The 70118-nt window shown below is 53.2% G+C and overlaps 2 protein-coding genes across 2 annotated transcripts; both read right to left on the bottom strand.

Moving 5' to 3' along the window:
- Positions 1–26007: 26007 nt before the first annotated feature.
- Positions 26008–44697, bottom strand: LOC112981993 (olfactory receptor 14A16-like). Its single transcript, XM_064504193.1, has 4 exons — positions 44295–44697; positions 37197–37339; positions 36492–36953; positions 26008–26253 (listed from the first exon to the last, which is right to left on the bottom strand). Exons 1-4 carry the CDS (start codon positions 44695–44697, stop codon positions 26008–26010), a joined length of 1254 nt encoding a protein of 417 aa, XP_064360263.1.
- Positions 44698–51122: 6425 nt separating this feature from the next.
- On the bottom strand, positions 51123–52058 carry LOC135326312 (olfactory receptor 14A16-like). The gene has a single exon (XM_064504192.1). The coding sequence runs from the start codon at positions 52056–52058 to the stop codon at positions 51123–51125; it is 936 nt and encodes a 311-aa protein (XP_064360262.1).
- Positions 52059–70118: the final 18060 nt, after the last annotated feature.

Raw genomic sequence — 70118 nt, 5'->3', positions numbered from 1 at the left:
ATATATGAGAACACTCCAACAACTCCTTCACTGTGTGTCTAAGCAGCCTTTGTTATCTATTTATGAATCACCCCGGGATCTCCCGACCTCTCCTGATATCTTCCTGTCCTCACTTGCTTTTCCTTGAAACACAAAGCCAAGGGCTGATCACAGACTCCCTCTAGGTGACCTGTAGCACCACAGCACTACTCTAGGAGTCACATTCTTTTTACCTGAAGTCCAGTCTGAATCTCTCAAGCTGCTGTTTGTGGCTCTTTCCCCTTCTCATGCTGTTTCCCACTACCGAGAAAAGCTCCAGCATCTCTGAAACCACCCTTCAAGCAGTCACAGCCTCCTACTCTACTGCCTTTTGCCTGCACTTCAATGGGCTAAAGAAGCCCAGGTCCCTCAACCTCTCCTCATGGACAGGTTTATTGCTGCCTATGCGCAGGACTTGACACTTCTCTTGTAAATCTTCATGAGGTACCTGTTGTCCAAATCACCCGAGTTCCTCAAGATCCTTCTGAACTTTAGCTCCTCCTGTGTCAAAAGAAAAATAAAAGACAAAGCAACAAACAAAAAAGAAACCAATACAGCACCAATGAGTTAAGAGTAAGCAGGAGTGGGCTGATTGTAGGGGAAGGGATCAGGATGGTAAAGGAGACAAACTGAGAAGGGGGGGAAGAAAACAACTCTAGGAAACTCAAAGTGAGGTAAAGGATTGATCAGGGCTCTCTTGGGGATTGAGGGGGAGAGGACCTCAGGAGGTCTCTAGCCCAATCTCCTTGCTCACAGCAGGGTCAGCTCTGGGGTCAGACTAGGTGGCTCTGGCCTTCAGCCAGTCTGGTCTTGGAAACCTCCAAGGCAGGAGACTGCACAGCCTCTCTGGGCAACCACTTCCAAAGCTTGACCATCCTCATAGTGGAAAAGCTTTTCCTTATGTCCTGCATGAACGTCTCTTCTTTCAACTTATGCCCATTGTCTCTTGTCCTCCCACTGCACCCTGGTGAAGAGCCTGGCTCCATCTTCTAGGTGACCTCCTCGTAGCCGTTGGAAGGCTGCTATGAGATCCCTCCAAAGCCATCTCTTCTGCAAGTTGAACAAGCCCCATTTCCTCACAGAGCAGGTGCTCCAGCTCCCCAACTACTGTGAGGACCCTCAGCCGAATTTGCTCCCAATTATCAGCCTCTCTCTCGTTCTGGGAACCAGAAACTGGATGCAGTATTCTGTAGGTGGTCTAATGAATACTGACTGGAAGGCAATCATCATTTCTCTTGACCTCCTGGCTGTGCTCCTGCTCAGACAGCCCACGATGCTTCTGGCCTTCTTTGCTGCCAGGCAACGCTGCTGGCTCATGTTTTGCCTCTGTCCCCCAGCACCCTCAGGTCCTTTTCCACAGAGCTGCTCCCCAGGCACTCAGGCCCCAGCCTGTAACACTGTGGGGTGTTGGTTTCTCCCAGGCGCAAGACCTGACATTTGTCCTTGTTGAATTCCATGAGGTTCCTGACAGCCCATTCCTCCTGCCTGTCCAGCTCCCTCTGAATGGCAGCCCTCAAGCATATGTCTGCCCCACCCACCTCCAGTTTGGGGTCATCCACAAGTATGATGAGTGCTACCTCCTGCATGTAACTAGTACAGATGATAAACGAGACAAGTTCCTGGGGAGAGATCAATGGCGCTGCACTTCTCCCTGGCCTCCGAGAAGAGTGCTACCCATTCACCACTGCCCTCTGACCATCCAAGCAGCTTTTCACCCATCTGGGTGTCTACTCTTCTAGACTGTAACGTTCTAACGTGCATGCAAGAATATTGAGGGAGACAGTGTCAAACACCTTGCTGAAGTCTAGCAAAAAGACATTTACTCTTCTCCATCCACAAATGCAGTTATTTATTCATAGCAGGCAATCAGGTTGGTGTGGCACAATCTTCCCTGGGTAAATCCATGCTACGTGTTCCCAGGCACCTTCTTCTCCTTCATGTGCCCAGAAAGGTGATCTGAGAGGATGCATTTCATAACTCACTCCTCACCAAAGTGAGGCTGCACTGCCTGCAGCTCCCCAGGTTGTCCTTGGGGCTGTTTTTGAAGATGGATGCAACATTTGCCTTTTTCCAGTCATTGGGACTTCACCCCATCTCCACAACCTTGCAAACATGGTAGCGAGTGGCCTTGCAGTGACAGCAGTCAGCTCTCACAGCATCCTCGTATGCAGCCCATCCAAACCCGCTGACTGGTGTAGTTTGAGTTCTCACAAGGAATCCCTCACTAACCTCATCCACCATTGGCTGTTTTTCTCCTCTGGAGTCCTGACTCAAGGCACAACAGCCCAGGAGACTTTGCTGGTGGAAACAGAAGGTAACCATGGGTTGAGTTCCTCAGACCTATCTGCATCTGCTGCTATAAGATTCCCTGTCCCATCTAGCAGTGAGGCCACATTTTCCTTCTTGTTCTTTCATTCTTACTGGAGCAATAGCAGCTCATCTCCATGCCCTTGACATCCCCTGCAAGTGTCATTCCTAGGGGAGCTTTTTCTTCCCTAACACCATGTCTATGACACGGGACAATATTTCTAAATTCCTCCTTAGCCTCTCCCTTCTTCCCCCTGCTGTATGCTGCCCTATTACCCTGGAGCTCAGGTGTGAGGTCCCTCTTTAGCCAAGTTGGTCCCCTGAGGTGTCTGCTAGTTTTAGCGAGTATTGGGATGGCCCATTCTTGTGCCTGGAAGGTCTGTCCTTAAAGACCTGCTGGGTTTCCTGAGAGAAAAGCCTCACCTTTATTGGCTCATCTGGCAGCTGTGAGAAGAAGTTGTCCTTGATGCCCTCCAGAATCCTCCTGGCCTGCTTGCACTCTGCTGTTGGCCCTTCCAGTTCATGTCAGGGGGCCTAAAGTTCCCCCGCACAAGAACCAGGGCCTGTGATTGACAGACTTTCTCCCATTGCTTTTAGGAGACTGCATCCACCTCCTGACCCTTCTGAGGTGGTCTGTAACTCCCATCATGATGTCACTCTTACTGTGATGCTCACCCACAAGCTCTCACCCAACCCTTGTCCATCCCATGGAAGAGCTCCACACACCCGAGCTGCCCCTTCACACAACAGACATCCCCCCTGCTCATCTTGCCTGACAGTCTCTCCTGAAGAGATTGTACCCTACAAGCATCACCCTCCAGTCCTGTGAGGGATCCCACCATGTCTCAGTCATTCCAGTGATGTTTCAGACCTGACAGGTTGTGTACTTCCAGCTGTTCCTGTGTGTTCCCCAGGCTGCATGCATTTGCATATATTTGGGCTGCAGAGCCTCAGCTGTGGACAGACTGGTCGTGGTGAAACCTGTTACCAAGAGCCAAAGACACCATGTGTGCAATGGCCCCACTTCAGAGCAGAGACATGCTGGCACAGATAGCAGGTGGCAATGTGATGGTGAAAGGAGGTTCCCACTAAGAGAGCAAACCCTGCAGTGCCCAAGGTGAGGGAGAAATAGAGCTGGGCTGTGCAGGAATGGCAGGAGAGGGGTTTGCTGCCTGAGCTGGTTCACAGTAGTGGGCATCTAGTGCCCTTTGAGATGGCCCGGGAAATTCCCCATCTGGCCCCCACCTGAGGCTCCAAAAGGACGAGTGTCACAGTCACTCCAACAAAGGAAGTGAACACTGGCAGATGCCTTGAACCATCTCTGTCTCTTCACATGTCTCCAGGTGTTTGTCTGTGGGCAACTGACTCCCACCCTCCATCTCCACTGATTCCAATGGGAGCTTAGGCAAGGAGCTCATGGACAGATCTCTCTGTTGTGCACACTTCAGCTTCGGCAAGGGGAATCTCAGCTCCTGTGTGTTTGTGGATATAATGGGAGGGATCTGAATCCCACTGCAGCCCAGGACCTTCTAAACCATCATGAGATGCCCAGATTGACTCATCCGAATCAATACCTGAACCATGGCATCAATGAATCCCTTCTTGTCCCTGTCTAGGTGTCCTGCCTAGTGAAGAGATGGGAAGAGGAGCTGCCAGAGTGGGACATTTCCACCTCTTGCAAATAACCACCCTCTGATGAGACAAATTGCAATGCTGGAATCAGTCTTCCTTCAGTGTTTAGAGAGGGACCATTGGTGATTATTTTAGTTTATTGCAGTGAACATTTCCCAGGAGGACGGAGCACAAGGGACAGAGAAATTCAGGCCTTCAGCTGGGCCTCTGCTCTGAGTGGGGCCAGGCTCCTGGGATGGAGGGAGCTCATGGCAACCTGGCAGCACTGCCCAGACACAGCTGTGTGCAGGAGCAGCTCCTCTGCCAAGAGCAGCAGGGCTGCGGGCACTGCCTGCTGCTGCTGACATGAGCTGAGAGAGGACAGAGAGAAGTGCAAGGCAGTGTGGAGTGGGAGGACAGCAGAGACCTCGTTCTGGGAGAAATCTTCACAGCCCTTTGCATGGTAAGTCTCTGGCTGCAGGGCAATGCTCTGGAGGTTCTTGGAGGGGTCTTCTGAACCCAGCCCATACCATGGCTGAGAGGATTTTTAATGCTCTCTCTCCTGGATTATCCAGGGCATAGCAGGAGGAGGAGATGCTTCAGAGCAGGGACAGGGCATCCTGCTCCTTTCTCCCAGGGATGGATGCAGGGGTGTGAAGCTGGGGTGTGCACACAGGTCTACTCGGGTTCGTGAGTCAGAGCAGTATCCCTGTGCCCCATGGTGCCATGTGCCTGGGGCAGTGACTCTGCTGCCTGTGAGGGTCAGTGCTGCGGGGAGAACCTCTGCATGAGAGGATTGAGCCCCAGCCAGGCAGGTTCCTTCTCCCATCAAGAGGGTGCCGTGTGGGTCAAGGCTGCTCACAGCTCTAGCTCATGCACACGACATGTCCAAGGGGTCCTTTCAAGAGGAAGATCAAGGGAAGGGCTACTCCCAAGGGAAGGAGCTCTCCTTCTGGTGTTTGTGCTTTTGGTTTTCTCCCTAATTTTGGCAGGGAGAAAAAAGGAGAGTTTTCTTTTTTAGGAAAGAACTGGGACTCACACACCTCCCCTCTCACAGATCAGTAGGTCTATGAGAAAGCTCAGCAAACCCCTTCAACCCCACCTCCGCCTACAGACAGCATCAGCATCACCTGTGTGGTCTCCCTGGGTTTATGTCACCTGCTCCTTACAAACTGCAGGCACAGAGATGTCTCTGGACAGTGCACTGTCCCGGCAGGTTTCTGTCGGGCAGATCTGAGCACACAAAAGGTGTGATGCGGTCTGTGAGCAGTGCCTGGGAAAAGATGTTGGGAGACAGAAAGGTCCCAGCAGGGACTGCTCCAGGCAGCAGAGACAGGAAGGGAAGGAGAGGGAACTGCTAACAGAATCACAATGAGAGGACGGATTTGGGCAAGTCATGGTCAGTCCCTCCAGGGCAAGCACATTCCACTGAGCAAGCCCCCCACGTCTCTGCTCCCACCCAGCAGAGCCTCTGCCCTGACAGCCATGGAGTCCAGGCCATGAGCTGCCTCCTCTGCAGCCAGACCTCCAGCAGAGGAGAGGGGCATCTCTCCTGACAGGGGCCTGTCTAGCGCTGCCCAGCAAAGAGGCTGAGAGTGACTGCCCTGCAATGTCACCTTCTGCCAGGTGGCATGCCCAGCAGGGTAAGGTGAAGGCTTTCCCAAGTGTCCCTCTGTCTCTCTCCTTGCCTCCCTTGGCAGCAGGATCATGGTATTGCTCCTTCTTCCCTCTCCTGTCCATGCTGCTCCTGTTCTTCTCTCAGGCTGTCCAGGGTGGACGGGTTTTCAATTGCAGTTCAGACACCACCACTGCGAGTTGGGCAGCAGAGGGGTCTGCATGGAAGTGAGGGTCAGCAGTGCCCTTCTAAGCTGTGCAGCTCCAGGAAATGCAGTCTGTGGGGTTGGGAAATGAGCTGATCCTCCCTTAAGGAGAGCCCATCTTCAGTCCTGATGGTCCTTTGACTGTTTCCCTGTGGTGTCCTGCCAGGCTGCGAGCTGCCCTCCAGAAAGGCACCGCTGTCTCATAGCACCTCTGTGATGTCTGAGAGACTGTGAAGACAGTACGGAGATGCAGAAAGTATGGAGATGATGGTGGGAGGCTGTATATGGGCATCTGAAAAGAACCTGGTGTGTCCTTGGCTAGAAGGGGAGTGTGGAGACCTCCCTCTGGTGCCCTGAGAAAGGGTGAGAAGGTTGGAGATCTGCACTTTGAAACTGGACTCCTCTGCTCTCAGCAGGGGCTGGTTTCCTTCCAGGGCAACATATATGTGTGCGATCGTCCACCAGCTCAATGAGGTGGGAGCACAGGACAGCTGGGTACAAGACTAATAGACAGACTAGCTGTCCTCATGCTGCAACAAGGGACAGTGAATCCATTTTTCTCAGGACTCACAGTAGAAATGCCAAGGATTTCTACCTCTGAGGAGCACTCCCCAAGGGTGACAATGACATTTCAAAGGAAATAAATAAGAAATCCCAGAAACGCTGTTCCTCAAACATCATACTTCAGAATGGGGAGTGAAGATGGTGAAAAGCCCTTCTACATGATGGGTGGATTTCAGCTGATAGAAATGGTGAATGTCAGAGCTAGTCACCCCCATTCCCCAGTTCCCACTGCTGTACAGCAGGACTGACTCCTCTGGAGCCCATGGGTAGAGGTCTCTTCCCCTCACAGCAGCATATTCAGGCAATGCAAAATGGAGCTGAAGCAAGGGAGCTGCACAAAGATCCTCTCAGTAGAGAGAGGCAATGTGTGTGTGGGGGGGGGTTGTATGAGAACTGCATTAATTGTTTTTTCTTTTTTTTTTTTTTTTGCTTGAAAAGTCTCTCCTAACTTGTCAATGTCTTTTCTCCTTTGGACAGTCCCCCATGCCTGCAGATAGCAAAATGTCCAACAGCAGCTCCCTCCACAAGTTCCTCCTCCTGGCGTTTGCAGACACACGGGACCTGCAGCTCTTGCACTTCGTGCTCTTCCTGGGCATCTACCTGGCTGCCCTCCTGGGCAACGGCCTCATCATCACAGCTGTAGCCTGCGACCGCCACCTTCACACCCCCATGTACTTCTTCCTCCTCAACCTCTCCCTCCTCGACCTTGGCTCCATCTCCACCACTGTCCCCAAAGCCATGGCCAATTCCCTGTGGGACACCAGGGCCATTTCCTACTCAGGATGTGCTGCCCAGCTCTTCCTCATTTTCTTCTTGTTTGGAGGAGAGTATTCTCTCCTCACAGTCATGGCCTATGACCGCTACGTTGCCATCTGCAGACCCCTGCACTATGGGACCATCATGGGCAGCAGAGCTTGTGTGAAAATGGCAGCAGCTGCCTGGGCCAGTGGTTTTCTCCATGCTCTCCTGCACACTGGTAACACATTTTCAATACCACTCTGCCAAGGCAACACAGTGGAGCAGTTCTTCTGTGAAGTTCCCCAGATCCTCAAGCTCTCCTGCTCAGACTCCTACCTCAGGGAACTTGGGGTTATTGTGGTTATTGGCTGTTCAGTCTTTGGGTGTTTCATTTTCATTGTGGTGTCCTACGTGCAGATCTTCACTGCTGTGCTGAGGATCCCCTCTGAGCAGGGCCGGCACAAAGCCTTTTCCATGTGCCTCCCTCACCTGGCCGTGGTCTCCCTGTTTGTCAGCACCTCATTTTTTGCCTACCTGAAGCCCCCCCTCCCTCTCCTCCCCAGCTCTGGATCTGGTGGTGACTGTTCTGTATGCGGTGGTGCCTCCAGCAGCGAACCCCCTCATCTACAGTTTGAGGAATAAGGAGCTCCAGGATGCCCTGAGGAAAGTGATTTCATGCACATTTTTCAGCAGTGGTGGCATTGCCAAAGCTCTCAACAAATGACTCTCAGTGTATGCCATACTAGGACTGAGCATTGTTTATTCACTTTATTTTTATTATTTCTATTTTTATTATTATTAGTAGTAATTCTAATCATGTTGCTGCACAAATGTTTGGATTCATTCCACCTTTACTGGGACTGCTTTCTCACCTGGCGCCCATATAAAATTGTGTCCAACACTGGGTCAGAGCTGACTCCCTCACAGTAGCTCGGTAATAAAGTAGGTTCTTTCTGGTGCAGTGCTTGAAGGCTGGCTCTTCTTCCAAAGCTGGTGTCAAGAATAGGCCCAAGGACATCATGACCAAAGGAGCTGCTGCTGGTGAGTTTCTCAATGGGTTCAGGAGCAAAAAGCTCATAATCGTGCAATGATCTCTTAGAGACCAAGGGCTAAATTTAGGACTCCCCCATTGGTGTCCAGTGACAGCGGAGGGATGAATGGTCATGGATTTGCATACCCAGACCTGTGTCACATGTTTAAGCTCAATGTCTGATGCCTGTCCTTCTGGAGGGGAATCTGGAGGTGCCAGGAGAGCACAGGGGATCTCCTGGGACAGTGTGTGCCTTGGGTGGGCAGTGAGGGGATCCTCACAAAGGGAGAGATCCTCCAACACTGAGTCACCCAAAGGTAATGTGCTACACACAGGTTTCCATGGACAAAGGAGGCCTCTGCAATCCCAGGAGAGGCAGTAGGGACCCAGTTGTCATGGGGAAGGGAGACTGGAGAGTGATTCATGTCACCCTCTGTGAAATACCAGGGCCAGGATCTAGAGGTGCCCCTGGACACAACTAGCACCCTTGGAAATCCTCCATAGTCCCTCCGAATACTTGTCACATCTGCAGTCCCCTGGAGGGGATTAGAAGCCGTGATCCCCATTTGGTCAGGTCTGATTCCCACCCTGACCAGAACGGCCAGTGCAGAGTCACCCCGTGGCCCCGTGGCCTCATAGTCCACTTGCTTTGCAGAGCACCACTGTTAGCTCAGGGTCATGAAGGGAAAACAGGGGAGGGGTGTGGGAAAGGCCAGCGAGATCAGAGGAGGAGTAGGGAGAGATGAGAGGGAAGTGGAACTGGGCTTGAAAGTGTCTTGGAGAGAAGAATGCCAACCTTCAACTCAAGACAATGTTCAGAGTGTGGGTACACTAAAGCGAGCTCCCAGTGCAGAGCCAGAAACTCTGTCCTAGCTCTCCGCATGGCCTGGGAAGTGGCTGGAGAAGGATTAATTCTCCCCACCCTCCCAGCTCATCGTGCCATCATCCTTCCTGACGGGAGGCACCAAAAGGAAGGCTGGGACTCTGTCAGAGCTTGTGCTGAAGAAAGCAGGACCCAGGAGCCACATCAGTTTGCTGCTGTCCCTGAGGCCCTGTCCCCAGCACATGTCCTTGAGACAATCTCCCTCACCCTGCATGCTGGTCCCTATCCCCAAAGTCACCCCCAGACAAGGCTCCATGCCCAGCTGGAGGACTGGGCATCCAGCTGTGAGCCCGGGAGGACGAGCCCTCTCATGGATCCTCTGCAGGGCTGGCAGGGAGCATGCGGAGGAGATCCTGAGGCCGTCTACTGGGCCTGTAGATCATCCTTCTCCCATGGGAGCCCTCAAGCAGGGTGCCTTAGTGCAAAGATGCAGCAGAGCTTGTTGTTGCATGAACAGGGAGAAGAAGCTGTCCCAGGAAACTCGTTACACACCCAGCCCTTTTTACCAGCCATTTCCAGCACTGGCCATTCCCTGTGGTCCTGCTGAGGGGTGATCTTTGAATGTGACCAACTCCATTTGCCTGCTGGGCTCAGCACCTGTATGGGGGGGAATGGCCACCCTGCCTGACCTCTCTCCCTGGGCCCAGACCCCAGCAGTCCCCAGAGCATGGCCTTCTGCTAACCTGGGGGACAGGATCAGGGCTGGGCAGGGGCTGGGGACTGGTGGGAGGCTGCTGGGCAGAAGGGCCATGGGGGAGGAGGCACCAAGGACTGTCATGAGGACCATGCTGGGGGGATATTCCCCACCCCAGAATGTACCTTGTCCTATGGGGCGCCTGCACAGTGGAGCTGTGGGGCCAAACACAGGGCAGCAGGGCTGGGCCAGTGCAGGGATGAGGTGCAGATGGGAGCCACGACACTCCAGAAACTCCCAATGGTCATGGAGGGGACTCACTGCTGCTAGCAGGGTCAGGGGTTTCTCGAGGGCTACAGCCACCAGCACTGCCTGCCAGGACTCCCAGACCCAGCACAGGTGGTCAGTGCCCAGCACTGCAGCTCATGGTGCCCCTCGTCCTGTGTCACCGTCCTCTTTCAGGAGCACTGCCAGGTGCATCACTCCCTGCCCAGGTGTCGAGGGGAGCTGCTGGAGGTCTTTTCTTCTCATGCCTGCTGCTCTGAACTCTGCCCTGACATCAGCCCACAGGCTCTGCCCTGGGTAATGTTATATCTCCATACATTCTCCAGTGCAGGAGACTGCAGAAGAGTTCTCAGGAACGCTCCTGCCTGAGGCTGGCATGGATGAGGTGGGACTTGAAAAGGCAGAAGGAAGTGCACAGAGGGTTGGAAGGGGAATGGGCTACCCAGGAAGAAGACACAGACATTGCTGTGGTGGAAGGGATGGAGTTAGGCAAGGGAAAGCTCAGCTGGAGCTGGAGCTGGAGCTGGAGCTGGAGCTGGAGCTAGCAAGAAATGGAGAGGGCAACCAGAAGGGCTTCTGTAAGGACGCTGGCAGCACAAGGCAGCGAGTCAAGGAAAATATGATCTCCCTGCTCAGTGGGTAGGGGATGTAGTGACAAAGACAGGGGAAAGGCTGAGGTGCTCATTGCCTCTTTTACCTTGTCTTTTACTGCTATTGTCTACTGCCAGGCCTCCCTGGCCCCCGAGTCCTTTGGCAGCATCTGTGTTAGCAAAGCCTCACCCATGGCAGAGGAAGATGCAGCTGGGGAGGACTTTTGCCCAACGGGCACACACAAGTCCACGGGACCAGATGGGAAGCACCCCAGGGTGCAGGGAGAAGTGGCTGGAGTCACTGCAACACTGCTCCCAGTTGTCTATGAAATGTCAGGGTGATCAGGGAGGTTCCTGATGACTGGGAAAAGGCAGATCACACCCATTTTTCAGAAGGGCAAGAGGGAGCATCTGGGGAATGACAGGCTGGTCATCTTCCTCTCAGTCCCTGGCAAGGTGATGGAGCAAATCCTCCTGGAAACCATCTCCAAGCACATGAAGGGGAAGGATTGGAAGAGGCAGCATGAGTTGACCGAGGGGAAATGGAAACCATGCCTGACCAACCTGATTGCCTCCTACCATCAGATGAATGGCTTTGTGCACAAGGGGAAAGCAGAGGATTTTGTGAACCTTCACTTTATCAAGGCTTTTGATGCAGTCCCTCGTAGTCTCCTCATAGCCAAATTGCTGAGATCTGCCCTGGATCAATGGACCATAGGGAAGGTGGAAGATTGGCTGGACCATCAGGCTGAAATGCTGTGCTCAGTGGTACAAGTTCCAAGTGGCAGCCGGTACTAGTGTTATTCCTCAGTGATCAACATGTGGGGCAGGACTGTTTAACACCTTTATTAAAGGCCTGGACCATGGGATGCAGTGCATTCTCAGCACCTTTGTGGAAAATCCATAACTGAGGGGAGCCCCTGTGCAAGCTCATCTTGTTCCCTCTGCACTGACTGGGGGGTTGGGACTAGATGACATCCAGAGGTCTCGTCCACCCCAAGGGCTGTGATTCAGGGAACCGCTCCCTGTAAAGAGAGAAGAGGCAGAGACAGAAGAAAGGACAGAGAGGCAGAAGAAGAGATCTGAAACGTTGATTTAAAGTAGTTCCTCAGAACAGGGTTTCTCCATTCAGAGTGTTGGCAGCAAATATATTTTGATGAAGAATGTGTACATATGTATGTACGGCTGCACAGACAGACTAATGACTGCAGTGCATGAATATGTTGCTGCTAATTAATAAGAAAGAAAAATATATATATGGAAATGGTAAAAATGTATGAAGTTTTTGAAAAGAGGATGTTTTGTCAATTATTACATTGAGTTATTTTTTGAGAAGATTTCAGCATATGACTAGAATCTCCTCTTGGGGCTTGATTCATTTGCCCACATAGAGAGGCTGTTGCTGCCTGAGATGCCCTGGGATAGCTGTGTTCCCACGTGGTGCTGGAGATTTTGGAGGTGGCTCCTACAGTACCTTAACTTGCAATTAGGAAATGTGTCTCAAAACAACTCAATTGAGACAACCTATTTCCCTCCATAGACTGAAAGGGGAAGTCCGGACAACTAGACTAGACAGAAACATCTGCACTGACGAGGTCTGGCATGGGGTGAGATCAGCCTCCTCCCTGTCGCCCCCTAAAATGAAGTCACACTTCACTGACCATGCAGAGAAGGAAAAGGGAGTGTGGCGAGATGTTTTCAGGACTCCTCTAAAACACCACAGTAACACAGGTACGTTGGCCATCCAAACACAGAGCATTTCACTGAAGCTGGTCCCCCTGCTTTCCTCACCAGTTCGGAGAGCCCAACACCATAGACTGTGACTCACTCTGTGCAAAGAGTGAGGGGTGGCACAGACAGCCGTGGGCGGGGGGGGGGGGGGGGGGGTGGGCAGGGCCCTGTGTGAGACACAAAAATATCTGGTTTAATGGTGTAGGCCTGATTATAACAGAAGTGTACAGAAAATGACATTAAAAATGAAACAAGAAGGAAATGAAGAAAAATTTAAAAATTTTGTTATACTTTCCAGCTTTTAAATTATTTCTGTTCTTATTGTTATTCTTGCTTTGCTTTGTTTTAGTACACTAGTCTTTTGGAATGATTATGCTTTATCTTTTTGGGTGAAAGGAAAAAGATTTTCAGAACTGGGGTAGGATTCAGTCCCCAAGTCATGGACATGTGGTGCCATTGCAGGTGCCCTGGTCCCCTCTGCCCAGCCTCCATCTGCAGCTCCCAGGGGCTCCGGTCTCCCACAGGTCCCCTGTGAGAGCTGCCAGGCCCAGACAGGTGCCTCTGAGACACCGGGGCCTCTCCAAGTGCCACTGGGTGCTTGTGGTTGGACACCTGAGCTCTGCCTGGAAAGGTGAAGAACTGTTCTCAACATTTCAAAAATAAGAACACACTTTCATCAGCTCAAATGATTGGCTAATTTTAATGTCAACATTTTGCTATGATGAAAGAGTGGAAATCTTCAGGAAGAGTATTAATCTCAGGAGAAGAAATATTGTTCTGCCCCTTAACTTGCATTACCACTGCTCTGTCTGTTATGCTGTGCGTTTAATCTCACTAACCTTTCACATATTTCCACATCCTGTTAAATTTGATCATTTCTAAAGGCATCTTTGCACCAGATCATCTGGGCATATGCACTTTCCATAGTTGCCCAGTTTTCCTCCTCCCCTTGCTCTTTATCATTCAGATACCTCTCAACTCTCCAGTTGCTGCTCTCAGCTTCTGGGAGTCTGAAGCTTGCCTCATCCTTCAGCAGTTTCACTGTCTCTTTAGCCAGCTCCGTTGTTCTGTTTCTTGTCTATCCCTTCTAACCTATCTGTCGAAAACATTTCAAGGAAGGTTATGTCTTGTGGGCAGTGGAGCTCACTGGAGGCAGCTTGGACTTGACATACAGTTGAGGAGTGTCTTTTATCTTTCATGAAACAGTTTCAGATTTTATTTTTGTTTCATCACAATTAAGACAAACCCTTCTGTGTCTCTTTGCAGCTAGTTCTCTAAGGAAAGCAGATGGGAATTGGTGCACATGAGCTGTAACCTTCAGCTACAGACTTGAGGGGAAAAAGCTTAGATTTTAACCAGTGATCTAAGTCCCCAGTGGCTGATGAGGGAACTGGCAGGGCTGGGGAGCTGGGGAGGAAGGTTGTCCATACATGTCTCCTGTCAAAAATACTGCTTGTCCTGCATGTCCAGACTTGATTAGGAGACCCAGTGGATCAGTGTGAATTGGAGAATGTGGGTATCGCTTATTCTGAAAACTGAAGAATAAAGAAAGCTTCAGAAGCAGACATCTTTCATTTTCAGGTGTTCATTGAAATCTGCCTAATTTCAATACACAGCTGAAAGCTTCCCAATTAGCCACACAAGACTTGAAGAACTGAAGCAAATTATGGAAAGAGGCATGGCTCCTTAGAGGGTTTTTAATGACCCCTTGGGTGTATTTGGTGCTGAGCCCATGAACCACAGATGCTGAGAAAAGAGTGAAAAAACCTCTCAAGAAGTTAAAGTCAGAAGCAAATCCCAAGTTTCTTGGAGTGTTAACAGGTCCCACTGAGGGCCATTACCAAAAAAGTCTCCTTGAGGGCTGATTAGAGCAGAAAGTTGGAGGCCCTGATTGCAGGTAGGCAAAGGCAACGTGCAGGTGGCTGTGATGCCAAGTCAACCTTGATGTGTGTTATCAAGCAGAGCAGCCAGGCACTGACTCCCAGCCCCTGGGTAGGGTGATCCTTTCCATGATGCTTTGCTCAGGGCTCTTCCTGGGGGCAGTGTGTGGCTGGGGGTGCACAATGACAAGCACAGGACCATGATATGGCACCTCTTGGTCTCCCAAGGGACAAGGAGGCAGCAAGGCCACAGTGCTTTAAGGAATGGTGTCTTCTTGTGGCCTTGGTGGCGGAGACACCAGCCATAGCCAAGAGGACAAAGACCTCACTGTGTTGGGAGCTTTCAACCCTGGCAGTGCCCTCAGCCATCTTCACCTCAGGCTGTCCTATGCTTTCCCATGCCTGTGCCTGTTTCCATGCAGACTGTAGACACCCAGCCTGCTTCCCAACCTTGCACTCACCCTGGGATCTCCCGACCTCTCCTGATGTCTTCCTGTCCTCACTTGCTTTTCCTTGAAACACAGAGCCAGGGGCTGAACACAGACTTCCTCTGCGTATCCTATAGCACCACAGCACTACCCTACAAGTGATATTTTCTTTTCCTAATGTCACATGTACACCCCACAGGCTGCTGTTTGTGGTTTATTCTCCTTCTCATGCTGTTTTGCACTACCAAGAAAAGCTCCATCATCTCTGATACCACCCTTCAAGCAGTCACAGGCTCCTGCTCTACTACCTCCACTTCAGCAGGATAAAGAAGCTGAGGTCCCTCAACCCCTCCTCATGCACAGGTTTATTCCCACCTAGGCACAGGACTTGACACTTTTCTTGTAAATATTCATAAGGTATCTGTTGTCCGAATCACCCAAGTTCCTCAAGATCCTTCTGGACTGTAGCTCCTCCTGTGTCAAAACAAAAACAGAACAAAAAAACAAACCAAACTAAAACAAAAGAAGAAGCCAAAGCAGCACCAAAGAGTTAAGGGGAAGCAGGAGTGGGCTGATTGTAGGGGAAGGGACCAGGATGGTAATAGAGACAAGATGAAAAGGGGAAGAAAGAAAAAAAAGCAAGGAAATTAAAAGCAAAGTAAAGGATTGAGCAGGGCTGTCTTGGGGATTCCTGCCAAGAAGCCCTGCAGCTGAATAATTCTGCCTGGAGAAGGGCAAGAAAGCTGGCCTACTTCCACTGTCACAGGGAACCTGCATCCTTTCCCAGGCACCAACAAGAGAATATCGAGAGTGGGACAAATCATGGACTCCTTCAGGGTGGAAGGGACCTCAGGAGGTCTCTAGCCCAATCTTCTTGCCTCTTCCTCCTGATTAGATGTCATTTACAAATGTGATGAGAGTTGCATGCTCCAGGTCACTGATGAACCTGTCAGAATAGACAGGTCCAGTGTAGACCCTGCATACTCCACCTTTACCTGGCTTCCTGGTAAAGAATGACTCAATCAAAAAAAACCCTCTGAGCTCGATCATCCAACCAGCTTTTTACCCACCTGGTTCTCTACCCATCTTATCGTAAAGCCTTACTTGTATTCAAGAATATTCATGCAGACAGTGTCCAACACCTTGCTGAAATCATGGTAAATGACGTCCAGTACTTTCTGCTCCTGCACAATCACGTGTCTTTGATCACAGAAGGCAATCAGCTTGTGCAGGCATGATTTACCTTCAGTAAGTCCATGCTGACTGCTCCCAGGCACATTCTTCATGTGCCCAGAAATGTGATCTGAGAGGACTGGCTGCATGACACAGTCGCCACCAAAGTGAGGCTGAAGGGCCTGCAGCTCCCTGGGTGGTCCTTGTGGCCATTTTTGAAGATGGGACAACATCTTCCTTTTTCTGCTCATTGGGACCTCCCCGATCTCCACAGCCTTTCAAAGTGATAAGCAGTGGCCTTGTAAAGACAGCAGACAGCTCTCTCAATGTCCTTAGATGCAAGGCATCTAAACCCAGAGACTTGTATTGATTTAGCCCTTGCAAGCAATCCCTCACTCAATGCTCATCCACTGCTGGCTGTTTTTCTTCTCTGGAGCCCTGACTCGAGGCACAGCAGCCCAGGAGACCTTGTGGGTGCAGACTGAAGCCAAGAAGGCACTGAGCTCCTCAGACCTATCTGAATCTGCTATTATTAGAGCCCCTGCACCATTCAGCAGTGAGCCCAGGTGTCTTTCTCCATTAGTGGAGTAGTAGCAGCTCTTCTTCATGCCCTTGACATCCCCTGCAAGTGTCTATCCTCTGGGAGCTCTGATTTCCCTAACATCATCCCTACTTTGGTGGACAATAGTATCCTGTTTAGCCAAGCTGGTCTCCCAAGACATCTACTAGTTTTACTGAGTATCAGTAGGGACCATTGTTGTGCTTGGTGGCTGCTGCCCTAAAGGACCTGCTGGCTTTCCTGAGTTCCATTGCTCTTCATGGCTGCCTCCAGTGGGATCCCCCAGCAGTCCCCTGGAGAGACCCAAAACTGCTCCTCTGACGGCTGGAGTCTGTACACTGCTCTTGTCCTTCCTCACTGCCCTCACAATCCAGGACTCCACTGTTTCATAGTCACTGCGGCCAAGGTTTCCACAGATTATCACAGGCCTGATCAGTGCTTCCCTGTGTGTGTGAACCAGGTCCAGGTGAGCATCACCCTTCTTGGCCCATCAGGGAGCTGTGCTTAGAAGATGTCCCTGACACCCTCCAGAAACCTCCTGGACTGCTTGCACCCTGCTGTTTGCCCTTCCAATGAATGTCAGCGAGATTACAGTCCCCCCTGTAAGAACCAGGCCTTGTGACCCACTGAATTCCTCAGGTTGCTTAAGGGAGACTGTATCCACCTCCTCCACCTCCTCCCCCTCGTTGGGTGGTCTGTAACTCTCATCACAACATCACCTCTACTCTGATGCTCATGCACAAGCTCTCACCCAAACCTTTGTCCATCCCATGCAAGAGGTCCATACATGTGAGCTGTCCCTTCACACCAAGGGCATCCCCCCTGCTCATCTTCCCTAACCGTCTTGCCTGCAGAGCTTGTACCCTGCCATCACAGCCCCCCAGTCATGTGAGCTGTCCCACTGCATCTCAGTTATTCCAACCTTGTTTCAGTCCTGTGACAGCTTGTGCATCTCCATCTGCTCCACTCTGTGCCCCAGCCTGCATGCACTTGTGTGTCTTTGAGTTGCAGAGCCTCAGCTGTGGCACAGGGAACAGATTGGTCATGGTGAAACCTGTTACCAAGAGCCAAGGACACCGTGTGTGCAATGGCCCCACTTCAGAGCACAGACATGCTGGCATGGATAGCAGGTGGCAATGTAATGGTGAAAGGAGGTTCCCACTGAAAGAGCAAACCATGCGGTGCCCAAGGCCAGGGAGAAACAGAGCTGGGCTGTGCTGAAATGGCAGGAGAGGGGTTTGCGGCCTGAGCTGATTTGTAGCACCCTGGATCCTGTGGCAGAGGTGAACTGATGTGCAGGAAGGAAAAGGAGCCACTGAAGAAGTCTCTGGCCCTGAGCAGCCTGTGATTTGGCCACTCTGAGGTCATCATTAGCCCAGTTCCTGGTCATATCATCTGGGTGTGAGAAGAGGTTCAGGAGGAGGAAAGCTAGAAAATTTTAGGGGTTCAGAGACCAGAGCGGAGACCTTGGTGTGACGTGTCTCTCCCATTTATGAAGCATGCCTGGCTGTAGATGGGATGGACTTGGCCTAAAGGCAGTGGTGGGATCCAGTTGTTTGAGCACTGGTAGGAAATCTGAGATGCCCTGGGGCACTTGCCCAGCAAGCACTCCAAAGGGGCATGGTTTTCCTGTAGCTCCCATGCTGTATCTGCTAGAGACCTGTGGTTGTGCTGGACACCCCAGGCATCCGACATGGCCCTGCAGGCCTATTTCTCTGTCACTGAAACAAGTGCCTGCACTGGATGGCATCAACTGTTTGCAATGTTGGGATCTGCATGTGTCTCAGCTTCTTAGTGAGTGGAGCTCTGGTAGCAGAGGACATCTATTACCATTTCAGTGGCCAAGGCAATTCCCCGCTTAGCCCCCAACTCATGCTCTAGAAGGATGTAGGTCTCACACTTGCTCCATCAGAGCAAGCAGACACTGGCACATGCCTTGGACCACCTCTGTCTCTTCCAATGTCACCAGGTGTTTGTGTGTGAGCACCTGACTCCCACCCTCCATCTCCAGGGATTATAATGGGAGCTTAGACCAAGATATTGCATGCAGACATCCATGCTGTGCTCACTTCTGCCTGGGCAAGGGGAATTCCACCCTCAGTGTGTTTTTTGTGGAGCTCACGGGAAGGATCTGAATCCTGCGCCACCCCAGGGCCTGCTAAAGCATCCTGAGAAGCCCAAACTGACTCATCTGAAACAATACCTAAAAAATGTGAAAACAAGCTCTGCTTTTGTCCCCATCTAGGTGTCCTGCCTAGTAAAGACATGGGGATAGGGGCTTCCTGAGTGGGACATTTCCAACTTTTGCGAATAACCATCCTCTGATGAAACAAATTGCAATGCTGGAATCACTCTCTCTACACTGTTTAGAGAGTGAGCACCAGTGATTATTTTGGTTTACCTCAGTGAACATTTCCCAGGAGGAGGGAGCACAAGGGACAGAGACATTCAGGCCTTCAGCTGGGCCTCTGCTCCTGAGTGGGGCCAGGCTCCTGGGATGGAGGGAGCTCATGGCAACCTGGCAGCATTGCCCAGACACAGCTGTGTGCAGGAGCAGCTCCTCTGCCAAGAGCAGCAGGGCTGCGGGCACTGCCTGCTGCTGCTGACATGAGCTGAGAGAAGGCAGAGAGAAGTGCAAGGCAGTGTGGAGTGGGAGGACAGAGGAGAGCTGCTTGTGTGAGAAATCTTCACAGCCCTTTGCATGGTAAGTCTCTGTCTGCAGGGCAATGGTACTGAGGTTCCTGGAAAGGTCTTGAAACCTGTCCAGTCACACAACTGGATTTTTAAGGATCACTCTCCCAGTTTCTCCATTGCAGGGGAAGGGGACATCCTTTAGAGCAGGGATTCCCTGCCACACCGTCACAGGGACAGGGCATCCTGTTATCTTCTCGCAGGGATGCTGCAGGGCTGTGAAGCTGGGGTGTGCACACAGGTCTGCCCAGGGCTGTAATTCAGAGCAGTGTCCCTGTGCCCCAGGGTGCTGTGTGCCTGCAGCAGTGACTCTGCCACCCGCGAGGGTCAGCCCTCAGCCTGCCCAGGGAGCTCCACACAGCACTGGGGGAGAAGCTGTGGGTGGGAGGAGAGACCCCCCAGCAGGGCAGGTCCTGTCAAGAGGGAGCTGTGTGGGTCAGGACTGCTCCAAGCTCTGGCTCACTCCAAGGACATTCCTGGAGGGGCCTTTCCAAAAGGAAGGTCAAGGCAGGGGATACATGAAAGGGAAGGAGCTGTCATGAGTCTGTGCTTTCAGTTTTATTCTCTTTGAGTGGGGTGAAATGGGATTGAATCTGTCAGGTTTAGACAGGGGACAGGGCTCCAAAATAGGGACACTGAGAGAGGAGCAGCTCTGGGAGGCACTCAGCAGATGCCTTCATCCACCCTGAAGCCTACAGACAGAGCCAGCAGCACCTTTCCAGCCTCACCAAGGTTTGTCTCCCCTGCTCCGGAGCACCTGCAACCACGGAGGTGCCCTGGGCAGTGTCCTGCCCCCGGGAGGTTTCTGCAGGGCAGAGCTGAGCACCCAGCGGGTGGGATGGGGTCTGTGAGCACTGGCAGGGGAGAGACGTGGGGACAGAGAAACAGCTCCCTGCAGGGACGGCTCCAGGCAGCAGAGTCATGGTCAGAGTGTGAGAGGGAACCATCAACTCCAGCACCTCCTCTCCTCTGCCAGCCAGCACAGCCCTCTGCTCTCAAGGCTGTGGGGTCCAGGGCAGGAGTCGTTTCCTCGGCAGCTGGACATGCAGGAGAGGAGACACTGCTGAGTGCCCCTCTGTGCCTGCCTGTCCCTGCCTCCCTGGGCACAAATGTCATGGTATTGCTCCATGTTTCCCACCTGCCCATGCTGCCCTTGTCCTTCCCCTTGGACTCTCTGGGCAGGGGGGTTTCTGATGCAGTTCAGACAACACTGACCCTGCAGGTCCTGCCATGCAGACGTGTCCTAGACAGTGAGGTGCCCAAGTGCCCCTCTAGCCTGTGGGGCTCTGGGCAGTGCAGTGTGGGGGGCTGGGAATGAGCCAACTCTCTCGTCAGGACACCCCATCCTTAGGACATTCAACCATTTCCCCGGGGTGTCTGGCTGGGCTGCAGCTGCCCTCCAGAAGGCCACAGCTCTCCCATTGCTGCTGGGTGTTATCTAGGTGCCCCAGGGAGAAGCCACCTCCATACTGAGGCCTCGGAAATGCTGCTGGGAGGCTGGATGTGGGCAGCTGGAAGGAGCCCAAGGTGTTGCTGGCTGCAAGGGGAGGGCTGAGACCTGCCTCACACACGCTCAGAAAGAGTGCTGATGAGCACTTTGGAAGTGGATTCCTCTGCTCTCCACAGTGTCGTTTCTTTTTTGGGTAATACGAGTGCAACTGTCCTGCACCTTCCAGGTGTGAGCACAGGGCAGCTGGGAACAAGGCAGATGGCCAGGCCAGCTCTCCTGCCTCTGCACTAAAGTCAGAGGGAATCCTTTTGGCTCTCTGGAATCACAGCTGGTCCCTCTGAGTGCAGCAGCAATGCTGAGGATTTCTACCTCCAGGAATCCTCCTGCAGTGTGACAGGGTCAGCTAAAGAAGACACAATAAGCCTTAAAACTATTCATGCACCCACATTATTTGGAACTGGGAGTGAAAATGCTGAAAATGCCTTCAACATTATGAGTGGATTAAAGCTGACTGGAATTGGGAATATAAATTTTAGTCCCCCCTGTTCCCATGTACGCAGTGCTGTAGGTCAGGACTGACTCCTCTGGAGCCCATGGGCAGAGGCTGCTGCTCCTCACAGCAAGCTCTGCCAGCACAAACCAGAGCTCAAGCCATGCAGCTCAGTGACAGTGCTACTAAGATGGGGAGAGGTAACGAGTGTGTGTTTGTGAGAGGTTATGAGAAAGTTTTGCTCAGAGAAGTCTGTCCTAACTTGTCAATGTCTCTTCTTCCTTAGAGAATCCCCCTGTGCCCAGGGGAAGCAAATGTCCAACAGCAGCTCCCTCAACGAGTTTCTCCTCCTGATGTTTGCAGACACACGGGAGCTGCAGCTCTTGCACTTCTCACTCTTCCTGGGCATCTACCTGGCTGCCCTCCTGGGCAACGGCCTCATCATCACAGCCATAGCCTGTGACCACCGCCTCCACACCCCAATGTACTTCTTCCTCCTCAACCTCTCCCTCCTTGACCTCAGCTCCATCTCCACCACTGTCCCCAAATCCATGGCCAATTCCCTGTGGGACACCAGCACTATTTTCTACTCAGGATGTGCTGCCCAGCTCTTCCTGTTTTTCTTTTCGGTAGGAGCTGAGTATTCTCTCCTCACAGTCATGGCCTATGACCGCTACGTTGCCATCTGCAGACCCCTGCACTACGGGACCATCATGGACAGCAGAGCTTGTGTCAAAATGGCAGCAGCTGCCTGAGCCAGTGGTTTTCTCAATGCTCTCCTGCACACTGCTAACACATTTTCAATACCACTCTGCCAAGGCAACACAGTGGACCAGTTCTTCTGTGAAGTTCCCCAGATCCTCAAGCTCTCCTGCTCAGACTCCTACCTCAGGGAACTTGGGCTTCTTGTGGTTAGTTTTTGTTTAGCCTTTGGGTGTTTCATTTTCATTGTGGTGTCCTACGTGCAGATCTTCACTGCTGTGCTGAGGATCCCCTCTGAGCAGGGCCGGCACAAAGCCTTTTCCATGTGCCTCCCGCACCTGGCCGTGGTCTCCCTGTTTGTCAGCAGTGGCCTGTTTGCCTACCTGAAGCCCCCCTCCATCTCCTCCCCAGCTCTGGATCTGGTGGTGGCTGTTCTGTACTCGGTGGTGCCTCCAGCAGTGAACCCCCTCATCTACAGCATGAGGAACAAGGAGCTCAAGGAGGCACTGAGGAAACTGATTCAAGTGGTACTAGTTGTGCAGTAATAGGCTGCCCACCTGTCTTCAGAACTCATTTCCAGTTTATCTCAGGCAGCTCTTTTGTTTTGCACATTCTATCTGTGATACTCATGTTTGTGCACAAATGTTTGAATGCATCCCACTTCTCCAGAGACACAAACCCCATCTGTCTGACTGAGAGGCCTTCTGTAAATCTGCCCCTCACTGTGTCAGAGCTGACCACTCACGCAGCTTCTCTGTAATAAAAGGGGATTTTCTCAGTACTCTGCCTGAAGGCTGGGCTCCTCTTCCCATCTGGAGCCAAGAATGCGCTCAGGGAATTGCACCTGAAAAGGCCCTGTTGCTGTGCCTGGGTTTTGCATGGGCTAAGGGGCATCAGCTCATAGAGTGATGTGTTAGGGAAGGAGGGCTGGATTGAGCTGTCCCTTGCGGGTGGCCAGTGCCCCTGGAGGGGGTGAGTGGTCAAGAGGTCTCTGCTGGGGACTGTCCCACATATTACAGGGCTGGTGACAGATGCCATTCCTGCTGGAAGGGGATATGAAGCCACCCAGGGAGCACAGAGGATCTCCAGGGCCAGCATGTGCCTGGAGTGGGCAGGCTGCTCAATCCCTGGGGCCGCAGGAGGTGCCGGAGAGGCTGCAGGCAGCCAGGGTTGAGGATCTCTGGTCATGAGAGCAGTGGAGACCTGGAGTGCCTGGCCTCCATTGCCTTGTGCCATTGCTGGTCCCCAGGTGTGGGGCTGATGGGGAGGCTGACACCCCTCTCTGCCCCCCAGCAGCTGCTGTGCCCGTCAGAGGGGCTGGGGCTGTGGGGTGAGTGCCCAGAGCTCTGCAGTCCCCTGCATTGGGCACTGCTGTGGGGCCACCCCAGCCTGGTCTGCTGTGCTGGGTGGGCTGGGGAGAGGGCAGGGGAGGTGGGGAGAGCTGGGGAGGGTCTGGGCTGGTCTGGAAAGGGCCCAGGAGAGGAAAAAGCCAGCAGGCAGCTCCTGCGTGTGAACAGTAGTGTGGGAGCACACAGCCATGTGCTTGCAGGCAAATGCAGGTCTGCTGGGAAAGGCAGCAGGACATGGCGGGTGCAGGAGAGGAGAGCCCAGGTTGTTCCCTGCATTGCACGGATACACTGGGGAAGCTGCCCCAGGGCCATGGTTCCAGAGCAGCCCCTCACATCAGCCCTTTCCAGCACTGGCTGCTCACCCCAGCTGTGGGGTGATGCATGGCCAGCTCCATCCTCCTGCAGGTCTCCATATCCCCATGGAGAGGAAAAGACCAGCCTTGCACAGACTCTCTTCTGCACCAGGTCGCGGCAGATCCCAGCGCATGGCTGTCTGCTGACCTCTGTGTGGGGCACAGGCTGGGCTGGGCAGGGGCCAGGTGCTCAGATCCCCCAGACTCTGGGGGATCATTTAATAGTCATTTAATAATAACCCAGCCCTTTTCATGTCAGAGATCTCTGGTGCCAGCCCCACCTCAGCCCATTCCTGAAAGGCTCCAGAGAAGCCCTGGAGGGAGCTGGAGCTGCCTCAGGCCCAGGGAAGTCTGCCGGCAGGAGGGTTTGACATGGGCACAGCAACAGCAGTGCCAGGAACATGGGAGGAGCAGGGAAATTAGAGGAAAGACCCCTGCCCTTGTCTGCACAGCTGGGATACTGGATGGGGGATGCCTCTATAGCCAGCCAGGCTCCAGGTTCAGGGTGGATGCCCATTCAAGGATAGGAGCACTGGGATTTTCATGGGCTTCAGTGCAGCCATGACTCTGGTGAAGGCAAGTGGGCAGATCCAGGCACACACAACTGTCAAGGTCAGGGGTGGAAACGTCAGCTTGGGGCTGGTGAAGGCCCTCTCTCTCCTCCCTGTGTGGAAGAAAGTCCCCTGGCGATGCGGGACTCCACTTTGGCTGGCAGGAGGGGAGCACAGGGAGGGTGGAAGAGGCAGATGGAGCCTCTCAGGGTGTGTGAGGGAGTTTTTGAAACCACAGGGCTGAGCCAGGGACCTTTGGATCTTCTCCCAGACACTCCCCCAGCTGAGCTCGTTCTGCTCTGCCCCAGGTGCTCTCATCCCTGTGCCAGCCATGCCAGAGCAGAGTCTGAGAATTCATGGATTAACAGAGGAGTTTTGGTGGGAAGGGACCTCTGGAGGTCTCCAGTCCAACCCTGTGTGCAAAGCAGGGCTGGTTGGAGCCCTGCAGTCCCATCTGGCCATCATTGGACTATGCTTGACCCCGGGTACTATCCCCAGACTTGCTCTGCTCCTCTTGTCCAGGCTCTGCAGGATGGCACCTCTCCTCAGTGGGTCCCTGCCCTGCCTGCCTCACCAGCACCCTCAGCCCTCGGCTCCGCTTCCCACATGGAGCTGCCCTGCTGTGGGGCCATGGGCCATGCTGGTTGGGGCAGGAAGCAGACCCAGCTGGACAGGGATCACCACCACTGATACTGCTGGCACCTCTCTGTGCTCATGGATGGTGCTCAGAGTGACCCCAGGGCACTTGAAATGGCAGGAGATGTGTTTGGGTGGGCACCAGCTCCAGCCTGTGGTGTTTCACTGAGGATGCAGCAACCACTGTATCCAGGGCCCCTTCCCTGGGCCTCCTGGGTCCCCACCGCCTCTCTAGGGATTGCAGAGCCCTCGTTTCTCCATGTATACCTGGATTTAGTGCTCTACCTTCTGGTTACTCCACCATGGACCATCCCTCATTTTGTGAGGTTCCACTCACTGCCCACCCCAGGCACATGCTGTCCCTGGAGATCCCCTGGGCTCTCTGGGAGCTCAGATTCCCCTCCAGAAGGATGGGCATCTGTCATCAGCAGAGTCACCCATGGGACAGCCCCAGGCAGGCAATTCAGAGACCATTCCCCATCTCCACTGGCACTGGTCACTGAGAAATGAGCTCTGAGTGCAGCCCTCAGTCCCAAACAGATCACCCAGGGACTCTGAGCTCGTCCCCTAGAATCCATGGAGTTCACAAGCAGAACACCAGCCCCTTAGTGGTGCAATCCCCGGGGCATATTTTTGACTCCATCTTCTGAAGAAAGGCCAGACTTCAGGCACGTCACAGGGGAGATCCCCTTTTATTATGGAAATGTTGTTCTGCAGGCCAGGTCTGGCATAAGGGTGCCCATTGCCTGGTGCTGCCTGTACTTCCAGGACACACGCACATGGAAACACAACCCAACCACCACCAGGTCATGAGAACTCCTGGGTCGTATCCACCATATCCACAGCACAGAGCACAGAAGGCCAGCATGGAAATGAAGAGAACAGCTCTAAAAAGAGAAAGTCCTGCTGCTGTGCGAGGAGATGTCTCCAGGAAAGCTGCAGCTCCCTGGGAAGGTTGCAGTGAGGAAATGCCTGCTGCAGCAGTGGGGGGATGATACTGCCAAGCACGGGGTCTGTCCCCACAAGCTGCTGCCTGACTCCCCTCCCCTCCCTTCCCCTCCCCCTCCACTTGTGGTGTTGGAGCACTGTAGAGGGAAGGGACCAGCCCACGGTGACACCTGGCTGCCACCCTCACAGGAGAGGGGTGTGAGATCACACGCTGACTGTGTCCAGGGCAGCTGAGTCTCCTAATGGACATGGGACCTGTGGTCTCACCCTGCCTACACTCATGTGAGCCTGACTCTGTGCCCTTGAACTCCCTTGAAGAGACCCTGCAGAGGGAAACCCTCCTCATTGCCCTGAGGGCATCTGAGCAGCTCAGAGTAGGGAGCTCTGAGGTTCACCCATCTCCGCTGATGAAGGGGGAAGTCTGGCTTCCCGCTTCAACACAGCCTCTGGGTCAGATTCAAAGAAGAGATGCCTGAGGACAAGTCACACAAAACTGATTTTTTCTTTTCTTTTTAGAAGACTGTATCACAGAAAAGTAAGAAAAAAGAGAAATGAGCAACACAGAGTCCTGATTCCAGATCCCCAGTTATTGCTGCTGATCTTCGACCCATTGGATCAATCTCTTCAGTGCATCCTTGAGCTCCTTGTTCCTCATGCTGTAGATGAGGGGGTTCACTGTTGGAGGCACCACCGAGTACAGAACTGCCACCACCAGATCCACAGCTGGGGAGGAGATGGAGGGGGGCTTCAGGTACGCAAACAGGGCAGTGCTGACACACAGGGAGACCACGGCCAGGTGCGGGAGGCACATGGAAAAGGCTTTGTGCCGGCCCTGCTCAGAGGGGATCCTCAGCACAGCAGTGAAGATCTGCACGTAGGACAGCACAATGAAAATGAAACACCCAAAGGCTAAACAAAGACTAACCACAAGAAGGCCAGCTTCCCTGAGGTAGGAGTCTGAGCAGGAGAGCTTGAGGATCTGGGGAATCTCACAGAACAACTGCTTCACAACATTGCCTTGGCAGAGTGGTATTGAAAATGTGTTAGCAGTGTGCAGGAGAGCATTGAGAAAAACAGTGCCCCAGGCAGCTGCTGCCATTTGGACACAAGCTCTGCTGTCCATGATGGTCCCATAGTGCAGGGGTCTGCAGATGGCAACGTAGCGGTCATAGGTCATGACTGTGAGGAGAGAAAACTCTCCTCCTAAGAAGAAGACAAACAGGAAGAGCTGGGCAGCACATCCCAAGTAGGAAATGGCCCTGGTGTCCCTCAGGGAATTGGCCATGGATTTGGGGACAGTGGTGGAGATGCAGCCAAGGTCGAGGAGGGAGAGGTTGAGGAGGAAGAAGTACATGGGGGTGTGGAGGCGGTGATCACAGGCTATGGCTGTGATGATGAGGCCGTTGCCCAGGATGGCAGCCAGGTAGATGCCCAGGAAGAGCACGAAGTGCAAGAGCTGCAGCTCCCGCTTTCCGAGAATGGCAGGAGGAGGAACTTGTTGAGGGAGCTGCTGTTGGACATTTTGCTATCTGCAGGCATGGGGGACTGTCCAAAGGAGAAGAGACATTGAGAAGTTAGGAGACACTTTTCAAGCAAAAAACCCTCAAATGTTGCAGTTCTCATACAACCCCCCACATTGCCTCTCTCTTTACTGAGAGGATCTTTGTGCAGCTCGCTTGCTTCAGCTCCACTTTGCACTGGCTGAGTGTGCTGCTGTGAGGAGCAGGGGCCTCTGCCCATGGGCTCCAGAGGAGTCAGTCCTGCTGTACAGCAGTGGGAATGGGGGAATGGGGGTGACTAGCTCTGACATTCACCATTTCTCTCAGCTGAACTCCACCAGTCATGTAGAGGTGCTTTTCAGTGTCTTCACTCCCCATTCTAAAGAATGAGGTTTGAGGAACAGAGTTTCTGGGATTTTTTATATTCTTCGAGATGTCCTTGTCACCTCTGGGGAGTGTTCCTCAAAGGTAGAAATCCTTGGCATTTCTACTGTGAGTCCTGAGAAAAAATGGATTCACTGTCCCTTGTTGCAGCATGAGGACAGCTAGTCTGTCTATTAGTCTTGTTCCCAGGTGCCTTGGGCTCCCATTTCATTGAGCTCATGGATGATCGCACTCATGTTGCCCTAAAAGGAAACCAGCCACTGCTTGAGGGCAGAGCAGTCCGGTTTAAAAGTGCAGATCTCCAACTTTCTCACCCTTTCTCCAGGTACCAGAGGGAGGTCTCCACAGCTATGCTATGAGACAGCAGTGCCTTTCTGGAGGGCAGCTCGCAGCCTGGCAGGACCCAAGAGGGAAACAAAGTGTCAAGACTGAAGATGGGCTCTCCTTAAGGGAGGATCAACTCATTTCCCAGCTCCACAGACTGCATTTCCTGGAGCCGCACAGCTTAGGAGGGGGCTGCAGACCCCTCTGCTGCCCAACCCACAGTGGTGGTGTCTGAACTGCAGCTGAAAACCCATCCACCCCGGAGCACCTGAGAGAAGAACAGGAGCAGCATGGACAGCAGAGGAAACAAGGAGCAACACCGTGATCCTGCTGCCAAGGGAGGCAAGGAGAGAGACAGAGGGACACTTGGAAAAGTGTCGCCTTCTGATGCGACAATCTCCCGTTCGCCTGAGACGGCACGGAGGCTCCCCCAGCCTCCGGGCCAATGAGCACTGACACCAATATGAGGATGCTGCAAATGGTGTTTATTGTACGCATGTATTTGCTTATATACCTACAAGCATACTGCTATCTCTACGTCATATCCTTCCTCTTCCTTCCTCTTTCCGTGCCATCGCGAGATCTTCCGATCGCCGTTCCCTACATCTCCCCCTCCCCATGCTTTGACTATGCTATTTGCTTTAAATTGCCGTGTCGCGGGTTAAGCGTTCATAGTGTGGGTGTGGGTGGGACCACCCCTTTTTCTAGCAGTTGTCTTACCAAGCATCTAAACACTAGTCTACATACTAATATGCCTAGCACAAGCATCAGCAGCAGGTGCAACTCTTCTATTAGTAATTGCCTGGCCCATGGTCCTAGCCCAAGCCAATTACCACTACTGAACCCAGAAGGTCAAGCTCTTGCGGGTCCCAGGGCAATGATGCATTCAGCGTGTTCTAGCAGTTACTAATATTGCTTGTGTTTGTGCAATGCTCTCTCAGCTTTGGTAGGTCTACGGTCAAATTCAATGGGACCCCTATTAAGCATGTCTTAAAAGGGCTGCCCCGCACCCGCCAGCGTCAGGCAAAATTGCTTATTTCCTGTCCGGTTTGCCAGGTGAGCCATAGATTGTTACTACCCCATTTCGCTAACGTTGGTTCGCCTTTCACCCCTTGGAGTCCCAGTCCCAGCATCGCTACGAGGAGAGCTACTTGGGTTGCTCCCCCTGCCATCTTCTCGGGTTTTCTGGTTACGCGTTCTTCTTGTGGTTTCACGCGCCTTTTCTCCTCTGTTCTTCTTCTCCTGTCTGCTGTCTTTGCTGCTAGAAGGGATCATCGGCTTTTCAGGGTGGTCCTCCCCTGCAATAAAACTCAGACATTCATTAATTCACCTGACTCTCTGCTTCCTGTCTTGTCCTTGCCCTGAGGTCTGGGCGCACCCACTTCATAGGGACCCATCTTACCATTTCTCCCTGCCTGACCGCTGCATACCCTCGTCCTTGGGTTACCAGCTGCCACCCCTCTTCCCATTCCCCTTTTTCCGGGATTCGAACCTTTACGTCTGGTCCCTCGTGCATCGCTCGGACCACCCAATGCTTTTCCGCTGGCGTCTTGTTCTCCTCCCCCCTGATGAACTGATTCAGACCGAATAAGGCGCGCATAATTATTTCTGATTGTTTGTGCGCGGGGATTCTTTGTGTATATCCTTCCCCCTCCCCAAGAATCTCGATCCTTTGCTTTAAAGTGCGGTTTGCTCGCTCGACAATGGCTTGACCTGTGCTATTATAGGCAATACCGTGCACTAGCTTAATTCCCCACCGTACGGCCCATTCTCTCGTGCTTTGCGCTGTGAAACACGTGCCGTTGTCTGTTTTAATAGTTTCTGGGGCACCCAGCCAGGCCATTGCCATGTGCCAATGCAACTGTGCCGCCCGCGCTGTGACTCATTTATGTTGGGTCGCAACGATGATACCGCTGTGTGTGTCCACTGTAACAGCCAGCCAGGGCCGTGGTCGAAGTCGCTGGCACATTGTGAAGTCCGTTTGCCATATTTGGTTTCCTTTCAGCCCCCTGGGGTTGATGCCGGCGCCCCACAGGGGGGTTTTTTGGCAATACGGGCAAGTCGCAACCACTTCACGAGCCATGGTGAGGGGGATGTTGCAGCTTTTTGCCAGTGCTTTTGCACCAACATGGAGAAGGTCGTGCACCTGCCTTGCTTCTGCGACTGTCCACACACCTTTGGCCGCTTGATCGGCTTTATTGTTGCCTTCTTGGTACACTCCTTGGATTGCCTCATGACTCTGAACATGAATAACAGAGGCAGTGGCCCGCCGTTGTTGTAGGGCTTCTTCTAGCATTAGCGCAATGGGCGATCCGGCCCATCCGGGATATGACATGTTGTGTAACAATTTAAAGACGAACATGGAGTCTGTCACTACATTCAAATGCTCTTCTGGCCACATTTGCAATGCCTGTGCCACAGCTCGGGCCTCTAGATGCTGTACGCTACTGTCCGGCTCGCTGATCTTCACTCGGTGCCATTGGGCCTTTTGATCTTGCCACACAACAACCGCTGCCCTGGTCACCGATGACGCGTCAGTGAACACTGTGCGCCCTGGTGCAGGTCGCTGTAGCACTCGGGCTTTCAGATGGGGCCGAAGGACGGTGAGGTGTGTATACATCTCCAGCACAGGCGATAATCTGATTGTTCCTGGGAATCCTTCTAAAGCTATTGCTATACTATCTTGTTTCTGGACCACGCTGTCCCATTGACTCCTCTTTACCGGCAGGTAAATGGACTCAGGCTCCTTCGCGAAGTGCCGAATGGTGGCGGTTCGTCCCTTCTGTATCATCTGTGCCAACGCTGTTACGATTGTGACGTATGCCGTACTTATTTGGTTCGACACTATCCACCATACGACTTCCGGACGCTCCGGCGCCCCTTGTCCTAGAACGCCTATGGCTCCTGTTCTTGTAACTGCCACGTACAGATTGATAGGTCTGGCCGGGTCGTATCTCGTTATTCCGCCCTGTGCCATGAGATCTTCTATTTTTCGGAGGGCTTCTAACGCGTTCGGTGTCATCTGCCTCGGTTCCCATGGTTTGTGGCCCTTGAGCAACTCGAACAGTGGCTCCATCCACTCCTGGGGAATACCTATCAGCCCTCGCAGCCATTGGAGAGCTCCAACCAATTGCTGTACATCATGCAACGTCCGTATCTCTCTATTGAGCTTTATCGGCTGTGGGACCACAGCTCTGGGGAGGATGGTGGTTCCCAGATAGTCGACAGATTCTCCCCTTTGCGTCTTCGCTTTCTGGACGTACAATCCCGCTTCATTTAGGCAGTTAATTACTGCCTGTTCTGCCTGATCGGTTTCTTGCTGGGTCTCTGCAGCTATTAGGAGGTCGTCCATGTAATGGATGATAAGTGCGCGCGGGAACTGCGCTCTTACCGGCTGCAATACCTTAGCTACTGCCGCCTGACAAATCGTAGGTGAAATTTTTTATGCCCTGCGGGAGGACAGTCCATTGATATCGCGCTGCTGGCTCCTGCAGATTCTCTGAGGGCAGTGTGAAGGCAAATCGAGCTTTGTCCTGAGGGGCTAATGGTATAGAGAAAAAGCAATCTTGGATATCCATCACCACCACTGGCCAATTCTTTGGTATTGCTGATGGTAGTGGCAACCCCGGCTGGAGGGCACCCATCGCTTCCATCTGCTGATTTACCGCTCGTAGGTCGTGCAGTAATCGAAATTTAGACTTTTCCTTTTTGTGTATCACAAATATAGGAGTGTTCCAGGGACTGTGGCTTTCCTCCAGGTGTCCCTGCTCTAATTCTCTACTTACTATTTGTCGGGCAGCCGCCAATTTGTCCCCTGTCAATGGCCACTGCTCTACCCACACAGGCTCATTGGAGCACCATGTCAGCGGGACAGCGAAATGAGCCCCGAGGAGGTAGGCAGTGGCCCTTACCCTAAATTTGTCAGGTGAAAGCCGCTTTGCAATAAGGCATCTCGCCCTAACAATGGTTCCCCTATGGCAGTTATGTACGGCCGCACACGGATGATCTGAGCAGGCCTATCCGGGTCCTCCAATACAATTGTGATATCGGTTTCAGAAATCATAGCCTCCGCCCTGCCTCCCACTCCATCTAACGAGCTTGCCACTTTTGCTGGCCAACTCGATGGCCAGAACCACGAGGGCACACATGTAACATCTGCCCCCGTATCTAGCATCATTATTAAGGGGATGCTAGGAGGACCCGCCCCTGGTGGGCCTATCAGATGCGCTTTCACTCGGGGTCTCTTCTCACACCCTAAGACCAGGGCCACGCGGGGTTTCCCTTCGGAGTTTGGTCGCTGGAGCTGTCCATCAGCGGTGTGTTGTTGTTGACAGGGGCTACTTGAAGCCGGCTCACCGGGGAGGGGTGGCCCCCTAGTTGCCCTCCCCGCTTCTCGTTTCCCGACCGCCGACAATCTCGTGCTCTGTGTCCTGGTTTTCCACAGGCCCAGCATGTAAGGCTCCCCATACCCCTTGTTGGGCGCGCATAACTTCCCTCATTCGTGCACTGTGCTCTCAAATGGCCCATTTGCCCGCAGCCAAAGCATGGGCCTCCTTTTGGACCTCCTCTAGCTCTAACCTCCGGCATTGCCATAACTGCTGCAGCAATCTGTAGGGCTGTGGTCTTGTCCCAGTGTTCTAATACGTACTTGATCGTCTGCCCTAGACTTGCTCCCTTAGGCGCTGTTCTTAGGATTTCTTTTGTCAACTCGTTGCCCTGTTGTTTGATACATTCCAACATCACCGCTCCTTTTGCAGCGTCTGGTAAAGATGCAAGTTCTACTGCTGCCTGTAGCCTGTCACAAAACTTGTCAAACGGCTCTCCCACTCTCTGCTTCACAGTCGTCCATGGGTCTGTCTGCTGCACCAGTGGCCCAATATCATCAAAGGCCTTTCGAGATGCTTCTGTTGCCACCAGTATCTCCCGAGGTCTCAGGCCCGCTGCCTGCTGCTGGGGTGTAGCCATGGCTGCATCATTTCCTCTTAACCGCGTTAGGGTGGATTGGCCCAGTGGGTTCTGCGGGTCTGCCTGTGCGGCCATCAACGCCTGCTGCAGGCGCGAGGTCCACGCTTCTTTCCACATAAGGACCATCGTGGGCGATAAAACCAGTCGCGCGAGGGCGCGACAATCCCACGGTATTAGGCCTCCCGCGTGTGCCGCGTCCAGCAATGTCTGTGTCACCGGGTGTCGCAGGCCCTGTTCTTGCACTGCTTTCAATAGCTGTTGTACCGTCTTTGGGTCGAGGGGCATCCATTCCACTGCCCTGCCCCCCCCCCCGGGGCAACTCGTACTGGGAAGGCCCCTATTGGCGCACGAAACTTGAGGCCACTCAGGGCACATTCCGTCGCTATCAGTTTCCAGTCTGTTAGGGGAATTTCTTTTCCCCCTCCCGCTTGGGTGGAACCTGCTGTCTCTGATAGCCCTCTTTGTTTAGCTGCTGCCTCTGATAGCCCTCTTTGTTTAGCTGTTGCCTCTAATAGCCCTCTTTGTTTAGCTATTGCCTCTGATAGCCCTCTTTGTTTAGCTGTTTCTTCTTCCAGAGCTGTAAGCAGCATAAACATCTGCTCCATATCTCTTGTGACTTTCCTCCTCTTTTTTTTTTTTTTGTTTTTTTTTTTTTGTTTTCCTTCGCCTCTGACTGCGTCGGGGGAACTCCGCCCTAGTTGCTGCACCTGAGTCTTCAGTCTCCTCCTTCCGCAATGCTGGTCGACGCCCACTCCTCTCTCGGCCAGCGCCATCTTTTCTCGGGTGCGGCACCCTTGGTCTTTCCCCTGCTTCTGGTCTTTCCCCTGCTTCTTCTCTTCTTTCGTCCTCCCACTGCACCCGAATCATGGCCCCCGGTAGCCAGTCTCGGGGATCATCCACTATAAGCGGTCTTTCCTTTTCTTCTGCCTCCTCCACTTTCACCTTGCTTTCTTTTCCTCTACCCGCCTCTGGCTTTTTCATATCTCGGTCTCCACAAAGGTCTCCTGGTTCTCCTAGTTCTCCCCCTTCCATCGCCCTCATCTCTTTCCACGGATACCGCGGCGGTGGCGGAGAAGAGGGCGTTATTGGGTAAGCCTCTGGAGTTTTTGCCTCCCCCTCTCCCCGCTCTGGTTCTTGATTAACCGCCTCCTCCTTTATGTCTGTTTCCACACTCTCCGTTTTCACTTCACCCCCTACTATCGTCTCTCCCTCTATCGCCTCCGTTTGCTCCTCTGCGTTCGCTGCTGTCTGTGTCGCCATTTCCGCGGACATGTGCAGCGCCGCGCGGGCAGCCTGCCAGGTCTCAAGCTCCTCCCTAGTCCTTTCTAAAATGATCGTTATATCTCCCCACGTCTTAAGCTCTGCGGCCTTCTTAGTGGCCATAGCTCTCTGAGCAAGTGCTCGAGTGCACTTCTCCCAGTTAGAAGGGGAAAAAATGTCCCCTGGTCTAACTATCGCTCCATCTTTCAGGAGCCGCCCGACGCAGTTCGTAACTGCATCCGCTCTCATAGAGAGCCCCCATTCCCGGGCACCCACGCGTACAACCTTAACTACCGCGTCCATGATCCGGATCCTCTCGACCGCCTGCGGTCCGCCGTCTCAGCTATCACGTCGGGGTCACCACTTGTCACCTTCTGATGCGACAATCTCCCGTTCGCCTGAGACGGCACGGAGGCTCCCCCAGCCTCCGGGCCAATGAGCACTGACACCAATATGAGGATGCTGCAAATGGCATTTATTGTACGCATGTATTTGCTTATATACCTACAAGCATACTGCTATCTCTACGTCATATCCTTCCTCTTCCTTCCTCTTTCCGTGCCATCGCGAGATCTTCCGATCGCCGTTCCCTACAGATTATCTCAGAGAAAAACATGTACACAAGCAGTTGATCCACTCAGCTGTGAAATAGCCAGCTGATCCACTCAACTGATAGAGCTGCTTATCTACAACAAGGGCCACCCTCCAGTCCCCCTTGTGCTGTGATAAAGCCAGTTTTCCTTGCAACAGCTGTGGTCCATCATACCCTACCTTCTTCCTGAACCTTGTGGGGATTTATTCATCGGTCACAATCAAATAAGCAGAGAGAGATAAATTTCTTGTAGCATGTATTAAGTTACCAGACTAGAAAGCACCTAGGTGTTTTGGCAAAATAAGCACCTACAGCTATAACAAGAGGCTGCTAGGCTTAAATAGAGTCAAGTAAGAAATTCAAAGAACACAAACTCAGGCATCTGAAAAAGGTGGATTGCCTTTATCCTAAATAAAATTGCCAATCTTAATGCAATCATGCTAGAGAAACTTCTCTCTGAGGTCACATGAGGCTAGCTGCTTTGTTTTTGTAAAACACAGGTAAAATGTTTTAAGTATTACAGCAATCCTTTTAGACAATGGACAGACATCTTCCAAGTCTAACTGTGCCAGCTGAATAGGCCAACACCCTCCTACTTATGCTAGTGGAGGGCATCATTTATACATTCTATAAATCTATAAATGCCTGCTCAGCCCCACTGCCCTCAACATGCCCCAGTGACCCCACTGTGCAGGCACCGTACAGGGCTGGGTGCATTCAAGGGTAGGGAAACATCCCCCTGGCACAGGCCCTGCAACAGCCTTCGGTGCTCCGTCCCCCACAGCCCTCCTGCTTTGGCAGCCTCCACAGTTCCTGCACCTTGCCCAGCCCTGGCCATGTCCCACGCAGGGGTTAGCACACAGCCGTCCCCAGGGCCTGCTGGGGTCTGGGCCAGGAGAGAGGCTGGCTAGGCCTGGCTCTTCCCCTCCATACAGGCACTGAGCCCAGCAGGAACGAGCTGGCCGCACAGCAAAACTTGCCCCTAAACCTGGTGTGTGCAGCCAGGGCTGCAAATGGCCTCCACTCTCCTGTGCCCGGCATGTCTTGCTTCCCCTCCACGAGACCTGGCTCTGCCCCACAAACCCACCGGTGTGTGTCCTCACCCCAGGGAGGGCATCAGTGCTGGCCTGCCTGGCCACTCCTGGAGCCTCCCCTGTGCTCCCCGCAGGGCCCCGAGCTGGCGGTGCTGCTCTGCAGAGCGAGCGGGTTGTGGTGCCCCAGGGCCATGGGGTGACTCTGCACTGGCCGTGGTGGTTGGGGCGAGAAGCAGACCCAGCTGGACGGGCATCATTGCACCTGACAACCCCCTACCAAGGGGTCTGTGGCTGTGGATGATGCTCTGAGCAATCACAGGACATTTCAAATGCCTCAGGCTGTGTGCAGGTGTGACCCTAGAAGCAGCCCAGGGTTGGTCATTGAAGGTGACATGAACCACTCTCCAGGCTCCCTTCCCTCTGCCTGCAGGGTCCCCACTGTGGGCATCTGTCACCAGCCCTGTCACAGGGCAGACAGTCCCAGGCAAATACCGCTTGACCACTCAGCACCTCCAGGAGCACTGGGCACCCACAAGTGAGAGCTGAATGCAGCCCTCATTCCCTAACACAGCACCTCACGAGCTCATCGCCTTGAGCCCATGGAGACCTCCCAGAAAGCAACAGTCCTTTTCAGGGTGAAAGTCTTTGAGTAAATTCTTGTCTCCAGCTTTGGAAGAAGAAACCAACTTTCAAGCACAGCACTGAGGAAACAGCCATTTATTAGAGACCGGCCAGCTCCGACACAGTGAGGGGCAGATTTACAGAAGGCCTCTGGGTCAGACAGACGGGGTTTGTGCCTCTGAAGGAGTGGGATGGTTTCAAATACTTCTGTACAAACATGGTTATCACAGATACAATGCTCAAAGCACAAGAGTTGTCTGAGAAAAATTCAAGTCACTTACAAAGAGGGATGGGCAAGTTTTTGCTGCTGAACTATTACCAGTTGAATCAGTTTCCTCAGTGCGTCCTTGAGCTCCTTGTTCCTCATGCTGCAGATGAGGGGGTTCACTGCTGGAGGCACCACCACATACAGAACAGCCAGCCCCAGATCCAGAGCTGGGGAGGAGAGGGAGGGGGGCTTCAGGTAGGCAAACATGTCAGTGCTGACATACAGGGAGACCACAGCCAGGTGAGGGAGGCACATGGAAAAGGCTTTGTGGCGGCCCTGCTCAGAGGGGATCCTCAGCACAGCAGTGAAGATCTGCACGTAGGACACCACAATGAAAATGAAACACCCAAAGAATAAACATGCACTAACCACAAGAAGGCCAATTTCCCTGAGGTAGGATTCCGCGCAGGAGAGCTTGAGGATCTGGGGGATTTCACAGAAGAACTGCTCCACTGTGTTGCCTTGGCAGAGTGGTATTGAAAATGTGTTAGCAGTGTGCAGCACAGCATTGAGAAAACCACTGGCCCAGGCAGCTGCTGCCATTCTGACACAAGCTCTGCTGCCCATGAGGGTCCCGTAGTGCAGGGGTCTGCAGATGGCAACGTAGTGGTCATAGGCCATGACAGTGAGGAGAGAATACTCTGCCAATATGAAAAAGACAAAGAAAAAGACTTGAGCAGCACATCCTGCGTAGGAAATGGCCCTGGTGTCCCACAGGGATTTGGCCATGGATTTGGGCACAGTGGTGGAGATGGTGCCAAGGTCGAGGAGGGAGAGGTTGAGGAGGAAGAAGTACATGGGGGTGTGGAGATGGTGGTCGCAGGCTACGGCTGTGATGATGAGGCCGTTGCCCAGGAGGGCAGCCAGGTAGATGCCCAGGAAGAGGGAGAAGTGCAGGAGCCGCACATTCCATGTGTTGGCAAATGCCAGGAGGAGGAACTCATTCAGGGAACTGCTGTTGGACATTTGCCCTTTTGGGGCACAGGGGGACTGTCAGAGGCAGAAGAGATGTTGACAAGTTAGGACAGACTTCTCTGAACAAAACTTTCTTATAACCTCCCCCAAACACACACTCATTACCTCTCCCCATCTCAGCAGCACCGTCACTGAGCTCCATCACTTGAGCTCTGATTTGTGCTGGCTGAGTTTGCCATGATCTGTCCGTGGGCTCCAGAGGAGTCAGCCCTGACCTACAGCACGGTGTACGTCGGAACAGGGGTAACTAAAATGTTATTCCCGGCTCCAGTCAGATTTAATCATTCATAATGCTGAAGGGATTTTCAGCTTCTCCACTCTCCCTTCTAAATAATGTGGGTTCATTAACAGATTTAAGGTTTGTTTTGTCTTCTTTAGCTGACCCTGTCACATCTGAGGAGGATTCCTGGAGGTAGAACTCCTCAGCATTGCTGCTGCACTCAGAGGGACCAGCTGTGATTCCAGAGAGGCAAAACAATTCCCTCCAGCTTTAGTGCAGAGGCAGGAGAGCTGGCCTGTCCATCCGGCCTGTTCCCACCTGCCCTGTGCTTACACCTCGGAGGTGGAGGACAGTTGCACTCAAGTTACCAAAAAAAAGAAACAACACTGTGGAGAGCAGAGGAATCCACTTCCAAAGTGCCCATCAGCACTCTTTCTGAGCGTGTGTGAGGCAGGTGTCAGCCCTCCCCTTCTAGCCAGCAACACATCGGGCTCCTTCCAGCTGCCCACATCCAGCCTCCCAGCAGCATTTCCGAGGCCTCAGTATCTAGGTGGCTTCTCCCTGGGGCACCTAGATAACACCCAGCTGCAATGGGAGAGCTGTGGCCTTCTGGAGGGCAGCTGCAGCCCAGCCAGACACCCCAGGGAAATGGCCCAATGTCCTAAGGATGGGGTGTCCTGACGAGAGAGTTGGCTCATTCCCAGCCCCCCACACTGCATTGCCCAGAGCCCCACAGGCTAGAGGGGCACTTGGGCACCTCACTGTCAAGGACACGTCTGCATGGCAGGACCTGCAGGGTCAGTGTTGTCTGAACTGCATCAGAAACCCCCCTGCCCAGAGAGTCCAAGCAGAAGGACAAGGGCAGCATGGGCAGGTGGGAAACATGGAGCAATACCGTGACATTTGTGCCCAGGGAGGCAGGGACAGGGAGGCACACAGGGTCACTCAGCAGTGTCTCCTCTCCTGCATGTCCAGCTGCCGAGGAAACGACCCCTGCCCTGGACCCCACAGCCTTGAGAGCAGAGGGCTGTGCTGGCTGGCAGAGGAGAGGAGGTGCTGGAGTTGATGGTTTCCTCTCACACTCTGACCATGACTCTGCTGCCTGGAGCCGTCCCTGCGGGCAGCTGTTTCTCTGTCCCCACGTCTCTCCCCTGCCAGTGCTCACAGACCCCATCCCACCCGCTGGGTGCTCAGCTCTGCCCTGCAGAAACCTCCCGGGGGCAGGACACTGCCCAGGGCACCTCCATGGTTGCAGGTGCTCCGGAGCAGGGGAGACAAACCTTGGTGAGGCTGGAAAGGTGCTGCTGGCTCTGTCTGTAGGCTGAGGGTGGATGAAGGCATTTGCTGAGTGCCTGCCAGAGCTGCTTCTCTCTCAGTGTCACTGTTTTGGAGCCTCTGTCCCCTGTCTAAACCTGACAGATTCAATCCCATTTCACCCCACTCAAACAGAATCAAACTGAAAGCACAGACTCATGAGAGCTCCTTCCCTTTCATGTTTCCCCTGCCTTGACCTTCCTTTTGAAAAGGCCCCTCCAGAAATGTCCTGGGAGTGAGCTGGAGCTGAGAGCAGCCCTCACCCACACAGCTTCCTCTTGACAGGACCTGCCCTGATGGGGGTCTCTCCTCCCACCCACAGCTTCTCCCCGCAGTGCCGTGGGGAGCTCCCTGGGCAGGCTGAGTGCTGATCCTTGCAGGTGGCAGAGTCACTGCCCTGGGCATGCAGCACCCTGAGGCGCAGGGACACTGCTGTGAGTCACAGCCCTGCTCAGACTGGGTGCACATCCCAGCTTCACAGCCCTGCAGTGTCCCTGGAAGAAGGTAGCAGGATGCCTTGTCCTGTGATGGTGTGTCAGGGAATCCCTGCTCTGAAGCATCTCCCCCTCCTCCTTTGCACTGGAGGCACCGGGAGAGCAATTCAGAGGATGGGCTGGGTTCAGAAGATCCCTCCAGGAACCTCAGTAGTATCACCCTGCAGCCAGAGACTTACCGTGTCAAGGGCTGTGAAGAGTTTTCCCACAAGCAGCTCTCCTCTGTCCTCCCACTCCACACTGCCTTCCACTTCTCTCTGCCTTCTCTCATCTCATGTCAGCAGCAGCCGGCAGTGCCCGCAGCCCCGTGGCTCTTTGCAGAGGAGCTGCTCCTGCACACAGCTGTGTCTGGGCAGTGCTGCCAGGTTGCCATGAGCTCCCTCCATCCCAGGAGCCTGGCCCCACTCAGGAGCAGAGGCCCAGCTGAAGGCCTCAGTTTCTCTGTCCCTTGTGCTCCCTCCTCCTGGGAAATGTTCCCTGATGTAAAGCAAAATATTCGACTTTGGTCCCTCCCTAAACAATACAGAGAGACCAGCTATAGCATTGTCACTTATTTCATCAGAGGATGACTGTCTATGAGAGATGGAAGGTTCCCACCCTGGAAATCCGTATTTCCGTCTCTTAACTAGGCAGGACACCTAGAAAGGGACAAGAAGGAAGCTCATTTTCCCATGGTTCAGGTGATGATTCAGATGAGTCAGTCTGGGCATCTCATGCCCATTTAGAAGCCCCTGGGATGCAGTGGGATTCAGCTAACTCCCATGAACTCCACAAACACACAGGAGGTGGGATTCCCCTTGCCAAAACTGAAGTGAGCACAACAGAGTTGTCTGCCTGGGAGTGCCTTGTCTAAGCTCCCATTGTAATCACTGGAGATGGAGGGTGGGAGTCAGTTGCTCTCACACAAACATCTGGTGACAGTTGAAGAGACAGAGGTGGTCCAGGCATGTGCCACTGTCTGCTTGCTCTGGTGGAGCGACTATGAGACTGTTAAAGAATATTGGACTGGGGCTGTCTAGAGGTAGCCGCTTAGCACAACTTCTATAAAGCTTATTTAGCATGAGGAGCTAAATTTGCTGCAGCCTTAGGCTGCACTCGGAGAACATGAGGAACTTTCACCTAGTTCAGTAAAAGAGGCCTCAGGGCTGGTTCAAGCTGGAAAGATAAGGGAGTTACAAGCAGTCTGCATTCCTGTGTCTCACACTCCGAAAGGGAGGCTGTCAAGGCCTTGAAATAAGAGCAGTGCAGGGCTTCAGGACCTTGAGAAAAAAAGCCTGCTCTCACTGCTGGGGCAGTGTTAGTTGTTATGTTCTGGAACTATCTCCTCTGGACCTGGAGAGACAATGATAGGACACAATAAGGAATGGGCAGACCCCAGACCTGACTATTACTACTAGTCTGAACTACTGTGTAAGGAGTGGAGAACTTAGATTGGAAAGTTATGATTGCCCAGGAGTTTCTCTGTTTGGGTCCCTCTCCAAAGGCACCCAGCTCCAGCTGTCATTTGCTGCTGTACCACTTATAGTAAATGAGTTTGTGATACTCTGTGTCTGAGACTCTGCTTTGGGAAACCTAGGGTCAGAGGCCATCTTTAACACTGCCCCTCGCCTGCTGGCAGTGCACCTGTGAGAAAGGCAGAGCCTGTCTCTGTGCCAGGGGTCTTTCCATTCATGGAGTTGCAGAGGACTTTTGGTGGGACCAGACCCCCAGAGGTCTCCAGTCCAACCTCCCACGCACAGCAGGGCTGCTTAGAGCCCTACGCTCTTGTCTGTGATCTCTGAACTGCACCTGACCCCGGTTACCATCCCCAAACCTGCTCTGCTCCTCTTGTCCAGTCACAGCGGGACGGCACCTCTTGTTGGTGGGTCACTGCCCTGCCTGCCTTGCCGGCACCCTCGGCTCCCAGCTCCCCTTCCCACACGCAGCAGCCCAGCTCTTGCTGCTCCCAGCACTCCAGTGCTCTGTAGCAGGAACCCGTTCACAAGTGGTGCTTAAACACTCAAGCTGTGATACAGAAACACCTGCTTTCATAACTACACATTAAAAAGCACATCCCAAGTGGCTGCTCTCACTTTTTCATCTGGCTAAGACTCCGTGTGCAGCGTCACCCGGGTAGGGGGGGGGGGTCCAAATCCAGAGCACTCCTTGCTCCTTTAAATGGGATGTCAGGCAAGAGTTGCTGCTGTGCCTACATGGCTGACGTTTTTACTTACAACCTTCTCTGGGATCTGCTTGGGTCCCAGCTTCCCTTGCCAAGGCTTTCCTGACCGTAGTCAGACACAGGCCCGAGGCAGAGATGGGGAGCTGGGTCAGCAGGATGGGGGCAGGGTCAGGTCAGCACCCAAGAGGTGCAGGGCCGGGCACAGACATGTCCACAGTGTAGTTCAGGCACAGCCCAAGGAGAAGGGCAGCAGCTCCCTGGCAAGGGGATGAGGCCCTACAATGAGGCCGCTCAGTCTCTGTCTCCCCTGCTCTTGTGCCCAGCAGATCCCCCTCCCTGTCTGCCTGCAGCCCCTCCATGCCCACCCCGCTGCCCAGCACAGCACCAGAGCCCTGGCCCTGCAGCCCCTCCAGCAGCTCCTGCTGCCCCAGAGACAGAGCAGCCTGCCCCGAACTGGTGCACAGAGAAACCTGTTTCTCCTTCTTATTTCCTCTCTCTGAATGCTGCCCTGCTTTCCTCCTGGGACATCCCTGCTCCCCAGAGAGCCTTTCCCCATGTCAGTGTGTCCATGCTGGCCTGGCCATTCCTGCACCTCTGCCCTGTGCTCCCCACAGGGCCTCAGGCTGGTGGTGCTGCTCTGCAGAGTGAGCAGCTGTGGGGCCACAGGGTGACTCCTGACTCAGCTCTGGCCATGCTGGTCAGGGCAGGAAACAGACCCAGCTGGACAGGGATCACCACCAGTGATACTCCTGACACGTGTCTGCACTCATGGATGGTGCTCAGAGTGACCCCAGGGCACTTGCAATGGCAGGAGATGTGTTTGGGTGGGCGCTAGCTCCAGCCTGTGGTGTTTCACTGAGGGTGCAGGAATCACTCTCCAGTGCCCCTTCCCTGGGCCTCCTGGGTCCCCACTGCCTCTCCAGGGATTGCAGAGCCCTCCTTTGCCCCTGCATCCCTGGATTTAGTGCTCTACCTTCTGGTTGCTCCACTGTGAATCACCTCTTATTTGGCAAGGCTCCACTCCCTGCCCACCCCAGGCACACGCTGTCCCTGGAGATCCCCTGGGCTCTCCTGGGGGCTCAGATTCCCCTCCAGAAGGATGGGCATCTCTCATTGGCACTGTCACCTGTGGGACAGCCCCAGGCAGGCAATTCAGAGACCATAGCCCATCTTCACTGGCACTGGTCACTGACAGATGAACCCTGAATCCAGCCCTCAGTCCCTAATGGACCAGCCAGGGACTCTGAGCTCTTCTTCTGGCTCCCCTGGAGTTCACAAGCAGAAGAACAGGCCCTTTTGTGGTGCAATCCCTTGGGTGTATTTTTGGCTCCCTCTTCTGAAGAAAGGCCAGACTTCAGGCACGTCACAGGGGAGATGCTCTTTTATTACGGAAATGTTATTCTGGAGGCCAGGTCTGGCATAAGGGTGCCCATTGCCTGCTCCTGCCTGTACTTACAGGACCCATGCACATGGATACACAACCCAACCACCACCAGGTTATGAGAACTCCTGGGCCATATACACACATGACAGCACAACACAACAGTGTGGAAATGAGAAGAAACCTTGAAAAAAGAAAGTCTCACTGCTGTGTCGATGTATCTCCAGGAAAGCTGCAACCCCCAAACAAAGGCTGCAGCAGGGCAATGGCTGCTGTGGCAGAGGGGAAGGTACTGTCCCCACAAGCTGTTGCATGACTCTCCTCCCCTTCACTCCTGCTCTGCTTTGAGTGTTGGAGCTTTGTAAAGGAAAGGGACCAGCCTGCAGTGACACCTGGCTGCCACCCTCGCAGGAGAGAGGTGTGAGATCACACCCTGACTGTGCTCAGAGGAGCCGAGCTCTCCTAATGGACATGGGACCCATGGTCTGCCCCTGCCAGTACTCATCCGAGCCTGACTCTGTGCCCCTGAGCTCCCTTGGCGTCAGTGCTGAAAGAGACACTGCAAAGGGAAACTCTCCTCATTGCCCTGGGGGCATCCGAGGGAGCTCAGACTAGCAGGCTCTGAGGTTCCCCCTTCTCTGCTGATGAAGGGGGAAGCCTGGCTTCCTGCTTCAATATGGTCTCTGGGCCAGATTCGGGAGAGGGATTACTGAGGAGAAGCAGGAAGAACCCAACTGTTTTCCTTCCAAAATGAGTAGAATATAGAAAAGTAAGACAAAAAGAAATGAACAATTCATAGCCTTGCACAAAAATACCCTGGGAATGATGAGATGATGCAAATGGGATAGTTATTGGTGCTGACATTGTACCAGCTGAATCATTTTCCTCAGTGCATCCTTGAGCTCCTTGTTCCTCATGCTATAGATGAGCGGGTTCAGTGTTGGAGGCACCATCGAATACAGAACAGTCACCACCAGATCCAGGGATGGAGAGGAGAGGGATGGGGGCTTCAGGTAGGCAAATGTGAGTGTGCCGACAAACAGGGAGACCACAGCCAGATGCGGGAGGCACATGGAAAAGGCTTTGTGCCGGCCCTGCTCAGAGGGGATCCTCAGCACCGCAGTGAAGATCCACACGTAGGACAGCACAATGAAAACGAAACAACCAAAGATTAAAAAAACACTAACCACAATAAGTCCAGCTTCCCTGAGGTAGGCGTCTGCACAGGAGAGCTTGAGGATCTGGGGAATTTCACAGAAGAACTGCTCCACTGTGTTGCCTTGGCAGAGTGGTATTGAAAATGTGTTAGCAGTGTGCAGGAGAGCATAGAGAAAACCAGTGCCCCAGGCAGCTGATGCCATTTGGACACAAGCTCTGTTGCCCATGATGGTCCTGTAATGCAGAGGTTTGCAGATGGCAATAAAGCGGTCATAGGCCATGACAGTAAGAAGAATATACTCTACTGTGAACAAGAAGACAACCAGGAAGACCTGGGCAGCACATCCCAAGTAGGAAATGGCCCTGGTGTCCCTCAGAGAATTGGCCATGGATTTGGGGACAGTGGTGGAGGTGGTGCCTAGGTCCAGAACAGAGAGACTGAGGAGGAAGAAGTACATGGGGGTGTGGAGATGGTGGTCACTGGCTATGGCTGTGATGATGAGGCCGTTGCCTAGGAGGGCAGCCAGGTAGACACCCAGGAAGAGCGAGAAGTGCAAGAGCTGCAGCTCCCGTGAGTCCGCAAATGCCCGGAGGAGGAACTCATTGAAGGAGCTGCTGTTGGACATTTGCTCCTTAAGGGCACAGGGGGATTTTCTGAGGAAGAAGAGACATTGGCAAGTTAGGATGGACTTTTCTGAGCAAAGCTTTCTCATATAACCCTCCCAAGCACACACACATTACCTCTCCCCATCTCAGCAGCACCCTCCTTGACCTCCATGGCTTGAGCTCTGGTTTGTGCTGGCTGGGTTTGCCGTGAGGGGCAGCGGCCTCTGCCCATGGGCTCCAGAGGAGTCAGCCCTGACCTACAGCACTGCGTACATGGGAACAGCAGTGAGTAAGATTTATATTCCCAGTTCTGGACAGATTTAATCCACTCATAATGTTGAAAGGATTTCAGCATCTTCACTCCCAGTTCCAAATAATGTGTGTTCAGGAATAGTTTAAGGCTTATTGTGTTTTTTTTTTCTTTCGCTGACCCTGTTACACCAGAGGAGAATTCTTAGAGGTAGAAATTGCTGCTGCACTCAGAGGGATCAGCTGTGATTCCAGAGAGCCAAAAGGATTCACTCTGGCTTTAGTGCAGAGGCGGGAGAGCTGGCCTGTCCATCTGCCTTGTTCCCAGCTGCCCTGTGCTGACACCTCGGAGGTGGAGGACTATTGCACTCGTGTTACCCGAAAAAGAAACGACATCACAGAGAGCAGAGGAATCCACTTCCAAAGTGCCCATCAGCACTCTTCCTGAGGGTGTGTGAAAGAGGTCTCAGCCCTCCCCTTCTAGCCAGCAACACATCAGGCTTCTTCCAGCTGCCCACATCCAGCCTCCCAGCAGCATATCTGTGGCCTCAGTATCTAGGTGGCTTCTCCCTGGGGCACCTAGGTAACTCGCAGCTGCAATGGGAGAGCTGTGGCCTTCTGGAGGGCAGCTGCAGCCCAGCCAGACACCCCAGGGAAAAGGCAGAATGTCCTAAGGATGGGGTGTCCTGACGAGAGAGCTGGCTCATTCCAGCCCCCCACACTGCATTGCCCAGAGCCCCACAGGCTAGAGGGGCACTTGGGCACCTCACTGTCAAGGACACATCTGCATGGCAGGACCTGCAGGGTCAGTGTTGTCTGAACTGCATCAGAAACCCCCCTGCCCAGAGAGTCCAAGCAGAAGGACAAGGGCAGCATGGGCAGGTGGGAAACATGGAGCAATACCATGACATTTGTGTCCAGGGAGGCAGGGACAGGCAGGCACAGAGGGGCACTCAGCAGTGTCTCCTCTCCTGCATGTCCAGCTGCCGAGGAAACGGCTCCTGCCCTGGACCCCACAGCCTTGAGAGCAGGGGGCTGTGCTGGCTGGCAGAGGAGAGGAGGTGCTGGAGTTGATGGTTTCCTCTCACACTCTGACCATGACTCTGCTGCCTGGAGCCGTCCCTGCGGGCAGCTGTTTCTCTGTCCCCACGTCTCTCCCCTGCCAGTGCTCACAGACCCCATCCCACCCGCTGGGTGCTCAGCTCTGCCCTGCAGAAACCTCCCAGGGGCAGGACACTGCCCAGGGCACCTCCGTGGTTGCAGGTGCTCCGGAGCAGGGGAGACAAACCTTGGTGAGGCTGGAAAGGTGCTGCTGGCTCTGTGTGTAGGCTTCAGGGTGGATGGAGGCATTTGCTGAGTCCCTCCCAGAATGGCTTCTCTCTCAGTGTCACTGTTTTGGAGTATCGGTCCCCTGTCTAAACCTGACAGATTCAATTCCATTTCACCCCACTCAAACAGAAAATAACTGAAAGCAGAGGCTCATGACAGCTCCTTCCCTTCCATGTATCCGCTGCTTTGACCATCCTTTTGAAAAGGCCCCTCCAGGAATGTCCTGGGAGTGAGCCAGAGCTGAGAGCAGTCCTGACCCACGCAGCTCCCTCTTGACAGGACCTGCCCTGTGGGGGTCTCTCCTCCTACGCAGTGCTTCTCCCCGCAGTGCCATGGTGAGCTCCCTGGGCAGGCTGAGTGCTGATCCTTGCAGGTGGCAGAGTCACTGCCCTGGGCATGCAGCACCCTGAGGCGCAGGGACACTGCTGTGAGTCACAGCCCTGCTCAGACTGGGTGCACATCCCAGCTTCACAGCCCTGCAGTGTCCCTGGAAGAAGGTAGCAGGATGCCTTGTCCTGTGATGGTGTGTCAGGGAATCCCTGCTCTGAAGCATCTCCCCCTCCTCCTTTGCACTGGAGGAACCGGGAGAGCAATTCAGAGGATGGGCTGGGTTCAGAAGATCCCTCCAGGAACCTCAGTAGTATCACCCTGCAGCCAGAGACTTACCGTGACAAGGGCTGTGAAGAGTTTTCCCACAAGCAGCTCTCCTCTGTCCTCCCACTCCACACTGCCTCTCACTTCTCTCTGCCTTCCCTCATCTCATGTCAGCAGCAGCAGGCAGTGCCCGCAGCCCCGTGGCTCTTTGCAGAGGAGCTGCTCCTGCACACAGCTGTGTCTGGGCAGTGCTGCCAGGTTGCCATGAGCTCCCTCCATCCCAGGAGCCTGGCCCCACTCAGGAGCAGAGTCCAGCTGAAGGCCTCAGTTTCTCTGTCCCTTGTGCTCCCTCCTCCTGGGAAATGTTCCCTGATGTAAAGCAAAATATTCGACTTTGGTCCCTCCCGAAACAATACAGAGAGACCAGCTACAGCATTGTCACTTGTTTCATCAGAGGATGACTATCTATGAGAGATGGAAATTTCCCACCCTGGAAATCCATATTCCCATCTCTTAACTAGGCAGGACACCTAGACAGGGACAAGAAGGAAGCTCATTTTCCCATGGTTCAGGTGATGATTCAAATGAGTCAGTCTGGGCATCTCATGCCCATTTAGAAGCCCCTGGGATGCAGTGCGATCCAGCTAACTCCCATGAACTCCACAAACACACAGGAGGTGGGATTCCCCTTGCCAAAACTGAAGTGAGCACAACGGAGGTGTCTGCCTGGGAGCTCCTTGTCTAAGCTCCCATTACGATCACTGGAGATGGAGGGTGGGAGTCAGTTGCTCTCACACAAACACCTGGTGACAGTTTAAGAGACAGAGGTGGTCCAGGCATGTGCCACTGTCTGCTTGCTCTGGTGGAGCGACTATGAGACTGTTAAAGAATATTGGACTGGGGCTGTCTAGAGGTAGCCGCTTAGCACAACTTCTATAAAGCTTATTTAGCATGAGGAGCTAAATTTGCTGCAGCCTTAGGCTGCACTCGGAGAACATGAGGAACTTTCACCTCGTTCAGTAAAAGAGGCCTCAGGGCTGGTTCCAGCTGGAAAGAGAAGGGAGTTCCAAGCAGTCTGCATTCCTGTGCCTCACACTCCGAAAGGGAGGCTGTCAAGGCTTTCAAATAAGAGCAGTGCAGGGCTTCAGGACCTTGAGGGACAAAGCCTTAGCTCACTGCTGGGGCAGTGTTAGTTGTTATGTTCTGGAACTATCTCCTCTGGACCTGGAGAGACAATGATAGGACACAATAGGGAATGGGCAGACCCCAGACCTGACTATTACTACTAGTCTGAACTACTGTGTAAGGAGTGGAGAACTTAGATTGGAAAGTTATAATTGCCCAGGAGTTTCTCTGTTTGGGTCCCTCTCCAGAGGCACCCAGCTCGAGCTGTCATTTGCTGCTGTACCACTTAGAGTAAATGAGTTTGTGATACTCTGTGTCTGAGACTCTGCTTTGGGAAACCTGGGGTCAGAGGCCGTCTTTAACACTGCTCCTCACCTGCCGGCAGTGCAGCTCATGGGAAAGGCAGAGCCTGTCTCTGTGCCAGGGGTCTTTCCATTCATGGAGTTGCAGAGGAGTTTTGGTGGGATCAGACCCCCAGAGGTCTCCAGTCCAACCTCCCACGCACAGCAGGGCTGCTTAGAGCCCTACGCTCTTGTCTGTGATCTCTGAACTGCACCTGACCCCGGTTACCATCCCCAAACATGCTCTCCTCCTCTTGTGCAGGCACTGCGGGACGGCACCTCTCGTTGGTGGGTCACTGCCCTGCCTGCCTTGCCGGCACCCTCGGCTCCCAGCTCCCCTTCCCACACGCAGCAGCCCAGCTCTTGCTGCTCCCAGCACTCCAGTGCTCTGTAGCAGGAACCTGTTCACAAGCGGTGCTTAGACACTCAAGCTGTGATACAGAAACACCTGCTTTCATAACTACACATTAAAAAGCACATCCCAAGTGGCTGCTCTCACTTTTTCATCTGGCTAAGACTCCGTGTGCAGCGTCACCCGGGTGGGGGGGGTCCAAATCCAGAGCACTCCTTGCTCCTTTAAATGGGATGTCAGGCAAGAGTTGCTGCTGTGCCTACATGGCTGACGTTTTTACTTACAACCTTCTCTGGGATCTGCTTGGGTCCCAGCTTCCCTTGCCAAGGCTTTCCTGACCGTAGTCAGACACAGGCCCGAGGCAGAGATGGGGAGCTGGGTCAGCAGGATGGGGACAGGGTCAGGTCAGCACCCAAGAGGTGCAGGGCCGGGCACAGACATGTCCACAGTGTAGTTCAGGCACAGCCCAAGGAGAAGGGCAGCAGCTCCCTGGCAAGGGGATGAGGCCCTACAATGAGGCCGCTCAGTCTCTGTCTCCCCTGCTCTTGTGCCCAGCAGATCCCCCTCCCTGTCTGCCTGCAGCCCCTCCATGCCCACCCCGCTGCCCAGCACAGCACCAGAGCCCTGGCCCTGCAGCCCCTCCAGCAGCTCCTGCTGCCCCAGAGACAGAGCAGCCTGCCCCGAACTGGTGCACAGAGAAACCTGGTTCTCCTTCTCATTTCCTCTCTCTGAATGCTGCCCTGCTTTCCTCCTGGGACATCCCTGCTCCCCAGAGAGCCTTTCCCCACGTCAGTGTGTCCATGCTGGCCTGGCCATTCCTGCACCTCTGCCCTGTGCTCCCCACAGGGCCTCAGGCTGGTGGTGCTGCTCTGCAGAGTGAGCAGCTGTGGGGCCACAGGGTGACTCCTGACTCAGCTCTGGCCATGCTGGTCAGGGCAGGAAACAGACCCAGCTGGACAGGGATCACCACCAGTGATACTCCTGACACGTGTCTGCGCTCATGGGTGGTGCTCAGAGTGACCCCAGGGCACTTGCAAGGGCAGGAGATGTGTTTGGGTGGGCACCAGCTCCAGCCTGTGGTGTTTCACTGAGGGTGCAGGAATCACTCTCCAGTGCCCCTTCCCTGGGCCTCCTGGGTCCCCACTGCCTCTCCTGCAATTGCAGAGCCCTCGTTTCCCCCTGCATCCCTGGATTTAGTGCTCTACCTTCTGGTTGCTCCACTGTGAATCACCTCTTATTTGGCAAGGCTCCACTCCCTGCCCACCCCAGGCACACGCTGTCCCTGGAGATCCCCTGGGCTCTCCTGGGGGCTCAGATTCCCCTCCAGAAGGATGGGCATCTCTCATTGGCACTGTCACCTGTGGGACAGCCCCAGGCAGGCAATTCAGAGACCATTGCCCATCTCCACTGGTCACTGACAGATGAACCCTGAATCCAGCCCTCAGTCCCTAATGGACCAGCCAGGGACTCTGAGCTCTTCTTCTGGCTCCCATGGAGTTCACAAGCAGAAGAACAGGCCCTTTTGTGGTGCAATCCCTTGGGTGTATTTTTGGCTCCCTCTTCTGAAGAAAGGCCAGACTTCAGGCACGTCACAGGGGAGATGCTCTTTTATTACGGAAATGTTATTCTGGAGGCCAGGTCTGGCATAAGGGTGCCCATTGCCTGCTCCTGCCTGTACTTACAGGACCCATGCACATGGATACACAACCCAACCACCACCAGGTTATGAGAACTCCTGGGCCATATACACACATGACAGCACAACAGAACAGTGTGGAAATGAGAAGAAACCTTGAAAAAAGAAAGTCTCACTGCTGTGTCGATGTATCTCCAGGAAAGCTGCAGCCCCCAAACAAAGGCTGCAGCAGGGCAATGGCTGCTGTGGCAGAGGGGAAGGTACTGTCCCCACAAGCTGTTGCATGACTCTCCTCCCCTTCACTCCTGCTCTGCTTTGAGTGTTGGAGCTTTGTAAAGGAAAGGGACCAGCCTGCAGTGACACCTGGCTGCCACCCTCGCAGGAGAGAGGTGTGAGATCACACCCTGACTGTGCTCAGAGGAGCCGAGCTCTCCTAATGGACATGGGACCCATGGTCTGCCCCTGCCAGTACTCATCCGAGCCTGACTCTGTGCCCCTGAGCTCCCTTGGCGTCAGTGCTGAAAGAGACACTGCAAAGGGAAACTCTCCTCATTGCCCTGGGGGCATCCGAGGGAGCTCAGACTAGCAGGCTCTGAGGTTCCCCCTTCTCTGCTGATGAAGGGGGAAGCCTGGCTTCCTGCTTCAATATGGTCTCTGGGCCAGATTCGGGAGAGGGATTACTGAGGAGAAGCAGGAAGAACCCAACTGTTTTCCTTCCAAAATGAGTAGAATATAGAAAAGTAAGACAAAAAGAAATGAACAATTCATAGCCTTGCACAAAAATACCCTGGGAATGATGAGATGATGCAAATGGGATAGTTATTGGTGCTGACATTGTACCAGCTGAATCATTTTCCTCAGTGCATCCTTGAGCTCCTTGTTCCTCATGCTATAGATGAGCGGGTTCAGTGTTGGAGGCACCATCGAATACAGAACAGTCACCACCAGATCCAGGGATGGAGAGGAGAGGGATGGGGGCTTCAGGTAGGCAAATGTGAGTGTGCCGACAAACAGGGAGACCACAGCCAGATGCGGGAGGCACATGGAAAAGGCTTTGTGCCGGCCCTGCTCAGAGGGGATCCTCAGCACCGCAGTGAAGATCCACACGTAGGACAGCACAATGAAAACGAAACAACCAAAGATTAAAAAAACACTAACCACAATAAGTCCAGCTTCCCTGAGGTAGGCGTCTGCACAGGAGAGCTTGAGGATCTGGGGAATTTCACAGAAGAACTGCTCCACTGTGTTGCCTTGGCAGAGTGGTATTGAAAATGTGTTAGCAGTGTGCAGGAGAGCATAGAGAAAACCAGTGCCCCAGGCAGCTGATGCCATTTGGACACAAGCTCTGTTGCCCATGATGGTCCTGTAATGCAGAGGTTTGCAGATGGCAATAAAGCGGTCATAGGCCATGACAGTAAGAAGAATATACTCTACTGTGAACAAGAAGACAACCAGGAAGACCTGGGCAGCACATCCCAAGTAGGAAATGGCCCTGGTGTCCCACAGAGAATTGGCCATGGATTTGGGGACAGTGGTGGAGGTGGTGCCTAGGTCCAGAACAGAGAGACTGAGGAGGAAGAAGTACATGGGGGTGTGGAGATGGTGGTCACTGGCTATGGCTGTGATGATGAGGCCGTTGCCTAGGAGGGCAGCCAGGTAGACACCCAGGAAGAGCGAGAAGTGCAAGAGCTGCAGCTCCCGTGAGTCCGCAAATGCCCGGAGGAGGAACTCATTGAAGGAGCTGCTGTTGGACATTTGCTCCTTAAGGGCACAGGGGGATTTTCTGAGGAAGAAGAGACATTGGCAAGTTAGGATGGACTTTTCTGAGCAAAGCTTTCTCATATAACCCTCCCAAGCACACACACATTACCTCTCCCCATCTCAGCAGCACCCTCCTTGACCTCCATGGCTTGAGCTCTGGTTTGTGCTGGCTGGGTTTGCCGTGAGGGGCAGCGGCCTCTGCCCATGGGCTCCAGAGGAGTCAGCCCTGACCTACAGCACTGCGTACATGGGAACAGCAGTGAGTAAGATTTATATTCCCAGTTCTGGACAGATTTAATCCACTCATAATGTTGAAAGGATTTCAGCATCTTCACTCCCAGTTCCAAATAATGTGTGTTCAGGAATAGTTTAAGGCTTATTGTGTTTTTTTTTTCTTTCGCTGACCCTGTTACACCAGAGGAGAATTCTTAGAGGTAGAAATTGCTGCTGCACTCAGAGGGATCAGCTGTGATTCCAGAGAGCCAAAAGGATTCACTCTGGCTTTAGTGCAGAGGCGGGAGAGCTGGCCTGTCCATCTGCCTTGTTCCCAGCTGCCCTGTGCTGACACCTCGGAGGTGGAGGACTATTGCACTCGTGTTACCCGAAAAAGAAACGACATCACAGAGAGCAGAGGAATCCACTTCCAAAGTGCCCATCAGCACTCTTCCTGAGGGTGTGTGAAAGAGGTCTCAGCCCTCCCCTTCTAGCCAGCAACACATCAGGCTTCTTCCAGCTGCCCACATCCAGCCTCCCAGCAGCATATCCGTGGCCTCAGTATCTAGGTGGCTTCTCCCTGGGGCACCTAGATAACGCCCAGCTGCAATGGGAGAGCTGGGCCCTTCTGGAGGGCAGCTGCAGCCCAGCCAGACACCCCAGGGAAAAGGCAGAATGTCCTAAGGATGGGGTGTCCTGACGAGAGAGCTGGCTCATTCCAGCCCCCCACACTGCACTGCCCAGAGCCCCACAGGCTAGAGGGGCACTTGGGCACCTCACTGTCAAGGACACATCTGCATGGCAGGACATGCAGGGTCAGTGTTGTCTGAACTGCATCAGAAACCCCCCTGCCCAGAGAGTCCAAGCAGAAGGACAAGGGCAGCATGGGCAGGTGGGAAACATGGAGCAATACCATGACTTTTGTGCCCAGGGAGGCAGGGACAGGCAGGCACAGAGGGGCACTCAGGAGTGTCTCCTCTCCTGCATGTCCAGCTGCCGAGGAAACGACTCCTGCCCTGGACCCCACAGCCTTGAGAGCAGAGGGCTGTGCTGGCTGGCAGAGGAGAGGAGGTGCTGGAGCTGAGAGTTTCCTCTCACACTCTGACCATGACTCTGCTGCCTGGAGCCGTCCCTGCAGGGAGCTGTTTCTCTGTCCCCACGTCTCTCCCCTGCCAGTGCTCACAGACCCCATCCCACCCGCTGGGTGCTCAGCTCTGCCCTGCAGAAACCTCCCGGGGGCAGGACACTGCCCAGGGCACCTCCGTGGTTGCAGGTGCTCCGGAGCAGGGGAGACAAACCTTGGTGAGGCTGGAAAGGTGCTGCTGGCTCTGTGTGTAGGCTTCAGGGTGGATGAAGGCATTTGCTGAGTGCCTCCCACACCTGCTCCTCTCTCAATGTCACTGTCTTGGAGCCTCCATCCCCTGTCTAAACCCGACAGGTCCAATCCGATTTCACTCCACCCAAAGACAATCAGACTGAAAGCACAGACTCATGACAGCTCCTTCTCTTTCATGTTTCCCCTGCCTTGACCTGCCTTTTGAAAAGGCCCCTCCAGAAATGTCCTGGCAGTGAGCTGGAGCTTGGAGCAGTCCTCACCCACACAGCTCCCTCTTGACAGGACCTGCCCTGCTGGGTTCTCTCCTCCCACCCACAGCTTCTCCCCACAGTGCTGTGTGGAGCTCCCTGGGCAGGCTGAGTGCTGACCCTTGCAGGCAGCAGAGTCACTGCTGCAGGCACACAGCACCCTGGGGTGCAGAGAAACTGCTGTGAATTACAGCCCATGCAGACCTGTGTGCACACCCCAGCTTCACAGCCCTGCAGCAACCCTGTGAGAAGATAACAGGATGCCCTGTCCTTGTGATGGTGTGGCAGGGAATTCCTGCTCTAAAGTATGTCCCCCTCCCCTGCAATGGAGAAACTGGGAGAGTGATCCTTAAAAATCCAGTTGTGTGACTGGACAGGTTTCAAGACCTTGCCAGGAACCTCAGTAGCACTGCCCTGCAGACAGAGACTTACCATGCAAAGGGCTGTGAAGATTTCTCACACAAGGAGCTCTCCTCTGTCCTCCCACTCCACACTGCCTTGCGCTTCTGTCTTCTCTCAGCTCCTGTCAGCAGCAGCAGGCAGTGCCCGCAGCCCTGCTGCTCCTTGCAGAGGAGCTGCTCCTGCACACAGCTGTGTCTGGGCAGTGCTGCCAGGTTGCCATGAGCTCCCTCCATCCCAGGAGCCTGACCCCACTCAGGAGCAGAGGCCCAGCTGAAGGCCTGAATTTCTCTGTCCCTTGTGCTCCCTACTCCTGGGAAATGTTCACTGAGGTTAACCAAAATAATCACTGATGCTCACTCTCTAAACAGTGTAGAGAGAGTGTTTCCAGCATTGCACTTTGTTTCATCAGAGGATGGTTATTCGCAAGAGGTGGAAATGTCCCACTCAGGAAGCCCCTATCCCCATCTCTTAGCTAGGCAGGACACCTGGATGGGGACAAAAGCAGAGCTAGTTTTCCCATTGTTTAGGTATTGTTTCAGATGAGTCAGTTTGGGCTTCTCAGGCTGCTTTAGACGGCCCTTGGCTGGCGCAGGATTCAGATCCTTCCCGTGAGCTCCACAAAAAACACACTGAGGGTGGAATTCCCCTTGCCCAGGCAGAAGTGAGCACAGCATGGATGTCTGCATGCAATATCTTGGTCTAAGCTCCCATTATAATCCCTGGAGATGGAGGGTGGGAGTCAGGTGCTCACACACAAACACCTGGTGACATTGGAAGAGACAGAGGTGGTCCAAGGCATGTGCCAGTGTCTGCTTGCTCTGATGGAGCAAGTGTGAGACCTACATCCTTCTAGAGCATGAGTTGGGGGCTAAGCGGGGAATTGCCTTGGCCACTGAAATGGTAATAGATGTCCTCTGCTACCAGAGCTCCACTCACTAAGAAGCTGAGACACATGCAGATCCCAACATTGCAAACAGTTGATGCCATCCAGTGCAGGCACTTGATTCAGTGACACAGCAATAGGCCTGCAGGGCCATGTCGGATGCCTGGGGTGTCCAGCACAACCACGTGTCTCTAGCAGATACACCATGGGAGCTACAGGAAAACCATGCCCCTTTGGAGTGGTTGCTGGGCAAGTGCCCCAGGGCATCTCAGATTTACTACCAGTGCTCAAACAACTGGATCCCACCACTGCCTTTAGGCCAAGTCCATCCCATCTACAGCCAGGCATGCTTCATAAATGGGAGAGACACGTCACACCAAGGTCTCCGCTCTAGTCTCTGAACCCCTAAAACCTTCTAGCTTTCCTCCTCCTGAACCTCTTCTCACCCCCAGATGATATGACCAGGAACTGGGCTAATGATGACCTCAGAGTGGCCAAATCACAGGCTGCTCAGGGCCAGAGACTTCTTCAGTGGCTCCTTTTCCTTCCTGCAGATCAGTTCACCTCTGCCACAGGACCCAGGGTGCTACAAATCAGCTCAGGCAGCAAACCCCTCTCCTGCCATTTCAGCACAGCCCAGCTCTGTTTCTCCCTGGCCTTGGGCACTGCATGGTTTGCCCTCTTAGTGGGAACCTCCTTTCACCATTACATTGCCACCTGCTATCTATGCCAGCATGTCTGTGCTCTGAAGTGGGGCCATTGCACACATGGTGTCCTTGGCTCTTGGTAACAGGTTTCACGAGTACAAATCTGTTCCCTGTGCCACAGCTGAGGCTCTGCAACCCAAAGACACACAAGTGCATGCAGGCTGGGGCACAGAGTGGAGCAGATGGAGATGCACAAGCTGTCACAGGACTGAAACAAGGTTGGAATAACTGAGATGCAGTGGGACAGCTCGCATGACTGGAGGGCTGTGATGGCAGGGTACAAGCTCTGCAGGCAAGACGGTTAGGGAAGATGAGCAGGGGGGATGCCCTTGGTGTGAAGGGACAGCTCAGATGTATGGACCTCTTGCATGGGATGGACAAACGTTTGGGTGAGAGCTTGTGCGTGAGCATCAGAGTAGAGGTGACGTTGTGATGAGAGTTACAGACCACCCAACGAGGGGGAGGAGGTGGAGGAGGTGGATACAGTCTCCCTTAAGCAACCTGAGGAATTCAGTGGGTCACAAGGCCTGGTTCTTATGGGGGAGACTTTAATCTCCCTGACATTCATTGGAAGGCAAACACCAGGGTGCAAGCAGTCCAGGAGGTTTCTGGAGGGTGTCAGGGACATCTTCTAAGCACAGCTCCCTGATGGGCCAAGAAGGGTGATGCTCACCTGGACCTGGTTCACACACACAGGGAAGCACTGATCAGGCCTGTGATAATCTGTGGAAACCTTGGCCGCAGTGACTATGAAACAGTGGAGTCCTGGCTTGTGAGGGCAGTGAGGAAGGACAATAGCAGTGTACAGACTCCAGCCTTCAGAGGAGCAGTTTTGGGTCTCTCCAGGGGACTGCTGGGGGATCCCATTGGAGGCAGCCATGAAGGGCAATGGAACTCAGGAAAGCCAGCAGGTCCTTTAGGACAGCAGCCACCAAGCACAACGATGGTCCCTACTGATACTCAGTAAAACTAGTAGACATCTTGGGAGACCAGCTTGGCTAAACAGGATACTATTGTCCACCAAAGTAGGGATGATGTTAGGGAAATCAGAGCTCCCAGAGGATAGACACTTGCAGGGGATGTCAAGGGCATGAAGAAGAGCTGCTACTACTCCAGTAATGGAGAAAGACACCTGGGCTCACTGCTGCATGGTGCAGGGGCTCTAATAATAGCAGATTCAGATAGGTCTGAGGAGCTCAGTGCCTTCTTGGCTTCAGTCTGCACCCACAAGGTCTCCTGGGCTGCTGTGCCTCGAGTCAGGGCTCCAGAGAAGAAAAACAGCCAGCAGTGGATGAGCATTGAGTGAGGGATTGCTTGCAAGAGCTAAATCAATACAAGTCTCTGGGTTTAGACGGCTTGCATCTAAGGACTTTGAGAGAGCTGTCTGCTGTCTTTACAAGGCCACTGCTTATCACTTTGAAAGGCTGTGGAGATCGGGGAGGTCCCAATGACCAGAAAAAGGAATATGTTGTCCCATCTTCAATAATGGCCACAAGGACCACCCAGGGAGCTGCAGGCCCTTCAGCCTCACTTTGGTGGCGACTGTGTCATGCAGCCAGTCCTCTCAGATCACATTTCTGGGCACATGAAGAATGTGCCTGGGAGCAGTCAGCATGGATTTAGTGAAGGTAAATCATGCCTGCACAAGCTGATTGCCTTCTGTGATCAAAGACACGTGATTGTGCAGGAGCAGAAAGTACTGGACGTCATTTACCATGATTTTAGCAAGGTGTTGGACACTGTTCTGCATGAATATTCTTGAATACAAGTAAGGCTTCACGATAAGATGAGTGGAGAACTAGGTGGGTAAAAAGCTGGTTGGATGATAGAGCTCAGAGGGTTTTTTTTGAATGAGTCATTCTTTACCAGGAAGCCAGGTAAAGGTGGAGTATGCAGGGTCTACACTGGACCTGTCTATTCTGACAGGTTCATCAGTGACCTGCAGCATGCAACTCTCATCACATTTGTAAATGACATCTAATCAGGAGGAAGAGGCAAGAAGATTGGGCTAGAGACCTCCTGAGGTGCCTTCCACCCTGAAGGAGTCCATGATTCTTCCCACTCTCGATATTCTCTTGTTGGTGCCTGGGAATAGGAGTCTGTGACTGCTTGAAGGGTGGTTTCAGAGATGATGGAGCTTTTCTTGGTAGTGCGAAACAGCATGAGAAGGAGAAAAAGCCACAAAGAGCAGCTTGTGGGGCTTAGATGTGACATTAGGAAAAGAAAATATCACTCGTAGGGCAGTGCTGTGGTGCTATAGGATACACAGAGGGAGTCTGTGTTCAGCCCCTGGCTCTGTGTTTCAAGGAAAAGCAAGTGAGGACAGGAGGACATCAGGAGAGGTCAGGAGATCCCGGGGTGAGTGCAAGCTTAGGAAGCAGGTTGGTTGTCTACTGTCTGCAAGGAAACATGCACAGGCGTGGGAAAGCATAGGACAGCCTGAGGTTAAGATGGCGGAGGGCACTGCCAGGGTTGAAAGCTCCCAACACAGCCAGGTCTTTGTCCTCTTGGCTATGGCTGGTGTCTCTGCCACCAAGGCCCACAAGAAGACACCATTCCTTACAGCACTGTGGTCTTGCTGCCTCCTTGTCCCTTGGGAGACCAAGAGGTGCCATATCATGGTCCTTTGCTTGTCATTGTGCATCCCCACCCACACACTGCCCCCAGAAAGAGCCCTGAGCAATGCATGATGGAACGGATCACCCTACCCAGGGGCTGGGTGTCAGTGCCTGGCTGCTCTGCTTGATAACACACATCAAGGTTGACTGGGCATCACAGCCACCTGCACGTTGCCTTTGCCTACCTGCAATCAGAGCCCCCAACTTTCTGCTCTAATCAGCCCTCCAGGAGACTTTGTTGATAATGGCCCTCAGTGGGACCTGTTAACGCTCCAAGAAACTTGGGATTTGCTTCTGACTTTAACATCTTGAGAGGTTTGTTCACTCTTTTCTCAGCATCTACAGTTCAGGGGCGCAGCACCAAATGCACTCGAGGGGTCATTAAAAACCCTCTAAGGAGCCATGCCTCTTTCCATAATTTTCTTCAGTTCTTCAAGTCTTGTGTGGCTAATTAGAAAGTTTTCAGCTGTGTATTGAAATTAGGCAGATTTCAATGAGCACCTGAAAAAGAAAGATGTCTGCTTCTGAAGCTTTCTTTATTCTTCAGTTCTCAGAATAAGCGATACCCACATTCTCCAATTCAGACTGATCCACTGGGTCTCCTAATTAAGTCTGGACATGTAGGACAAGCAGTATTTTTGATAGGAGACATGTATGGACAACCTTCCTCCCCAGCTCCCCAGCCCTGCCAGTTCCCTCATCAGCCACTGGGGACTTAGATCACTGGTTAAAATCTAAGCTTTTTCCTCTCAAGTCTGTAGCTGAATGTTACAGCTCATGTGCACCAATTCCCACTTGCTTTCCTTAGAGAACTAGCAGCAAAGAGACACAGAAGGATTTGTCTTAATTGTGATGAAACAACAATAAAATCTGAAACTGTTTCATGAAAGATAAAAGACACTCCTCAACTGTATGTTAACTCCAAGCTGCCTCCAGTGAGCTCCACTGCCCACAAGACATAAACTTCCTTGAAATGTTTTCGACAGATAGTTTAGAAGGGATAGACAAGAAACAGAACAAAGGAGCTGGCTAAAGAGACAATGAAACTGCTGAAGGATGAGGCAAGCTTCAGACTGCCAGAAGCTCAGAGCAGCAACTGGAAAGTTGAGAGGTATCTGAATGATAAAGAGCAAGGAGAGGAGGAAAACTGTGAAACTATGGAAAGTGCATTTGCCCAGATGATCTGGTGCATAGATGCCTTTAGAAATGATCAAATTAATCAGGATGTGGAAATATGTGAAAGATTAGTGAGGTTAAACCCACAGCATAACAGACAGAGCAGTGGTAATGCAAGTTAAGGGGCAGAACAATATTTCTTCTCCTGAGATTAATACTCTTCCTGAAGATTTCCACTCTTTCATCATAGCAAAACACTGACATTAACATTAGCCAATCATTTGAGCTGATGAAAGTGTGTTCATATTTTTGAAATGTTGAGAACAGTTCTTCACCTTTTTCTGGCTGAACTCAGCTGTCCAACCACAAGCAGCCAGTGGCACCTGGAGAGGCCCTGCTGCATCTGAGGGACCTGCCTGGGCCTGGCAGCTCTCGCAGGGGACCTGTGGGAGACCAGAGCCCCTGGGAGCTGCAGATGGAGGCTGGGCAGAGGGGACCAGGGCATCTGCAATGGCACCACATGTCCATGACCCTTTGACTGAATCCTACCCCAGTTCTGAAAATCTTTTTCCTTTCACACAAAAAGATAATGCATAATCATTCCAAAAGACTAGTGTACTAAAACAAAGCAAAGCAAGAATAACAATAAGAACAGAAATAATTTAAAAGCTGGAAAGTATAACAAAATTTTTAAATCTTTTTCTTCATTTCCTTCTTGTTTCATTTTTAATGTCGTTTTCTGTACACTTCTGTTATAATCAGGCCTACACCATTAAACCAGATATTTTTGTGTCTCACACAGGGCCCTGCCCCCCCCCCCCCCCCGCCCGCCCTGGCTGTCTGTGCCACCCCTCATTGTTTGCACAGAGCGAGTCACAGTCTATGATGTTGGGCTCTCCGAAATGATGAGGAAAGCAGGGGGACCAGCTTCAAAGAAATGCTCTGTGTTTGGATGGCCAACGTACCTGTGTTACTGTGGTATTTTAGAGGAGTCCTGAAAACATCTCGCCACACTCCCTTTTCCTTCCCTGCTTGGTCAGTGACGTGTGACTTCATTTTAGGGGGCGACAGGGAGGAGGCTGATCTCACCCCATGCCAGACCTTGTCAGTGCAGATGTCTCTGTCTAGTCCAGTTGTCCGGACTTCCCCTTTCAGTCTATGGAGGGAAAAAGGTTGTCTCAATTGAGTTGTTTTGAGACACATTTCCTAATTGCAAGTTAAGGTACTGTAGGAGCCACCTCCAAAATCTCCAGCACCCTGTGGGAACACAGCTATCCCAGGGCATCTCAGGCAGCAACAGCCTCTCTATGTGGGCAAATGAATCAAGCCCCCAAAGGAGATTCTAGTCACACGCTGAAATCTTCTCAAAAAATAACTCAATGTAATAATTGACAAAACATCCTCTTTTCAAAAACTTCATACATTTTTACCATTTCCATATATATATTTTTCTTTCTTACTAATTAGCAGCAACATATTCATGCACTACAGTCATTAGTCTGTCTGTGCAGCCGTACATACATATGTACACATTCTTCATCAAAATATATTTGCTGCCAACACTCTGAATGGAGAAACCCTGTTCTGAGGAACTACTTTAAATCAACGTTTCAGATCTCTTCTTCTGCTTCTCTCTCCTGTCTTCTTCCTCTGCCTCTTCTCTCTTTACAGAGAACAGTTCACTGAATCACAGCCCTTGGGGTGGACGAGACCTCTGGATGCCATCTAGTCTCAACCCTCCTGGTCAATGTAGAGGGAACAAGATGAGGTTGCCCAGGGGCTCCCCTCAGTTATGGATTTTCCACAAAGGTGCTGAGAATGTGCTGCATCCCATGGTCCAGGCCTTTAATAAAGGTGTTAAACAGTCCTGCCCCACATGTTGATCACTGAGGAATAACACTAGTACCGGCTGCCACTTGGAACTTGTACCACTGAGCACAGCATTTCAGCCTGATGGTCCAGCCAATCTTCCACCTTCCCTATGGTCCATTGATCCAGGGCAGATCTCAGCAATTTGGCTATGAGGAGACTACGAGGGACTGCATCAAAAGCCTTGATAAAGTGAAGGTTCACAAAATCCTCTGCTTTCCCCTTGGGCACAAAGCCATTCATCTGATGGTAGGAAGCAATCAGGTTGGTCAGGCATGGTTTCCATTTCCCCTCGGTCAACTCATGCTGCCTCTTCCAACCCTTCCCCTTCATGTGCTTGGAGATGGTTTCCAGGAGGATTTGCTCCATCACCTTGCCAGGGACTGAGAGGAAGATGACCAGCCTGCTGTTCCCCAGATCCTCCCTCTTGCCCTTTTGGAAAATGGGTGTGGTCTGCCTTTTCCCAGTCATCAGGAACCTTCCTGATCACCCTGACATTTCATAGACAATTGGGAGCAGCATTGCAGTGACTCCAGCCACCTCTCCCTGCACCCTGGGGTGCTTCCCATCTGGTCCCGTGGACTTGTGTGTGCCCATTGGGCAAAAGTCCTCCCCAGCTGCATCGTCCTCTGCCATGGGTGAGGCTTTGCTAACACAGATGCTGCCAAAGGACTCAGGGGCCAGGGAGGCCTGGCAGTAGACAATAGCAGTAAAAGACAAGGTAAAAGAGGCAATGAGCACCTCAGCCTTTCCCCTGTCTTTGTCACTACATCCCCTACCCACTGAGCAGGGAGATCATATTTTCCTTGACTCGCTGCCTTGTGCTGCCAGCGTCCTTACAGCAGCCCTTCTGGTTGCCCTCTCCATTTCTTGCTAGCTCCAGCTCCAGCTCCAGCTCCAGCTCCAGCTGAGCTTTCCCTTGCCTAACTCCATCCCTTCCACCACAGCAATGTCTGTGTCTTCTTCCTGGGTAGCCCATTCCCCTTCCAACCCTCTGTGCTCTTCCTTCTGCCTTTTCAAGTCCCTCCTCATCCGTGCCAGCCTCAGGCAGGAGCGTTCCTGAGAACTCTTCTGCAGTCTCCTGCACTGGAGAATGTATGGAGATATAACATTACCCAGGGCAGAGCCTGTGGGCTGATGTCAGGGCAGAGTTCAGAGCAGCAGGCATGAGAAGAGAAGACCTCCAGCAGCTCCCCTCGACACCTGGGCAGGGAGTGATGCACCTGGCAGTGCTCCTGAAAGAGGATGGTGACACAGGACGAGGGGCACCATGAGCTGCAGTGCTGGGCACTGACCACCTGTGCTGGGTCTGGGAGTCCTGGCAGGCAGTGCTGGTGGCTGTAGCCCTCGAGAAACCCCTGACCCTGCTAGCAGCAGTGAGTCCCCTCCATGACCATTGGGAGTTTCTGGAGTGTCGTGGCTCCCATCTGCACCTCATCCCTCCACTGGCCCAGCCCTGCTGCCCTGTGTTTGGCCCCACAGCTCCACTGTGCAGGCGCCCCATAGGACAAGGTACATTCTGGGGTGGGGAATATCTCCCCAGCATGGTCCTCATGACAGCCCTTGGTGCCTCCTCCCCCATGGCCCTTCTGCCCAACAGCCTCCCACCAGTCCCCAGCCCTTGCCCAGCCCTGATCCTGTCCCCCAGGTTAGCAGAAGGCCATGCTCTGGGGACTGCTGGGGTCTGGGCCCAGGGAGAGAGGTCAGGCAGGGTGGCCATTCCCCCCCATACAGGTGCTGAGCCCAGCAGGCAAATGGAGTTGGTCACATTCAAAGATCACCCCTCAGCAGGACCACAGGGAATGGCCAGTGCTGGAAATGGCTGGTACCAGGGACTGGGTGTGTGAGGAGTTTCTGGGGACAGCTTCTCCTCTCTGTTCATGCAACAACAAGCTGGACTGGATCTTTGTTCTGACAGACCCTGCTTGAGGGCTCCCATGGGAGAAGGATGATCTACAGGCCAAGTAGACAGCCTCAGGATCTCCTCCACATGCTCCCTGCCAGCCCTGCAGAGGATCCATGAGAGGGCTGGTCCTCCCAGGCTCACAGCTAGATGCCCAGTCCTCCAGCTGGGCATGGAGCCTTGTCTGCGGGTGACTTTGGGGATAGGGACCAGGATGCAGGGTGTGGGAGATTGTCTCAAGGACATGTGCTGGGGACAGGGCCTCAGGGACAGCAGCAAACTGATGTGGCTCCTGGGTCCTGCTTTCTTCAGCACAAGCTCTGGCAGAGTCCCAGCCTTCCTTTTGGTGCCTCCCGTCAGGAAGGATGATGGCACAATGAGCTGGGAGGGTGGGGACCATTAATCCTTCTCCAGGCACTTCCCAGGCCATGCGGAGAGCTAGGACAGAGTTTCTGGCTCTGCACTGGGAGCTCGCTTTAGTGTACCCACACTCTGAACATTGTCTTGAGTTGAAGGTTGGCATTCTTCTCTCCAAGACACTTTCAAGCCCAGTTCCACTTCCTTCTCATCTCTCCCTACTCCTCCTCTGATCTCGCTGGCCTTTCCCACACCCCTCCCCTGTTTTCCCTTCATGACCCTGAGCTAACAGTGGTGCTCTGCAAAGCAAGTGAACTATGAGGCCATGGGGCCACTGGGTGACTCTGCACTGGCCGTGCTGGTCAGGGGGGGAATCAGACCTAACCAAATGGGGATCACGGCTTCTAATCCCCTCCAGGGAACTGCAGATGTGGCAAGTATTCGGAGGGACTATGGAGCATTTCCAAGGGGTCTAGTTGTGTCCAGGGGCACCTCTAGATCCTGGCCCTGGTATTTCACAGAGGGTGACATGAATCACTCTCCAGTCTCCCTTCCCCATGACAACTGGGTCCCTACTGCCTCTCCTGGGATTGCAGAGGCCTCCTTTGTCCACGGAAACCTGTGTTTAGCACTTTACCTTTGGGTGACTCAGTGTTGGAGGATCTCTCCCTTTGTGAGGCTCCCCTCACTGCCCACCCAAGGCACACACTGTCCCAGGAGATCCCCTGTGCTCTCCTGGCACCTCCAGATTCCCCTCCAGAAGGACAGGCATCAGACACTGGGCTTTAACATGTGACACAGCTCTGGGTATGCAAATTCATGACCATTCATCCCTCCGCTGTCACTGGACACCAATGGGGGAGTCCTAAATTTAGCCCTTGGTCTCTAACAGATCATTACATGGTTATGAGCTTTTTGCTCCTGAACCCATCGAGAAACTCAGCAGCAGCAGCTCCTTTGGTCATGATGTCCTTGGGCCTATTCTTGACAGCAGCTTTGGAAGAAGAGCCAGCCTTCAAGCACTGCACTGAGAAGAACCTACTTTATTACCGAGCTACTGTGAGGGAGTCAGCTCTGACCCAGTGTTGGACACAATTTTATAAGGGCGCCAGGTGAGACAGAGCAGTCTCAGTAAAAGTGGAAGGAATCCAAACATTTGTGCAGCAACATGATTACAATTACTACTACTAATAATAAAAATGGAAATAATAAAAATAAAGTGAATAAACAATGCTCAGTCCTAGTATGGGATACACTGAGAGTCATTTGTGGAGAGCTTTGGCAATGTCACCACTGCTGAAAAATGTGCATGAAATCACTTTCCTCAGGGCATCCTTGAGCTCCTTGTTCCTCAGGCTGTAGATGAGGGGGTTCACTGCTGGAGGCACCACCGCATACAGAACAGTCACCACCAGATCCAGAGATGGGGAGGAGAGGGAGGGGGGCTTCAGGTAGGTAAAAAATGAGGTGCTGACAAACAGGGAGACCACGGCCAGGTGCGGGAGGCACATGGAAAGGGCTTTGTGCCGGCCCCGCTCAGAGGGGATCCTCAGCACAGCAGTGAAGATCTGCACGTAGGACAGCACAATGAAAACAAAACACCCAAAGACTGAACAGGCAATAACCACAAGAAGCCCAGCTTCCCTGAGGTAGGAGTCTGAGCAGGAGAGCTTGAGGATCTGGGGAACTTCACAGAAGAACTGGTCCACTGTGTTGCCTTGGCAGAGTGGTATTGAAAATGTGTTCGCAGTGTGCAGCAGACCACTGGCCCAGGCAGCTGCTGCCATTTTGACACAAGCTCTGCTGTCCATCAGGGTCCTGTAGTGCAGGGGTCTGCAGATGGCAATGTAGCGGTCATAGGCCATGACTGTGAGGAGACAATACTCTGCTGAAAAGAAGAGAAGCAGGAAGACCTGGGCAGCACATCCTGCATAGGAAATGGTCCTGGTGTCCCACAGGGAATTGGCCATGGATTTGGGGACAGTGGTGGAGATGGAGGCAAGGTCAAGGAGGGAGAGGTTGAGGAGGAAGAAGTACATGGGGGTGTGGAGGTGGTGGTCGCAGGCTACGGCTGTGATGATGAGGCCATTGCCCAGGAGCGCAGCCAGGTAGATGCCCAGGAAGAGCACGAAGTGCAAGAGTTGCAGCTTCTGTGTGTCTGCAAATGCCAGGAGGAGGAACTCATTAAGGGAGCTGCTGTTGGACTTCTTGCTCTCTCCGGGCATGGGGGACTGTCCACAGGAGAAAAGACATTGACAAGTTAGGAGACACTTTTCAAGCAAAAAAAAAAAAAAAAAAGAAAATCATGCTTTTCTCATACAACCCCCCACATTGCCTCTCTCTTTACTGAGAGGATCTTTGTGCAGCTCCCTTGCTTCATCTCCATTTTGCATTGGCTGAATATGCTGCTGTGAGGGGAAGAGACCTCTACCCATGGGCTCCAGAGGAGTCAGTTCTGCTGTACAGCAGTGGGAACTGGGAAATGGGGGTGACTAGCTCTGACATTCACCATTTCTATCAGCTGAAATCCACCCATCATGTAGAAGGGCTTTTCACCATCTTCACTCCCCATTCTGAAGTATGATGTTTGAGGAACAGAGCTTTAGGGATTTCGTATTTATTTTCTTTGAAATGTCATTGTCACCCTTGCGGAGTGCTCCTCAAAGGTAGAAATCCTTGGCATTTCTACTGTGAGTCCTGAGAAAAATGGATTCACTGTCCCTTGTTGCAGTGTGAGGTCAGCCAGTCTGTCTACCAGTCTTGTTCCCAGCTGTCCTGTGCTCCCACCTCATTGAGCTGGTGGACGATCGCACTTATATGTTGCCCTGGAAGGAAACCAGCCACTGCTGAGAGCAGAGGACTCCACTTTCAAAGTGCTGGTCTCCAACCTTCTCACCCTTTCTCCAGGTATCAGAGGGAGGTCTCCACACTCCCCTTCTAACCACGGACACTCCGGGCTCTTTTCAGATGCCCATATACAGCCTCCCACCATCATCTCCATACTCTCTGCATCTCTGTACTGTCTTCACGGTCTCTCAGATATCACAGATACGCTATGAGACAGCAGTGCCTTTCTGGAGGGCAGCTCGCAGCCTGGCAGGACACCACAGGGAAACAGTCAAAGGACCATGAGGACTGAAGATGGGCTCTCCTTAAGGGAGGATCAGCTCATTTCCCAACCCAACAGACTGCATTTCCTGGAGCTGCACTGCTTAGGAGGGGGCTGTGTACCCCCAACTTCCATGCAGACCCCTCTGCTGCCCAACTCGAAGTGGTGGTGTCTGAACTGCAGCTGAAAACCCATCCACCCCAGAAAGCCCAAGGGAAGAACAGGAGCAGCACGGATAGGAGAGGAAACAAGGAGCAACACCATGATCCTGCTTCCAAGGGAGGCAAGGAGAGAGACAGAGGGACACTTGGGAAAGCCTTCACCTTACCCTGCTGGGCATGCCACCTGGCAGAAGGTGACATTGCAGGGCAGTCGCTCTCAGCCCCTTTGTCGGGAAGCACAAAACAGGCCCCTGGCAGGAGAGATGCCCCTCCCCTCTGGCAGAGGTCTGGCTGCAGAGGAGGCACCTCATGGCCTGGACTCCACTGCTGTCAGGGCAGAGTCTCTGCTGGGTGGGAGAGAAGACATGGGGGAGTGCTCAGAGGAAGGTGTCTGCATTGGAGGGATTGACCATGACTTGCCCAAATCCATCCTCCCATGACAATTGTGTTCACCCTTCCCTCTCATTCCCTGACCATCTCTGCTGCCTGGCACTGTCCCTGCTGCCTGGAGCTTTCTCGATCCCAACATCTTTTCCCTGTCGGTGCTCACAGACCCCATCCCACCCTCCATGTGCACAGTTCTGCCCTACAGAAACTACTCAGGTCAGGGCACTTGCCAGGGGCATCTCTGCATGCAGGTCCTAAGGAGCAGGTCACATAAACCCTGATAAGACCATAAAGGTAGTGCCGGTGCTGCTGTAGGCTGAGGTGGGGTTGAAGGGGTTTGCTGACCTTTCTCACAGACCTACTGATCTCTGAGAGTGAAGGTTAGCGAGTCCCAGTCCCTTGCCAAACCAGCAAACTCTTTCCTTTTCTCTCCCTGCCAAATCAGGAAATTCTAAGCCCTGGAAGGAAAACTCCTCCCCTTTCAAGTAGCCTTTTTTTTTTTTCACCTTCCCCTGTGGTGCAGGGACACTGCTCTGAATCACAGCCCTGGGGAGATCTTGGTGCATGTCCCAGCTTCACAGCCCTGCACCGTCCCTGGCAGAAGGTAGCAGCATGCCCTGTGCCTGGGACTGTGTGACAGGGAAGCCCTGCTCTAAAGCATCACCTCCCCCATACTGGAGGAGCTGGGATAGCGATCCTTAAAAAACGATCATTCATGTTGGAATGGGTTTAGAAGAGCCCTGCAGGAGCCTCAGTAGCATTGCCCTGCAGACAGAGACTTACTGTGTTCAGGGCAGTGAAGATTTCTCCCACAATGCACTGTCAGCCACTCTCCCACTCCACACTGCCTTGCACTTCTCTCCGCCTTCCCTCATCTCCTCTCATGTCAGCAGCAGCAGGCAGTGCCCGCAGCCCTGCTGCTCCTTGCAGAGGAGCTGCTCCTGCACACAGCTGTGTCTGGGCAGTGCTGCCAGGCTGCCATGAGCTCCCTCCATCCCAGGAGCCTGGCCCCACTCAGGAGCAGAGGCCCAGCTGAAGACACAAATGTCTCTGTCCCTTGTGCTCCCTCCTCCTGGGAAATGTTCCCTGATGTAAACCAAAATAATCACCTTTGGTCCCTCCCTAAACAATACAGAGAGACCAGCTACAGCATTGTCACTTGTTTCATCAGAGGATGGTTCTCTATGAGAGATGGGAAGTTCCCACCCTGGAAATCCATATTTCCATCTCTTAACTAGGCAGGACACCTAGAAGGGGACAGGAAGGGAGCGAATTTTCCAGTGGTTCAGGTGTTGATTCAAATGAGTCAGTCTGGGTATCTCCTGCCCATTTAGAAGCCCCTGGGATGCAGTGCGATTCAGCTAACTCCCATGAACTCCACAAACACACAGGAGGTGGGATTCCCCTTGCCAAAACTGAAGTGAGCACAACGGAGGTGTCTGCCTGGGAGCTCCTTGTCTAAGCTCCCATTACGATCACTGGAGATGGAGGGTGGGAGTCAGTTGCTCTCACAGAAGCATCTGGTAACAGTTCAAGAGACAGAGGTGGTCCGAAGCATGTGCCACTGTCTGCTTGCTCTGGTGGAGCGACTATGAGACTGTTAAAGAATATTGGACTGGGGCTGCCTAGAAGTAGCCGCTTAGCACAGCTTCTATAAAACTTATTTAGCATGAGGTGCCAAATTTGCTGCAGCCTTAGGCTGCACTCATAGAACATGAGGAATGTTCACCTAGTTCAGTAAAAGAGGCCCCAGAGCTGGTTCCAGCTGGAAAGAGAAGGGAGTTACAAGCAGTCTGTGTTCCTGTGTCTCACACTCCCAAAGGGAGGATGTCAAGGCTTGAAATCAGGGCTGTGCAGGGCATCAGGACCTTGAGAAACAAAGCCTGCTCTCACTGCTGGGGCAGTGTTAATTGTTGTGGTCTGGAATTAACTCCTCTGGACCTTAAGAGACAACAACAGGACTCAATAAGGAACGGGAAGACCCCAGACCTGAATATTACTATTGGTCTGAACTACCGTGTGAGGGCTGGAGAACTTAGACTGGAAAGTTATAATTGCCCAGGGGTTTCTCTGTTTGGGTCCCTCTCCAGAGGCACCCAGCTTGAGCTGTCATTTGCTGCTGTACCAGTTAGAGTAAATGAGTTTGTGATACTCTGTGTCTGAGACTCTGCTTTGGGAAACCTAGGGTCAGAGGCCATCTTTAACACTGCTCCTCACCTGCCGGCAGTGCAGCCCATGGGAAAGGCAGAGCCTGTCTCTGTGCCAGGGGTCTTTCCATTCATGGAGTTGCAGAGGACTTTTGGTGGGATCAGACCCCCAGAGGTCTCCAGTCCAACCTCCCACGCACAGCAGGGCCGCTTAGAGCCCTACGCTCTTGTCTGTGATCTCTGAACTGCACCTGACCCCGGTTACCATCCCCAAACATGCTCTCCTCCTCTTGTGCAGGCACTGCGGGACGGCACCTCTCGTTGGTGGGTCACTGCCCTGCCTGCCTTGCCGGCACCCTCGGCTCCCAGCTCCCCTTCCCACACGCAGCAGCCCAGCTCTTGCTGCTCCCAGCACTCCAGCGCAGGAACCCATTCACAAGTGGTGCTTAAACACTCAAGCTGTGGTACAGAAACACCTGCTTTCATAGCTACACATTAAAAAGCACATCCCAAGTGGCTGCTCTCACTTTTTCATCTAGCTAAGACTCCGTGTGCAGCGTCACCCAGGTAGGGGGTCCAAATCCAAAAGCACTCCTTG

The sequence above is a fragment of the Dromaius novaehollandiae genome, unplaced genomic scaffold (assembly GCF_036370855.1).
Source record: "Dromaius novaehollandiae isolate bDroNov1 unplaced genomic scaffold, bDroNov1.hap1 HAP1_SCAFFOLD_27, whole genome shotgun sequence".
In the NCBI taxonomy this organism is placed as follows: domain Eukaryota; kingdom Metazoa; phylum Chordata; class Aves; order Casuariiformes; family Dromaiidae; genus Dromaius; species Dromaius novaehollandiae.
The sequence above is the reverse complement of the archived record's forward strand: the minus strand, read 5'-3'. Positions and strand labels throughout refer to the sequence as shown.

What these genes read in the sequence shown, in the direction of transcription:
- LOC135326312 (XM_064504192.1), bottom strand. Translation starts at nt 52,058, where the DNA reads ATGTCCAACAGCAGCTCCTTCAATGAGTTCCTCCTCCGGGCATTTGCG.
- LOC112981993 (XM_064504193.1), bottom strand. Translation starts at nt 44,697, where the DNA reads ATGTCCAACAGCAGCTCCTTCAATGAGTTCCTCCTCCGGGCATTTGCG. An exon ending in GCATTACAGGACCATCATGG is followed by an intron (nt 37,340 to 44,294) that starts GCAACAGAGCTT and finishes GTGCCCCAAAAG; the next exon opens with GGCAAATGTCCAACAGCAGT. An exon ending in ACGGCCTCATCATCACAGCC is followed by an intron (nt 36,954 to 37,196) that starts GTAGCCTGCGAC and finishes ATCTGCAGACCC; the next exon opens with CTGCACTACGGGACCCTCAT.